Source organism: Bidens hawaiensis, unplaced genomic scaffold, assembly GCF_021521415.1.
Source record: "Bidens hawaiensis isolate Kalapana, Puna unplaced genomic scaffold, B.hawaiensis_p1.1 tig00000097_1, whole genome shotgun sequence".
Lineage (NCBI taxonomy): Eukaryota > Viridiplantae > Streptophyta > Magnoliopsida > Asterales > Asteraceae > Bidens > Bidens hawaiensis.
Window position 1 is genome coordinate 4,783,543 of NW_027491017.1, and position 72,089 is coordinate 4,855,631.

The 72,089-nt window shown below is 40.2% G+C and overlaps 3 protein-coding genes and 3 pseudogenes across 4 annotated transcripts; 1 reads left to right on the forward strand and 5 right to left on the reverse strand.

The window, feature by feature from the left end:
- Window positions 1-26,518: 26,518 nt before the first annotated feature.
- Window positions 26,519-27,216, reverse strand: LOC143566546 (SKP1-like protein 1A pseudogene; annotated as a pseudogene).
- A 2,563-nt stretch (window positions 27,217-29,779) lies between these two features.
- Window positions 29,780-30,633, reverse strand: LOC143566644 (SKP1-like protein 1A pseudogene; annotated as a pseudogene). The gene is made up of 2 exons (XR_013141271.1): window positions 30,356-30,633; window positions 29,780-29,956 (listed from the first exon to the last, which is right to left on the reverse strand). The product of XR_013141271.1 is annotated as an SKP1-like protein 1A pseudogene (transcript).
- A 9,501-nt stretch (window positions 30,634-40,134) lies between these two features.
- On the reverse strand, window positions 40,135-41,850 carry LOC143566733 (uncharacterized). The gene is made up of 2 exons (XM_077053369.1): window positions 41,518-41,850; window positions 40,135-41,379 (listed from the first exon to the last, which is right to left on the reverse strand). The coding sequence occupies exons 1-2, from the start codon at window positions 41,848-41,850 to the stop codon at window positions 40,135-40,137; spliced, it is 1,578 nt and encodes a 525-aa protein (XP_076909484.1).
- Window positions 41,851-56,660: 14,810 nt separating this feature from the next.
- On the forward strand, window positions 56,661-57,530 carry LOC143566823 (uncharacterized). The gene has a single exon (XM_077053434.1). The coding sequence runs from the start codon at window positions 56,661-56,663 to the stop codon at window positions 57,528-57,530; it is 870 nt and encodes a 289-aa protein (XP_076909549.1).
- Window positions 57,531-66,213: 8,683 nt separating this feature from the next.
- Window positions 66,214-67,093, reverse strand: LOC143563573 (SKP1-like protein 1A; annotated as a pseudogene).
- A 1,221-nt stretch (window positions 67,094-68,314) lies between these two features.
- On the reverse strand, window positions 68,315-70,513 carry LOC143563669 (SKP1-like protein 1A). Its single transcript, XM_077051189.1, has 2 exons — window positions 70,151-70,513; window positions 68,315-69,764 (listed from the first exon to the last, which is right to left on the reverse strand). The coding sequence occupies exons 1-2, from the start codon at window positions 70,427-70,429 to the stop codon at window positions 69,588-69,590; spliced, it is 456 nt and encodes a 151-aa protein (XP_076907304.1). The 5' UTR covers window positions 70,430-70,513; the 3' UTR covers window positions 68,315-69,587.
- Window positions 70,514-72,089: the final 1,576 nt, after the last annotated feature.

The window sequence follows — 72,089 nt, forward strand, 5'->3', positions numbered from 1 at the left end:
TACTACATGGTTTTGGATAAAACTCTCAAAAAGAAATGAGGACATGAATGAATCTAAGCCCGGATTATCATCCTCAAACAAATGGATTAAATTTGAAGACGATACAAAATTGGAGGACATATCTAGGGAATGCGACAATGCGTAATAGATGTTGAAGTAAACTAGGATCACCATTTGTTTTGACATGTATAAGAACTACCATACTGCCGATGTTCAAAGCTTAGTATGCATGGCAGACAGTGTAGAACAGCTTGATAGTCGACAGAGGTGAGTAATTTGTTAGATATGACATCCCAGGGTTCGATCTTCTATGTTTGAATTTTGATATTGGTTTCATTCTAGTGTTTTTCACAGCAACAATAATAATAACAAAGCAGTAATAACAATAATATATGAGTGAGATTGAAGGAGAATAAATAATAACAATATATATATTGATTAACTGATTGTTTACAACAGATATTGGACTTGGTTTATATAGAGGAAGAGAGCCACCAAGGACCAGTCAACGACGGTTATGAAGAAACCAATGAATATGATCGTTCCTCTATTTTTACCCTAATAAACCAAAGTTATATACAAAATAAATAAATTACATAAGATTGGCTTTAATACTAATGTCTTGTAGCCCAAACTAACTTAACTAAACATGATTTAAACACTAAATAAAATAAACAGAATATGGGCCGAATCTTGGAATGGATTAACGTGTTAACATTCACCCCCTTAATCCATTCAATGTAATGCCTGATCCTTCAATATTCTGCAGCACGTTCTTCCTCAACAAGGAAGAAATCATCCATATCTTCAAGGTCCTACAATGCATCCAGCTTGCATTCTTCATCTTTATCATCATCTAGCATAAATGCATCTTTAACCGCATCTTTCATTTGATTATCTTGTACCTTGGTTTCTTCATTGGCATCTTCACTAGCTTTACCATCTTCATTAGTAATTTCTTCTAGCATCACAACATTATTTCCTTCTTTCACATTTGTACTTGTTTCTCCTTCTTCATTCTTTGCCAAACTATATCTCCAAGCCATCAATTCCAAGTAACCCGTATAGATCATCATTATATGTGCAGCATAACTTTGTTGCAAACCCAATTTTGACACTTTATCCAACCATTTTCCATCCTTTGTTGCCTTCTGATATCCACCTGCCTCTTCGACATATAAGTATAAGTCGAATAGATCAATTTCATGCCCATTGGGAAGTTTAGGTGGATATTTCTTATTGGATTAACATGTTAACATAATTATCAGCTCCAAATACCATCCAATATAGTTCAGAAAAAATTGATTGAATATTGTATCAACAAACAATAAACTACTTGAAGAAGAGAAGACAGACATTGGAGTTTCATATTAGAGATCACACGGATTTGAAAGTCTCATGTTAACAAGGAAATATGGAAAGCGAAGATATATAAAGACATTTTTGGAAATAATGGCAAGAGTTAAATAGTGCGGTAACTTATGAGCTAAAGTTACATGATAACTTTAAGAAGATTAATTAAAGACACGGTTTACTTGTTAAATTTGGGAAGTTTAAAAGATCCGAATCAGTTGCTACCATATGAGGATATCCAAGTGAACGTCAAACTTAGCTACAAAACAATAGAGGTAGGGTACCAAAAATACCCAAATACCCTTAAGTACCACCCGCGGGTCATAAGGAGTCTCTCACATATCGCCCGCGGGACATATGGATCACCCGCATATCACGGAAGAGGAAGAACGTCCTCATATCACGTGCGGAAGCATCCTGGCACCCTCAGAAGTCATCCGCAGGACAAGACATTGGTCCGCCAATATGACCGGAGGGCAATGCCAATTAAACAACTGTCAATAACTAACTACACTCTAGAAGAACGTCCTCGATTGTTACTTGAGGAGTACGTGAATTGCCCATCAATGAAAGAAGGAGTACAATAACTAACTACACTCTAGAAGAACGTCCTCGATTGTTACTTGAGGAGTACGTGAATTGCCCACCAATGAAAGAAGGAGTACCTGACTCATTGGATTCAGGACCCATAACAGGGGATCAAATCCGTGTTTCTTCATTGGCGCCATCCGTGTTGGTGTTAGAACTGCACAATTTTTTCTTTGTTGGTTTTTCGGTTCGTTTAAAGTATGAGTAAACTTCCTGAAGGGCCGACGGGAACTCCTGTACAAACACCATGTGTCGATAATACTAAAGCACCCGAAGGTTTTGCTTCCAGTATTTTTGCACGTGGCTTAGCTTCGGGTTCACGTGCCACCGGTGTAACATCGGAAGGTCGTACCCTTGAGCGTGTTGTTACGCCAGTCGGACCAACTCCCACCAATTTGGGACGTGTTACGGCTCCGGGGGTTCCAATTTTGCAGATCAAGGACGAATTACGAGAGAGACTCATCGTACTAGATCAATTATGGATCTGGAAGTTGATTATGGAGACTCTGAACTAGCGAGATCTCATCGTCATGAATCCAGATCTAGAGGAATGTTGTCTCCGGATGAATGGTTCCGCGTGCAACAAGAAAGTTTGGCGGCGGAATACGAACGCAGGGTACGTAATGAACGTTATCATGCCCGTACTTTGACTTATGAAGAGTCTCCTCAGATATCTCTTTCTCCTCCTCCAACGGTGAGAGGAAGTCAAATTCGTTATAGCCAACAAACTGATCAAGAATTTATTGAGCCACGAAGGCTATGTCCTCGTCCTCGCATAGACATGCGGATGCCTTCCTATTTGGACGAATATGACAGTTATGACTCAACTTATCATCTGGAAGATAGCTTCTATACGGGCAATAGCAGGATGAGTTCAAGAGCAAGAAGTAGTCGTCCGCGTGATGTCGTCCACCATACTGAGTATCACAGCGACGCTGAGGAAGATTTCACCAAACCATACCGTCCGGCAGCCTTTGCCGAGAAGTCAAAATTTATAGCTAGCATTGCGACAACACCATTTCCTGTCAATGCCAAGATACCTACAACGGTGGGTAGATACAATGGCATGACTGATCCTAGCGATCATCTGCAGAACTTCGTGGCAGTGGGTGGTGTGAGCGGATGGACGCTCCCCTATTGGTGTCATATGTTCGCATTGACATTAACAGGGGCAGCGAGGGATTGGTTCGAAAAACTTCCTGATGGTTAAATTTCTAGTTGGGATGATCTGGTGAAGAAATTCTTATAACAGTTCAGCCAACAGAAGAAGCACACGCGTGACTAATTAGAAATTCTGGATGTTGTTCGCCGGAATAATGAATCCATTGAAGATTTTATTACCAGGTTTAATGACGAAAGTCTGAACATTGGTGGAATAAGTAAGGACATGCTTCGCGGTGCCTTCCACAAGAACTTCAAGTGTGATGAATTGATTCGTACACTCACTGGTCGTGATGGAATGCCAAAGGAGTTGGATGATCTTATGACCGAAGCAAAGTTATTTGCTAATACTGAAAAAATATTGGGGAACAACAGTTCAAAACAAAAATTCAAAGTTGAGTTTCAAACTCCACGACCTAATAAACAAGCAAAGGGGCCAATTTGTTCAAGACTTCAGCCAAATACAGAAGCATCAAAACCACTTGATGCAAGATCCCTCATTGGCAATAAGAACAAAACAGGACCCTCGAGTCGAGGTCCTCACAGGTGGACTCCTCTTTCGAAAACTCTTGGAGAAATCCTCACCACTGAAAACGTGAACTTTCGGAAGCCCCAACCACTCACGAAGAGGTCATTCCTCGATAACAAAAAACATTGTTCGTTTCATAATGACATTGGCCATAATACGAACGAATGTAATGCTTTAAAAAGAGAAATTGAAGCGGCTGTAAAGTCCGGTAAGCTTGGACACCTAGTGAAAGATGGAAAGCCGGGGACTGGTAAAGCTCCTATGCGGGACATCCAGGGCCCATCCAAAAAACATGTCAAGGACTTGAACGTCCATATGATCCAGGGCGGATGAAAGACGGGAGGAAAGAGAGGAGAATGTGATGAGGAAGAATGGAAAAATGAACCAGTGATTTTTCCGCGAGTCAAAGGCGGTCCCAGTAACAAAAATCCCTTAATTATCAATGCTGTTTTCGGTCACTATCGTTCCCAATATGTTTTCTTTGACACTCGGAGTACATCGGACATCATGTACGAACAGTGCTTTGAGAAATTGGATGACGAAGATTAGGAGAGGTTGAAACCTATTCATGCTCCAGTATCAGGATTCAAAGGAGAAATAATGCATCCGCGTGGGGTTATTTCTTTCCCGGTTACCTTGACCGATGGAGTTCGTTCAAGGACCGAGGAGGTTGAATTCCTAGTTCCGCCGGCAACATCGAAACATGATATCATCCTCGGACGGGAAGCCATTGGTCACTTCAATGCTCATCCCTCAACTGATCACGGCGCGGTGGGAGTTCCAACACCCACCGGAGTGGCAATAATTCATGTCAATCGACATTCCTTTGCAACTGAGAGTTCAAAACCCAGCAAAATTCCAAAACAGGCTCAACGAACTGAGCCTGAAAAGTGGGTTTTGAACAAGAAGTTTCCTGATCAAACTGTAACAATTGGACCTGCTATCTCCGAGATAGTAAGAACTTTTCTGAAGCAGCTGTTGTCAAAAAATATTGATGTTTTCGCATGGCAGCCCGCGGACATGTCTGGTATCCCGCGGAGCATTGCGGAACACAAACTGAGGGTAAATCCTATGTTTACACCGATCGTTCAAAAACAGCGTAAGACGGGTCCAGAACAAACAAAAGCAATGAATGAGCAAGTTCAGGACCTCTTGCAGGCTGGAATCATCCAACCAGTTCAGTATCAAACCTGGGTCGCCAATCTGGTTATAGTTCCCAAAAGCAACGGCACGTGGTGGATGTGCATAGATTTCAAGGATCTTAACAAGGCGTGTCCCAAGGATTGTTATCCTTTGCCCGAAATAGATCTCAAAGTCGACGTTGTGGCACCATTCAAGTTCAAATGTTTCCTGGATAACTACAAAGTCTATCATCAGATCCGCATGGCTGCGGGCGATGAAGATAAAACAGTGTTTCACACTGATCAAGGCACTTTTTGCTACAAAATAATGCCCTTCGGATTAAAGAATGCAGGTGTCACATCCCAACAGTTGATGAATGTAGCATTTAAAGGACAAATTGGTCGAAATTTGGAAGTTTATATGGACGATCTTGTGATCAAAAGTGTTGAGGAAGACCAGATGTTGAGAGATATCGAAGAGACACTTGAAACCTTGAGGAGCATCAATATGGAGCTGAATCCAGCTAAATGTTCGTTCGGGATGGAGGAAGGAAAATTCCTCAGAGTGATTGTCATGGGTGCGGGCTTCAAAGCTAATCCGGATAACCAAGCTGTAGCCCGCATGCCTTCTTCTTCCTCCCTCAAGGAAGTTCAGACACTCAACGGTCGCTTGGTTGCTTTGAATCGTTTCTTGGCGAATCATGCCGCCAAGTCGTATCCTTTTGTAACAACACTGAGAAATTGCCTCAAGAAAGCACAATTCAAATGGACCGCGGAAGCGGAACAAGCTTTCTTGGAGGTCAAAAATGTTTTATGGAACTACCTACGTTGACAGCACCTTATGCGGGAGAACCTCTAACAATGTATATGTCAGCATCAGACGATGCTATTGGAGCTGTCCTTCTGACGAATAGAAAAAAGGTTCAAACACCGATCTATTACGTCAGCAAAACACTGTCAGACCAGGAGACGAGATATTCCATACTAGAGAAACTAGTCTTGGAATTGGTCTATGTAGCACGACGCCTCCGCAGATACTTTCAGGGGCATCCCATCAACGTTTTAACCGGATACAAGCTTAAAAACGTCCTCAGCAAGCTGGAATTGTCTGGGCGATTGGCCAAGTGGGCCATCGAACTAGGTGAACACGCGATAGAATATAAACCTAGACCGGCAATTAAAGGGCAGGTGTTGGCAGACTTCGTCACTGAAGTCCCGCAACACAAGGAGAAAGAATGTTGGATCGAGCAACAACCTCAAGCACCTCCCGAGCAAGGACCGATTTGGTCTCTGTTCACGGATGGATCTTCAAGCAGTGAGGGATGTGGCGCAGGCCTCAGGCTAGTCAATCCCGAAGGCCATGAGTTCACATATGTCACAACGAGGCAGAATATGAAGCTTTTTTGGCAGGCTTACAAATTGCTAAAAAGTTAGGGGTTAAACATTTGGAAGCTTGTGTGGATTCCATGTTAATTTCGGGGCAAATTAATGGCACATATGAAGCAAAGAATGACATCATGGCTTCATATGTATCAGAGGAGAAAGATTTGATGCTTCAGTTCTCCTCGTGCAAGGTCATTCACATAAAGAGAAGCGAGAACAAGTCAGCAGATGCTCATAGTAAATTGGCTTCAACAAACTTTGAACATTTTGCCAAAGACATCCGCATCAAAATATTGGATCGCTCGTCTGTTCCGCAACACCAAGTGTTAGTGATCCTAACGGGAGTGGAATCCTGGATGACACCCATTATAGCATACTTGTCATCCGAAGCTCTCCTAGGAGGAAAGACAACGGCCCGGAAGATAAAACACAAAGCCTTGAACTATCAGCAACACGATGGTGTTCTATACCGACGTTCCTTCCTCGGACCATTACTTCATTGTGTGGACGCTGAGGACGTGAATTATCTAATTAGAGAAGTTCATGAAGGCATATGTGGTCTTCACGCTGGCCCGCGAATGGTCGTAGCAAAGATAATGAACGCTGGATATTATTGGCCACGAGTGCATGTGGATGCTGTGCACGAAATCAGAAAGTGTGATTTATGCCAGCGTCATGCTCCTAACACGCTACGACCAAAGAACGAGTTAGTTCCAGTCACTTCGGCTTGGCCGTTCCAGAAATGGGCAATTGATATAATGGGACCGTTCACTGAAGCCCCCGGACGTGTCAAATTCTTGATAGTAGCCATCGACTACTTCACAAAGTGGGTGGAAGCTAAACCGGTTTCTTCCATAACAGCAGCAAGTGTTAAGAAATTCTTGTGGGAATTTATAATATGTTGGTTTGGTCTTCCTCTGGAACTCGTTAGTGATAATGGAACTCAGTTCGCGGACAGTGTGCTACAAGAATGGTTAAAAGAGTTACACATTTCTCAAATTTTCACCTCTGTAGCTCATCCGCAAGCGAATGGTCAGGTCGAGAGAACCAACCGGACGATCAAGGATGGAATCAAAGCAAGACTAGGGACTAAACGGACAGGTTGGGTCGACGAATTTCCCCATGTACTATGGGCCTTCCACACCCAAAAGAATTCCAGCAATTCTGACCTTTAGTCTAACTTATGGCACATAGGCCATGATTCCAGCCGAGATTGGAATCCCATCCTCCTGAGTTTTACTGACTGAGGACAATGATCATAAACTCCGGATGAACCTTGACCTCCTCGAAGAGATGAGAGAACTAGCATTGATCCACGAGCATAATTACCAACGACAGTTGCAAAAGTATTATAACTCGCGGGTCCATAGATGTGAGTTTGATGCAGGAGACTATGTCTTCCGCAATAATGAAGCCTCCGGGCAAGTTGGCCCCAACTTGGGAAGGACCCTATAAAATTCAGAAAGTTTTATATAAAGGAGCCTACAAATTAGAAAAGTTGGATGGGATTGAGATCCCTAGAACTTGGCCTCAGTTTATAGCTTTCAGACCTTCCTCCTTGGCCTCAGTTGCAGAGGCCGCCAACTCATCCCATTGCTCATTCATCGCCAACCAGTCCCTGTTTATTTCCTGGTTAGTGGAAATAGTATTCGCCAGATAATAAGAATTGGAGTTCAATAATTCTTGGCGAATACTACGGTGATGTCGCTCCCTTTCACCAGGAGGAAGACTCTCCTGCAAGTATTCAAAGCATAAGTCCACGTCACGGAATGTTGAATCCCGACGTAAGGACCAGCGCGGTTGGTGTGGGGTACGATCTTCCTCCTGAGAGGCTGGAGAGGTTTGAGGAGCGTGAGGAAACATGCTTACGCCTCCTTGGTCCTTGAAGTGATGAACATTATAAGAAGGCGACATACTAACATGTTCAGTATTGCCGACCTCCTTAATCTTTTGAGGAGAGTCATCCGCCACCTCAATCGAATCCTTAGCACTATTATGTGGTGGTGGCGGAAGAGGAGTAGAACTTTTCAGACCTGAAACACCTTCAGAAAGGTTATCCAGGTTCACTGAAAAACATTAACAATGGGTAAGAAACATTCTAATCCACAGCAGCTAACAAGTAAAAAGATTTTGCCTACCTAAAGAAGGATCGTTTGCGTCAAGCGGGTCCAAACGTGCTTCCAAAGCATAAGGTTTTGCCTTCTTAGACTTCTTCTTGGGGGCGGCTTTGGCAGGATGCACCTTGCGCTTGCCAGCCACCTTCGAAGCATCCGCACAAATAACCGGACGTTCACCTTCAGTAGTGACATCATCGGGTTGGGGATGGTCTCCTCCCGCAGAAGTGTCACCATCATCTTGACCCGCTGTCTGGCTAGTAGTGGCTCTTTGGCAGGTGAGACCTGCAGTTGAGTCCACAACTTTGTTAGCATCAGCCGGAAAACTTCCATCACAAAGTGACGACTCTTCGCCGGAGGAAAAGAGTACAACCACTCCGCTGGAAGTAATAGCAGTCACAGGTCGAGGTTTTAGAATGCCCTCACCTTCCTGGATGCAATCCTTAACGTATGCCTCACCTTTGGCGTACATCGCCTCGGAAACTATGGGTTCCGAGCGAAACGCGGTGGGAAACACAAAATTGGAACGGGTGCGCTCAAGAAAAGGCACATCCATTTCATGAATTGGGCGGCGCACCATCATTCCTCCCTGATGATCTAACAAGGTGCTAAAGGCGGAACCCTCACCTGCACAAATAATGATAACAGTCAGAAATCTGAGAAGTATTAAAACAAGAGAAGGAATACTCCCAAAAATTACTCTTGTCAGTTTTTTCGTAGTACGGTTCCAACGAGGGAAAAGGCCATAGATGGATCATCTTCGCACTCACCATTTCCCCTTCGTGGATTGGGCACATGGGAGTTGGAGTAGCTGTTAAGGCTTTAAACCAGGAAAGCCCCTCGTGGGTGGAAGCCGGAACCACCGGCATGGTCTCCTCCGCCTTCCGACGAGTCATCTGGAACGGGATAACCTCCTCCTGGATCCAGAAAAGTTTAGGCTTCCAGCCATGAAGACTACGGATCCATTCCGTGCCTATAACGTTCTTCCCGGTGGAAGCAAAGCTGTACCATCCGTTGCGGAAGGTCATTTTGTAGAATACGGCAAACATGCCGACAGACTGTTCAAAATTTCAAACTTGGCAACAAAATACGAAGTGCCGAATTCGTAACATCCCAAAAGGATGGACCTGGGAGATATGAATCCCATAGGTCGTCAAAACCGACTGGACGAAGTTCGTCACCGGAATTCGGAAATTTCCAGTTGTGAAATGATCCACATACAAAGCTTTCTTCTTCGGTGGTGGACTGGTGGCAACAGAACCCTTTGCCGGACGTTCTGGCTCCCATTCCGGTGCCAGACCGTGCAAGTTAACGATATCGTCAAAATCTTTGTCTTTAAGATTTACAACGACATCGTGAATAGTAGGAGTACCTTTCTTTTCTCCAGCCATCTGATAAGAAGAAGAAGAAAGAAATCTCAGAAGAGCTCTTATACTTAGAGTGTTTGGAAGAAGAAGAATTTCGAGAGTAATAAGGGTTGAATGAAATCACAACTGCTATATTTATACTCATCGTAATTAATTCAATTGATGGCGTGCCAGAAGAGAGAGAAACCGCGGACCGCCAGATGATTGACACGTCAGGCGGGAGACTCAAGAAACCGTAGACAGACTGTCAAAGACGTCAAACACTTATTATCAGTTGCCCCCGGAAATTTCTCTCTCCGCCACATCATACAAATTATCCGACTTTCCAAATTCAAAAATATCTTCTGAAGGTATTTCCTTTAAAACAGTTGGATATTTACAAAAAGATTTTTCTCATTAAATATTCAAAAAGAAAGATTACAAGCATGGAAAGACAAATTTCAAGTAAGGAAACACCTAAACCTATACTAAGGATTTGAGGTCGTTCCGCCTTCTAGAGCCCTCGCGATGTATTTTTCAAGGAATCATCTTCAGAGTCATCGCCTAAGTAACTCCTCAGCTGCTGCCCGCCATCTTTGGCCGGTGCAAACTCCGGAAGCACATTTTGTAAAGGAAAGATCAAGGCATCGTGCTCTTTCACCCGTCTAGCACGTTCTTGCTTGACGTCAAGGCCATGAAGCGGATGATCTTTGAATGAACAGTTACTTTGAGCATAATTCATCCCTTCATGAAAGCCTATCACACGTCCAAGTGAAGAAGAAGCAGCCATTACATTGGCAAAGCTGTCAGTAAGCTCCTTACTTCCTTTGATATGGCGGATGACCTGTCAGGATAAAAATACAAAGTTTTCAGTATAAGAAATAAGAAGTAAGCAATGAACACTTTAAGAAGAAAGAGCTTACAGCATCAACCCCTCGGGTGAGGAACCACTGACAATCCTGTTCCGCGCGTTCGGCTCGCACTTGAAGCGCCCGAGATTCCGCGGCCATTTTCTCATGAGCTTGCAGGAGGGAGTCATAAGCAGCTTGAACCTCAAGGGCACTTTTGTCTTTAAGATCATTTTGCTCTCTCTGCAACTTCAACTCTGCCTCAAGCTCTTGAATTCGAATGCCTTGGAGAGACACTTGATTTTCCAGGGACGAGTTTGCTCCTTGCGCCCGGACCAAATCATCTCTTTCCTGTTGAGCCTTGGCCCGAGCAGCCTCAAGAAGGGAATTTTGCTTTTTACAAGCTCTTTCCATCGGCGAGCACCTGCAGCATTGCGATCCTGCTCATTTTTTAGGGCGTTTACCGCGTCGGCCTACTTCCATTTAGCAGTATGGGCGCAACACGGTGCTCCATGGAGGGACAAACAGATCATGTCTATAACCTAAGTTCGCGTCCCCGTAGTAACGGGAACCTGAAGGTTCTAGGCGACCTGGGAAGGACGATGATTGTTGTGGAGGAGGACGAGGGGGAGACTCGTTAATTCCATGACCTTCCACATCCGCAACAGGGTTGTCTTCATGAAAATAGGTACCACCCCCAGCCTGGAACAGATAGTCGAAACGATTATCAGTCCCAGACTGGTTGTTGGGTTCCTCTGCTGAAGTATCAATCTGGGGAGTTGACGCCCTCTCGCCTATAATAGTTTCAGTTGGAGGAGAGGTCGGTTGATCTTCCACGTTAATATTATTTGGAGAAGTAGAAAGCTGGTCCTCCACTTCCCTTTCTGGAAGAGGAGATGTTTGCTTCTCCACTTGAGGAGTTGGAGTAGGCAACTTCTCAGATACGTCTTCTGGTAAGATCAGTGGATCTGCAAAAAAGTTACGCTTAGTTAAACAGTCCAAAATAATAAAGTATTTCAAAAGTAGTATATACCTTCTACCGTATCAATACGATCAGCAAGATTGAACTGTGGCTTCTTGGGACGTCGAGTTTTTCATTTTTTTTTGAAGGTCCCGCCTAGTTTCCGCAGCTCGTACATCCGCGTGACTCACCTGAAAAGCTGATAAGGCTCTTTTCTTCTCCAACTCTGCCAGTAAATGGGAGATAGACGAAGATTCAGGGACATTGTCACTAGACTCCATCTCTTCTTGAGAGGCAGAAAAACCAGAGGCATCGCCATCATCATCACTTGATAATAAAATGGTGATCTTCCCTTCAGAAGTAACAGCATTTAGCGGATGAGGGTTTAAAACATACGCACCTGTTTCAAAGGTTTCCTCTGAAACAACAGGCTCAGCACGCACCTTCTTTGGGAAAAGGAATCGGGACTTGGTTTTCTCAAGAATAGGTAGATCGCCCGCATCCCGGATGCTATGTCGGACGCAACCTCTGTCCTCAAAAAGGGCATTAAACATAGAACATCAACCTAAAAAAGAAAAAAGATAAAAACTTAATCATAAAAACTTCAGGAAAGAAGGAAAAACATTGAAGGTAACTTACGATCATGTAGGTCAACAAAGATGAGCTCCATAAACTCCGATGCCCACAAACGGCTCATGCCTGACCACACCAGGGCTTCCTCAGGTAGTGCCCTCATTGGTGTTGGTTCCGCCATAAGAGTGCGGAACCAATCACGCCCCTTATGGGCAGCCGTAACAACGTCCGGAAGACGAGAATTAACCGGACAGCGGACCATGGCAACAGGTACCACGTCCTCATAAATCCAAAAAAATTTACTGCGCCAATCGGATGACACCTTCTCAACCTCGTATACAATACTTCGGTCAGGAAATCCTTGACAAGTATACCAACCATCACGGATGGCAAGACGGTAGAAAACCGGAAAACGATCAACATGCGGTACCAGGTCACGTGCTATACATACAAATTCGTAATGGCGAATTCGCATTACAGTACGGGGGTGTAACTGAGATAAATGAATCCCGTAGGCAGTTAATACCTTCACAAAGAATTTCGTCAAAGGAAGACGAAAATTTCCATAGGTGAAATAATCGACATAAACAGCCATTTTACCAGGGGGAGACAAACTGGCTATAGAACCCGGAGAAGGAAACTCCGGCTCCCACTCAGGAGGAATGCCATAAGTCTCTAACAATCTCTCATATTCTGAGTAGTCCCATGAAATTTCTACCTCGTCAACTTCAGTTTGAACGTTAGACATTGCAGAAGAATTTGGTAAGAAGGTATATGAGAAAGTTCAATACTTTATCAGAGAGAAAGCAAAGAAGGAAATTAGAAAATAGAGGCGATAAAACTTCGATTAGAAGATTTCTCTTCCTTTTATACCCATCGCAATTAATGCGATGGGATATGAACAGTGGAGAGAGAAATTCATCGCCTAATCACAAATCGCCACGTCACGCGGGAAATTCGGAAAAGAGAAAAGCAGCAAAGTCGGGTACAGCGACAGCCGGCATAAACGTCCCATCATCTGTTCACGCGCCTGCAAGTGGTCAACTTGTCCTTTTTCATGATTATCTATACCAGCAGAAGATATTTTCTACCTAACATCAAAATCCAAAAAACCCCCGAAATACATTAAGTCCAGAATTTCACCCGCATAAGGACTTCACACGGAAGAAACACTGGACTGGGGGGACTTATAGAGGTAGGGTACCAAAAAGACCCAAATACCCTTATGTTCAACCCCCGGGTCATAAAGGAGTCTCTCACATATCACCCGCGGGACATATGGATCACCCGCATATCACGAAAGAGGAAGAACGTCCTCATATCACGTGCGGAAGCATCCTGGCACTCTCATAAGTCATCCGCAGGACAAGACATTGGTCCGCCAATATGACCGGAGGGCAATGCCAATTAAATAGCTGTCAATAACTAACTACACTCTAGAAGAACGTCCTCGATTGTTACTTGAGGAGTACGTGACTTGCCCACCAATGAAAGAAGGACACCTGGCCAGTTTGTTATAACCGTGCACATGGCCAGGGTGCAATTCCCCCTATCATTTGGTGACGCATTTCCAGGTTGTTATACCCATGCACATGGGACGTATGGCTCAACCTATCATAAGAGGACACGCGTCCATGCGGTTATTAAGACCTTCTAGAAGAGGACAACTGGCCGAATCACCTTCCTACCTCCTTCAGCTATAAATACCTTGTCAACCTGCATGAGGTATTTATTCATACTCACTCACTTGTATTCTGACTACACTTAGTCTACTTTGCTTCAGTACTTTCTTCACTACGAACATTACTGATTCTCACGTCGGAGGGTGTTTACAGGAAGACCCCCCACCTTGTCCTTCCTGTAACGAGAGTCACGGTGTCTGTTTTGCAGGTTCTGGTCATTGGACTTTGGGAAGTTGTGCTCATACTGTGTTAGTAGTTATCGTATTTTACCCTGTGGACTCATTGGATCCAGGACCCATAACAGGGGATCGGATCTGTGTTTCTAGAGTGTACCATATATTGGATCCAGGACCCATAAGATCTGACTCAGTCGCTACCATACGAGGATATCCAAGTGAATGTCAAACACAGCAACAAAACCGACTAATCTTTTAATCAAGAAAAAAAAGAGGCAGAAAAACCGATGCAATGGCAAGGTCGGAAGGGTACCGAGCAGTTAGACCCCAAACCAAAAGCGATATTCCACATGCAATGTATGGTACACTCTAGAAACACGGATCCGATCCCCTGTTATGGGTCCTGGATGCAATGAGTCCACAGGGTAAAATATGATAACTACTAACACAGTATGAGCACAACTTCCCAAAGTCCAATGACCTGAACCTGCAAAAGAGACACCGTGAGTCTCGTTACAGGAAGGACAAGGTGGGGGTCTTCCAGTAACCACCCTCCGGCGTGAGAATCAGTAACGTTCGTAGTGAAGCAAGTAGTGAAGCAAAGTAGACTAAGTGTAGTCAGAATACAAGTTAGTGAGTATGAATGAATACCTCATGCAAGTTGTCAAGGTATTTATAGCCGAAGGAGGTAGAAAGGTGATTGGGCCAGCTGTCCTCTTCTAGAAGGTCTTAATAACCGTCAGGATGCATGTCCTCTTATGATAGGTTGAGCTATACGTCCCATGTGCATGGGTATAACAACCTAGACACGTGTCACCAAATGATAAGACGAATTACACCCTCGCCATGTGTATGGTTATAACAAACTGGCCAGGTGTCCTTCTTTCATTGGTGGGCAAGTCACGTACTCCTCAAGTAACAATCGTGGACGTTCTTCTATAGTGTAGTTAGTTATTGACAGCTGTTTAATTGGAATTGCCCTTCGGTCATATTGGCGGACCAATGTCTTGTCCTGCGGATGACTTCTGAGGGTGCCAGGATGCTTCCGCACGTGATATGAGGACGTTCTTCCTCTTCCGTGATATGTGAGAGATCCATATATCCCGCGGATGATATGTGAGAGACTCCTTTATGATCCGCGGGTGGTACTTAAGGGTATTTGGGTCGTTTTGGTACCCTACCTCTATAATATGGAAACTGATATTAATAATCTTGATTTAAGTATCATCGAACATATAGACAATTCTGATAATCATTGTTACAGTCTGATCCCTAACCTTAGAATCATTTGAAGATTGCATTTGGATTCACGATAAAACTGAGATTCAAAAAATGTTATCTAACACCGATCTTTACTTAAATCAAAATCCTTGACATCGTTCAATGTACTTATATTTCCTCCAACTTTGGATAATGGTAAAATCATTGATATCTATGATCCATATCTAGTTGTCAAGATGGAAAGTGTTTATTGTTTTGAATTATAGTTTATGGGAAGTGAATGCATCGAATATGGTTTTGGAGGTTTGAGAGGGTATGATTCATGCTTCTTAAACAATACATATACTGTTTTGATGATTTAACATAGTACTACAAAATTCAAAAATCGGTGGGTAATTTACAAGACAAAGTGTTTATTTTCTTTTGGCAGTAAGTTTCAATTTGATTGTGTGGGGTAAACAACATTGAGGAGGATAATGTAACCAAGCAAATCCAAATTGACTCAAATTGTTTACATATCCTGAAAATCTATGTTATTCGGGTGCAGAAATTTAAACGAATTGTGAGTTATTAATATTGAATACCTAGAAGAGATTTCCCTTAAACTGAATTTTCTTTAACTAAAGTTATAAACCCTAAATTACAAAAACGTTTGTGGTAGATTGAAGGGGAAAGAATCAAGAAGGCATTAATTCTTTTTTGGGGAGAATTGAGGGTAGAGAAGATTCAAGAACAAATTTGGGGGGTGGGGGGGATTGAAAGGGGTAGTTTGGGATTGACAATGAAATTGTCTATAAAACATGAATGTTTGGTGGTGGTGGTGGTGGTGGTGGTGGTGATATTAGGTAGCACATAAATTAGATAGAGGTGATGGTGGGAATGGTGATAAAGATGAAGGAATTTTTCCAGGAGTGACGCAAACTGAATGTTTCTATACCAGGTGGATGCTAAATAAACATTATAGAGTATAATAGTCATTTCAGTTTTCTTTTTGATGAAAGTTAGCCTGAGGGACTCAAAGTGCGTTCATTTTGAAACTATAGGGATGCAAACATGTGATTTTGACATATTCTGGCACATTTTGCTCCCACCCTAAAAGCATAGTGACGCAAATATGAATTTTCCTTTATTTCTTTTAGCTAAGCCCATATGCCCAACATGATTTAAAACTAATAAGAAAACATAAATAAAAACTCTTTTGGCAGAAACCGGGAAAGGTTGGAACATTGGAAGGAAAGAATGGCAAAGTACGAACATGATTGAACAAATAAAATGGTTGGGCAACATTGATTCATTTTCATTTCCGTCTCTAACATGACACTATGAGAGTGTGAATGACTAAATAAGGGACGTTATATTCCAAATTTTTTGAAGGTTCAAATCTTGAATTGTCCAAAGAACCAAAGGGGGCACCAGGGAAGAAAACCACTAAATCAGGTTTGATTATTTAATTTAAACCTTTAATTTAACCCCTAAGCCATGTTTTGATTGTGATTAGTTAAATTTAAATGTGTTATTTATTTGAAATTGAAGCATGTGGTTATGTTCTCATTCTAATCAATTGAAACCAAAGCATACATTGATTATGTAAAGGGCCGATTACAAGGGTATTCTTCTAAATTTATGCATTCGAAGTAGAAATTGTTCAATTAGGTTTATCCATTTATTATAAATTCCCACTTAAATGTGCTTGAATATAATTAAGTTTATCCATATATAAGTTTTTATATCTGATAATAAATATTTATAGTTTTTTAACGGTCAACTAATATTTCAAATGGACTACTGACTAAATTCACAATATCGAGATACACACATTTTTCTGTCCAGTGAAAACTCTCACTGAAAACCAACGCCCATGAACACTTGCCGAAGGCACCACAGTGCGGTGAGATCTACCCTTTCAATTCAAGGATCAAATATTAAATAGTTTAGATATTATGTGGGCTACTAGTCTTTTTCTAACTTAAGAAAACATATTTAAAATGTCATAAAATTGTTCAAATCCATCCATTTTGTTTAAATTATTATCCTTGTTTTAACTTATTTGATAGAGATTTTTACATATTTTCCTTTATATGTAAATGCCCCTTTATACGAAATATGTAACTATTTTATATGTTTTTGCTGATGGAATTATTTCCCTTTCTCGCATGCTCTTGGGCTTTCAAGGCTTGGACTATATCTTCAAATTTTGTTGTTGTTTCTCTCCTAACGACTCCTCTAATTATGGTGAGGAGTAGTCTTATTAACGCCTGTCGTAGGTGTTTAAATGATCACATAATCATCTTCATCCTCTACATTTTAAGTATTGTCTAAGATTTATACCCACATGTTTACCAATTAAATCAATTATACCTTCAATTCGGAGAATTGCATGTGACTTATTGTTCTTACATTTTAGAATAAGTCGTGTATCTTTGTTTATGACAAAAAATATATTAGTTAATCAATTATTTTTATTATAATTAGAAGATATAAGTTAATTAGATTAATATATAATTATAATCTCTCTTTCGAAAATTGAGTTTTTTATATTTATAGCAATTTTTTAAAAATATAAATGCCATTTATCTCATGAGGCATCAATTTCAATATATCTCTAAATCCCAACTTAAATTATTGATTGTTGGGAATTCCCGAGTCAGTCCGTGGCTTGGTGCGTGGGACGGCTAGAATATTAACTTGTCGTGCAAGTTAAGAATAAATAATATTAATCAATTTATGGATGATTATCTAGTTTCCTATTTGATACATGTTAGGAAGATGATTATTACGGAATTGATTAATTAGAATTCCGGTTATAGTATAACATGTTAGGTTAGCTATAAATATCGTGCTTAGGCTATGAGACAAGTTGTATCAAGTTTTTGAGTTAGATTTCTTAATTAATAAAGTTTGGGTGTTAGCCGAATATTGTTTCTTTCTTCCCATTCATTACGGATCTTTGATTACCATAATTTTATCAGAGCGGTTTAGCTCTTGGAGTTGTTCGGTCAAAGTCTTGATCAGAGGAAAGAAAGTAGACTGGGTCAAGGGTCGAAATTGTTTTGGAATCAATTGAGAAAAAGAAAAAAGGTTGGGTTTCAAAATTCTCATTGAGTTTTATTTTGGTTCAACAAAGTTGGGTTCTGATCGTGTTTTGTTGAATGGAGTTTTCTTTTTGGTACAACAACATAAAGACAGCAGGTTGGTTGGAATTTTTTCTTGAGGAGTTGTATTGTAATACTTCAAAGAATCCAAAATGAAGAAAAAATAGAAGTTTGATTTTATTCTCTTTTGGTTCTTGAAGTCAAAAGACAAAAAAATTATCAAGGTGGTGAATTCTTTATGTTCTCTTGGTTTAGCAAAGCTTGATTGGCTTGTTTTCGCGATTAGAGTTCAACCAAAAACAAATAGGTGATCAATCGGCCAAATAAACGAACCCGAACTCGTTTCAATGTCAGAAACTAACAACAACGAATTACACGGTCTGGTCTATGCATATGCACGTACTGATGAATGCGCATGGCGTGTGGGACATGATCGATTCGGGTTACGACGATGCAAAACTAAATAATATTGCAATCGCCTTGATTTTTCAATCAATCCTTGAATCACCGATTTTACAAGTTGGTAATCTGCGTACGGCGAAAGAGATGTGTGAAGCGTTAAAGATCCAACATCTAGGTGTTGAGCGGGTGAAAGAGGCGAAGCTCCAAACCCTAACGTCAGAGTTCGACTGGTTGGAGTTGAAAGAAACAGGGACAATTGATGAGTATGTAGCCACGTTATCGAGCTACTCATCAAAGCCGCCGCGCTTGGAGAGATATTTTCGAAAGAAAAATGTTAAACAAGTTCCATACGAGTCTTTCGAGATGTTTAATTCATATAGTAGCATCACTCGAGCAAGTTTTAGATTTAAAGACTGTTAGGTTTGATGATGTGGTGGGTCGATTAAAAGCCTATGAAGAGAGGATAAAAGAAGACATTCAAACCGAGAGCAGTCAAAGTCGGTTAATGTTCACTACATCTGAACCGTTTAGCAGGGTCGAGGTCGAGGATCCTATGCTGCAAGAGGGCGAGGACGCGGTCGAGATGATAACAAGAAACGTGATGACAAGAAAGGAAATGGTATGGAACGAGATTTATCATGCATTAAATGCTACAGGTGCGATGAATACGAACACGTAGTCTCAAGATGCACCGACCGATTTTGGAAAGATGAAGCAAATCTGAACCGAAAAGAGGAAGCTGAAACAAAGGGTTTAGACACTTCATTTTTCATGATGGAAGGTGTCTAGAAACCGTAGTAATTCCGACAAAATATAATACCGATTCTGGCGAGACTGACATGTGGCACTTAGATAATGGGGCAACTAACCATATGGTGGGAAACCGTGAATATTTTGTGAAATTAAACGAACAAATAGTCGGAAGAGTAAGGTTTGGAGATGATTTGTGTGTACCGATCGAAGGAAAGTGTTTGTTTATTTTTAAAGGTAAAAGTGGAGAGCAAAAATTGATGACCGATTCCGGGTATGCAGTGTAATGTGATTAGATAGGGTCAAGCAACCGAGTCGGGTTATGATATGCGGATGAAGAGCAACTACTTGATGGTGCACGATAGTAGTGGGAAGTTATTAATGAATGTCACGAGGAATACCAACATGCTTTATAAAATCTGACTAAACGTTGGAACCCAACCTGTTTGAAAACAAAGTTACCTGGTATGATCTCTGGTGTTTGCGGGCCAATAGATTCCGGGTATAGACTAGTGAAACCGAACCCAACCCAAACTAATAGCAACAATAGCAATGGATTTGGTACTAAAATCAGAAATAGCGACGGGTCTAAAATAAACTGCGGTAATAACGACGACGAAACTGTCGCTACCAACAGCAATATCGACAGCCACATTATAAACAGCAATGGTGTTGTCACAAACAGCAGTAACAGCGAAAAACTGTCGCTAACAGCACAAACCCCGTCGCAAATTGCAGTAAGGTAAATTCCAATGTAGAACTCGAAGAACTTTTAGTGTTATTGAATGATGAAATGAGTAGTTTTGATGAAGCAAAATCGAAACCCGAGTGTATGAAAGCGATGCGAGCCTAGATCGATTCATTCGAAAACAAGACGCGGAGTTTATCAGGGTTACCAAAAGAAGTTAAACCAATCGGAATCTCTACGAGTTGATAAAAAAACACAAGGCGAGGCTTGTGGTGAAAGGATACATGCAACAACCCGGAAGCACGAATCGAGAATATACGGATTTTTGGTTACTCTTAGGCGGATTAAATTTAAGGATATGAAAGCTTTTCAAAAGTTGGAAGATCTTCCTTGTACGATTCAGAAATTCAGGGGGTGATTGTTGGGAATTCCCGAGTCGGTCCGTGGCTTAGTGCGTGGGACGGCTAGGATATTAACTTGGTGTGTAAGTTAATGAATAAATAATATTAATCCATTTATGGATGATTATTAAGTTTCCTATTTGATACATGTTAGGAAGATGATTATTATGGAATTGATTAATTAGAATCCCAGTTATAGTATAACATGTTAGGTTAGCTATAAATACCATGTTAAGGGTATGAGACAATTTGTATCAAGTTTTTGAGTCAGATTTTTTGATCAATAGAGTTTGGGTGTTAGCGAAATACCGTTTCTTTATTTCTGTTCATTACGACCTTTGATTACCATATGATCACATATAACCTTATAATTAGCTTAACATTTGGGCCTGGTCCTAGATGTGTGTGTGCCTTGATGGCCATAATCCACTCTAAACTTTATCTATATAACATATTGTAACTTTGTAAGTATTTGCTGCAAGTGGACTGGAACACTCTTCTTATATTACTGGCCTACTCTCTCACTATACTCTCGTATCTTTACTTATCACTTCTTGAAAATTTATATCTTAGTCTTTGATAGGGGTTAAATTATACATATTTTATATGAACATTTCCTATATTTTTAATCGTATATTGAGCTAAGTCTATTTAATAGTACTACAAATTGGTTCATATTTGAATTCTATCAGTTTCAAGAGACAACCAACTAAATGATGTATTTTTTTTAATTACTCTTGAGACCAAGATTGAAACTTTAAACAAATTAAATATTTACCTATTTGCTTTATAGTATTTTTTATATAAAAATATATACGTTTAATAAAGAAAAAAAGGGTTGAGTAGCTGCAATTCTCCACATTTTAAAGTTCATCTATTTTTAATATAATGATTGATTGATGAAGGTCACATGTGTAGATTCTAAATTAATAAAAGGAAAAGGCTACATGGAGTAAACTCAAAAGGCTACATGGAGTAAACTCAAAAGTGCATGCTAACCCGTTAAACAAAGCAATGCACTCATCTGTATCATTTGTCGTCAAAAAATTTCCTCCTGTCGCTGTGTCAAGCATACTCTGTGTCGCGTACGTCACTCCGTTATAGAACTTCTCAACAATTACCCAGTCTTGCAGGCCGTGGTTCGGAAATAAAGCTAGTAGATTTTTGAATCTCTCCCACGCATCGTAGTAGCTCTCAGTGTCCTCTATCTGGAAAGAATGAATCTGGTTACGCAAACGAGCGGCCTTAGTCGGAGGATCGTATTTCTCAAGAATCTGGGTCTGCATGGCGGCCCAAGTAGCAATGGATCCCTGTGGGAGAGACTCAAGCCACAAACTCGCATGATCAATGAGTGATAAAGGAAAAACGCGGAGTTTGATGGCGTCTTCGGATACGCCGGCAAGATGAAAAGTGTCGCAAATACGTGTAATGCGAGTGAGATGAGAATGCGGGTTTTCGTGGAGCAACCCGTGGAATTGAGCAGAATGAGAGATGGTGTTCAGAATGTTCGATGGAATCTGCCAATTCGTGTTGCTGGTGGGGCAATGCTAGATCTCGCTCCAGCATAGACCGGACGGGCCGGTGTGCAACTGTCCTCCTCGGTGGTGGAACTGCGTCACCCATAATCCTATCCCTAATGGTCCGTTACGATGTATCTCACGAAACTCTCTCTCAGGTTCAGAAAATCCCTCAGATTCATACGGTCATAGAGTTCGAGTACTTCGCATACAACTATTAATATAAACAAAAGAAACTAAAATTAGCTAAACTATTCGCCTCAAACCGTGTCCCCGGCAACGGGGCCAAAAGCTTGATGTGTGTCTAACGAGTGCTATTTCTATGGAACTCACAACTAAGCTTTAAGTTTAAAACGAACATTCTTAATAACTCCACACACAACCGGCAAGTGTAGTGGTCACAAGTAGTATAGACCTAAGAAGTCCGAGTATCGAACACAATGACACGCGAGAACGTCTATGACAACTAAACCCTGGACAAAACCTTTCTAAGAATAATATTTTCTAAATTGATTTTTATTAATTAAACTACTTGACTTAAATTACTTTAACTTATTTAATTAACTTAACTTAACTTAACTTAACTGGACTAAATTTAAAATCTCCTTTTAGACTTGGCTCAAGCAATTCAGTTCTAGAACAATCGAGAGTAAAATTTGGTCGAACATCACTGCACAAAATTGGATCCCATAAAGAAGTAGAAACAAAATGGAGATTTGAGCTTCAACTGATATGAACGTTGCATGGGCGGATCTAGGTTCAAAGTTAGAGGTATACAAGAACCCCTGAATTTTAAAATTTTAGTGTAACGTCTATATGAAAAATCGGAGTGAACCCCTGAATAATATGTAAGGTGGTTATGGCTTTGGGTTTTAATGAGGTTTAGGGAAGGATAACTTCCTCCATAACTTTTTATTAAATTATGTGCATGTCCTTAATTCTAAAACATGCTTAAAACTCTTTTCTTCAAATAATTACCAGATAATTGATATTATTCTTTTGCCTATATTAATATTAATCACCGATTGTGAAAATGAAACCGATAACATGGTTTGCTTGAAAAGTGGGTGACTGTGCTGATCAGTAAAATAGTAAAATACTTTTGGCTTTGCTTTTATTTTTAAAAGAATGGTGAAAATTGCTATGAAAATGTAGCGTTGTGGTATATGCATAAATATGAGTGAAATAAAATAGCTAGGAAAATTATGCACTGTGGTGAAATGCGAGAAATGTGCAATATTTTTTTTTAATTCTCAACATTTTGACCCTAACGCATGTCCAAACACTTAGGTGATTTTCTGTTCAAAACTGGTTTATGTTTCACAACAGTTGCATAGATGAATCATCCTCTAACTGAGAGATCAAATTTACAATTTTTATATAAATATAATATACACAGAGAATGAAATTAAACTTAGCTTAAGCCGTTGTTTTAGTGTTATTATGGTGCATTATAACGTATATTACTTATGTATTAGTTAGTAATAATTAATGACAATTATGGTAGCAGGGAGACATTAACAGCCTTGTCGATATAGCCAAACTTATAACGCATGCCCAAATATACTTAAACTTTTAAAGCTGCAAGTGTGGCCATTCCTTCGCCAGCCCAGTGCATAAACCAAAAGCCATGATTTAAGAAAGTGAACTCTCAACTTTGGCACAGTGCTTGATTGAGATATAGCTTGTTTACTACAAGGTTTTTGATAAAACTCTCCAAAAGAAATGAGGACATGAATGAATCTAAGTATCCTCAAACAGATGGATTAAATTTGAAGACGATACAAATATGGAGGACATATCTAGGGAATGCGACAATGCGTAATAGATGTTGAAGGAAACTAGGATCACCATTTGTTGTTGACACGTATAAGAACTACCATACTGCCGATGTTCAAAGCTTTGTATGCATGGCAGACAGTGTAGAACAGCTTGATAGTCGACAGAGGTGAGTAATTTGTTAGAATATGACATCCCAGGGTTCGATCTTCTATGCTTGAATTTTGATATTGGTTTCATTATGGTGTTTTTCACAGCAACAATAATAACAACACAGCAGTAATAACAATAATATATGAGTGAGATTGAATGAGAATAAATAATAACAACAATATATATATTGATTAACTGATTGTTTACAACAGATTTTGGACCTGATTTATATAGAGGAAGAGAGCGGCCAAGGATCAGTCAGCGACGGTTATGAAGAAACCGTTGTATATGATCGTTCCTCTATTTTTACCCTAATAAACCAAAGTTATATCCAAAATAAATAAATTACATAAGATGGGCTTTAATACTAAAGTCTTGTAGCCCAAACTAACTTAACTAAACATGATTTAAACACTAAATAAAATAAACAGAATATGGGCCAAATCTTGGAATGGATTAACGTGTTAACATTTACCCCCTTAATCCATTCAAGGTAATGGCCGATCCTTCAATATTCTGTAGCAAGTTCTTCCTCAACAAGGAAGAAATCTCCATATCTTCAAGGTCCTCCAATGCATCCAGCTTGCATTCTTCATCTTTATCATCATCTAGCAGAAATGCATCTTTAACCGCATCTTTCATTTGATTATCTTGTACCTTGGTTTCTTCATTGGCATCTTCACAAGCTTTACCATCTTCATTAGTAATTTCTTCTAGCATCACAGCATTATTTCTTCTAGCATCACAGCATTATTTCCTTCTTTCACATTTGTACTTGTTTCTCCTTCTTCATTCTTAGCCAAACCGTATCTCCAAGCCATCAATTCCTTTTAAAAGTTGGTAAAAACCTAACACTTGGAATCAATTTCGAGTTTTCATTCATAGAAATTTCTATTTCACCGATCCCACGGGAATATAGAATTCCATTATCATTGCCCTTTGTTTCAATTGAAAAACAACTTTTCAAATTTTTAAACATTGACTCATATCCGGTCATATGCTTTTTGAACAAAGGATTAACAACCCATATTTTGTTCCAATTTCCAAACTCGGTTCCCTTAACCAAGTAATCTTTGGGATAATTGGTATCAAACGAAAATAATTGAGGAGACTTACTCATACAGTTGGCTGCCACATGACCGCGAATACGGCACCGATAACATTTAACCCGTTTCATATTATGTATAGAACTTGAATTACCCTTGTACAAACCTTATCAATATCTTTTGCTTTCGAGGTTGATTTCCGGGTTGCCAAGGATCTCGCGGTTCCAGAATTATGGGTTTGTTTTCTCCATGTGCCTTCTCTTGGACATGATTCGATATACATGTCTGCCAAGCCCCTCGTGATTATCTTATTCCCAAAACCAAGTTTTGAATCACCGCCAGAACATCGATGTTCAAGGCTTTCGGCAGGATTTCGAATACTCCCAGTGGCGTTACAATCGTAAAGTGAATCGCCTCTTACCTTTGCTATGATTCCACTGTTAGAATATGGTATCCCATGTTCGATCTTCTCTGTTTGAATTTTGATATTGGTTTCATTATGGTGTTTTTCACAGCAACAATAATAATAACACAGTAGCAATAACAATAATATATGAGTGAGATTGAAGGAGAATAAAGACTAACAACAATATATATATTGATTAACTGATTGTTTACAACAGATTTTGGACTTGGTTTATATAGAGGAAGAGAGCGACCACGGATCAGTCAGCGACGGTTATGAAGAAACCGTTGTATATGATCGTTCCTCTATTTTTACCCTAATAAACCAAAGTTATATCCAAAATAAATAAATTACATAAGATGGGCTTTAATACTAAAGTCTTGTAGCCCAAACTAACTTAACTAAACATGATTTAAACACTAAATAAAATAAACAGAATATGGGCCGAATCTTGGAATGGATTAACGTGTTAACATAATTATCAGCCCCAAATATCATCCAATATAGTCCAGAAAAAAAGGATTGAATATTGTATCAACAAACAATAAACTACTTGAAGAAGAGAAGACAGACATTGGAGTTTCATACTAGAGATCACACGGATTTGAAAGTGTCATCTTAACAAGGAAATATGGAAAGCGAAGATAGATAAAGACATTTTGGAAATAATGGCAAGTGTTAAATAGTGCGATAACTTATGAGCTAAAGTTACCTGATAACTTTAAGAGGATTAATTAAAGACACGTTTTACGTGTTTAATTTGGAAAGTTTAAAAGATCCGACTGATCCGTTGTTACCATATGAGGATATTTAAGTGAACGTCAAACTCAGCTACAAAACCGAAAACCGACAAGTCTTATAGACAAGAAGAAAAAGAGGTTAGGAAACCGCACCATACTAACAGCTGCTTTGGTATAATGGCAAGGTCGGAAGGGTCTCGAGCAGACTGTTGTAAATGCACAGTACAAAACTCATACCCCAAAGCAAAACTGATCGATATTCCACATACAAATTCATGACAATGTCAATAACCAAATAAATGAAAAAACAATGAATACAGAATGCAAATAACCAGTTTATGTAAAAAGAAATAGTAAAACTGAATACTATTAAAACCATCAAGAGTTTAAGATGCACACCCCTAATATGTAACCAACCACATACAGGATACTAGGATAGGATGTTCATAGTTTTTATAACACAAAAATACTACCGCGAAACAAACAATTTAATCCTGCTTAAAAAACAAAGTATACTCCCTGTTCACTTCCTCCTGCTGTTCTGGAGTAAAATCATTCTTAATGTTGAACGTCTCACGAATTTCTTCAGACGTCTTTCCCTTGATCATGTTGGCAACTGTTTGAACAGCAAGATCCAGAAGGCTCTCGATACTCAGATAGTGAGCAGCCTGAATCAAAAACATAAAACATCCATATAAATAATAATAGAATCATAATTAAACCTCTAAATAAACGGAACAATGGTTGTAAATGTTCGTTTATATTTAATCAAACAAAAGATTCAAAGTCCGTGTTTGTTCGTTAAGAAAAGGACTGCGGTTCACAACCGTAAACACTAACCAAAGGTTCGATTTGTTAACAAAACAAATTAAACATAACAAAGTGAAGAAAATATTATTGAAAAACGCACCTCAGTAAGATGAAGAAGAACCGACTGATCCACATCCATAAAGTCCGCATCAAACGATTTAAAATCAACGTTATCGGATGCTTCTACATGCTTCTTACAATACTCAATAACCTTTGAAAGTGTGTTGCCAGTGACCTGAGGAAGATCAATGGTGGTATCAGCACCACCATTTTCGATCATCTGTTTGATCGTTTGAGACTTTATCGCCACTGCCAGATCAACCTCGAATGTATCACCATCTGAACTCCTGAGCACGATTGTCTTTGAGGACGACATCACCAAATGAATTAGTTTAGTTTAGGAGGAAAGTCTAATTAATCGGACACCCTAAGCTTCTTGGATGCGGTATATTTATAGTGAAGAAGATATTGTTTAATTTGGGCCCCTTAGCTTTGTTTGAACTGTCAAGACTTGCCAAAAACTTATAAATAAAATGTGGTATTATAATTAGGTATTTAAATGATAGATTAGAACTGGTTTTTATATAGAGAATTTTAGGAATCGTATAAACGTTTGTATCTATAGATTTAACCATGATTTTTAAGACAAATAAAAATCCCTCTTTCTCTCTTTTGTTCTATTTATAAAGTCGTTGCAGGTTTGCAAACAAAGACTTGATCTACGGACTTGATGCCTACAACGACAGAGTTTGTTTCTTGCTTGTCGGTCATGTTGCCAGGTAGGTCCGGACAAGGGGAAACCCCCCTTGTTGTAGATGCTCTAAATATTGAAGAATATAACGACGACCGTGTGATGCCTATCGTATGCTGTGAAGCTCAGGTATGATATGCAGATAGAGTTTTATTTTCTATAGTGTATATTAGACAATTTATCGATGTTTCGTGTAGTAAATTTCATGATGGAATGCTCCAAAAACTAATGAATTGTAATGTTTTTGTTTGGAACATTTCAGAAGAAGAAAGGTCGGCCTTACCACATATGCTTTGGATAATTATGCTTTTGGGATTAAAACTTTGGAACAGTTAATGTGCTGTTATGAGCCCCAACAAACAGTTGGACTACTTTGGATATTGTTAGAAATGTCATTATTCACTGCAAATAAATTATAAAAAAAATGTGTTTTTTTTTGTTTTGTCTTACACTGTATTCGGCGCCGAAAGAGTCTTTCTTCCTCCAAAACACGGACAAAAAAACGTGCTGGTGTAGCCGTTTACAACAGAGCATCATCTTTGGAAACACTGGTTACCGGATCCACTTGTTTCGTGGCGGGTCAGAACGTGTTCTGATCAATACAGATTCTAAGGAAAATGAATTCGGGTCATTTGAAAAAATTCATATGGTCGGGTCAAATTGGATTTTGGCCAGAAGCAAGTCAGGTTTACAAGAGTTGCCTTCTTAGCCCATTGACTAATTTGAGTATGTCTAAATTGACCCGCTGACTAATTTAGAATGACCTAAATGATCCCTTAAATTAATCTACTTTTAAAAAATGGGTAATGATTGGTACCTATACATAATCCAATTGGTTAGCGGGTTATTGGCGAGACAAACCAGTGAGTTTTGTGGGTCCTATCCTGCTAAATATATATTATACACAGAGAATGAAATTGCTATATGTATATGGTAATGGAGGATTTGTTGATTGAAGGTTAGTATCAAACTTAACCTTTGCTGTTGTATTATTGTTATTATCGTACATTATAACTATAACGTATGTTACATACGTTAATACAGTTATAGGAAGGTTAGTGAATGACAGTTATGGTTAATACAGCTATAGGAAGGAGTTATTAACAGCTTCATGGTTGTTGATAAACCGCCAAACCTTATGTACTTGTAATGCATGACCAAATATTTTTTACTTTTTTTTTTTTAAATTTAAGCGGGTGATATATTCAAACGGGCTAACAACGCAAACATGGCCGTTTAACTATGTTAGTGCAATCATGAGCAATAGGTGTCAACACGTACAAACATTTAGTTTTTGGTAGAAAACAGGTAACATAGTGCCCAATTGAGACAGCCTGTATATGTCAAGGTTTTGGAAAAGCTCTCAAAAGAAATCGGGACATCAGTGAACTTAAGCACAAATTGTCATCATCAAAAGGATGGACTAAGTGAGAGGACGATGCGAACATTGGAAGACATGTTTAGGGCATGCGTAACAGATGCTGAATAAACTAGCTAGGATCACCATTTGCATTAATAGAGTTCTCGTATAACAACTATCATAATGTTGCCTTTCAAAGCTTTGTATGCATAGTAGAAAGTGTTGGATAGAGGTGAGTGGGATTCAATTTTCAGCCCCAAATAACATCCAAATAGTCTGGATAAAAGATGATTGAAAGTTGTACCAACAGACAAAAAATTATTTAGTCAAAAGAAGACAGATATTGGAGTTTCATACTGGGAATAATGCGAATTTGAAAGTCTCGAATAGGAAATATGGAAAGCGAATAAAGACATTTTTTAAATAATAGCAATGCAGTGGCTTATAAGATAAAGTTACTTGATAAACTAAAGGTGACTTATTCATGACATATTTTGTTTTACGTGTTTGATTTGGAATGCCATAAGATCTGACTCAGTCGCTACCATACGAGGATATCCAAGTGAACGTCAAACACCGCAACAAAACCGACTAATCTTTTAATCAAGAAAAAAAAGAGGCAGAAAAACCGATGCAATGGCAAGGTCGGAAGGGTACCGAGCAGACTATTAGACCCCAAACCAAAAGCGATATTCCACATAACAAATTCAACACAAAATCGCAAACCAAAATAAACGCAAAAACAATGATCACAACATGATGCAAATAGCCAGATTATGGATGTTCATGGTCTTTGTAACACAAAGATACTATTCCAAAACTACTAAATTAAACAAATAAATTCCCTGAATTCTCCTTGCGCAATTCCTCTTCCTCTTCTGGAGTGAAATCATTCTTGAAGTGGAACGTCTCACGAATTTGTTCAACGGTCTTGCCTTTGAACATGTAAGCAATTGTTTTACAGGACAGATCGAGTAGGCCCTTGATGTTCATATAGTAAGAAGCCTGAAACAAAAGAAAATACAAAAACCATATAGATGTAATTAAACCTCTAAATTAAACAAACTGAACAATGTTGTGGTTGTTCATATATATATAATTGAAGAAAAGATTTAAACAAAACCAATCAAACGAATAGTTTTTTCTTGTCCATGTTTGTTCCTTATTAAGAAAATAAAATGAATGTGTTCATATTCATTCGTTAATAGTATAAACAAACGGTTCATGATCAAGACAAACATAACTGAGCAAAACGTGAATATCAATTTGCTGACTAGAATAATAATCGAACTAGACAGAATCGTTATTAACATTTAAATTTAGTAAAACATAACAATTAACATAAATGTAATGCAAGTACCAATTTAAATGATTAAACATAACAAAATGTGGAAAAAAACGCACCTTCGCAAGATGACAAAGAACAGCCTGATCCACCTTCACAAAGTCGGCATCGAACGACTTCAGATCATAGCTATTTGGTGCCTCAACATGCTTCTTGCAGTATTCAATGACCTTTGAGAGTGTGTTGCCAGTGACCTCAGGAACATCGATGGTGGTACTATCAGCACCGCCAGTTTCAATTCGTGTTTGATCATCAGAGAGTGCAACGCCACTGCCTCATCAACCTCGAACGTAGCACCGTCGGAACTCCTAAGCACAATGGTCTTTGACGAAGACATCACCAGAAATTTTAGTTTCAAAGAAAACCCTAATTAATCAGACACCCTAATTGTTCGATGCAAAATTTATAGTGAAAAATAAATATCTTTGAAGATGTTTCAGGTTAGCCCCTTACCTTTATTCTAAGTTTCAAACCTAGATTAAGTGAACTTAAATTGATCTATTTAGAATAAATGTCTTGTCCTGCGGATGACTTCTGAGGGTGCAAGGATGCTTCCGCACGTGATATGAGGACGTTCTTCCTCTTCCGTGATATGCGGTGATCCATATGTCCCGCGGGTGATATGTGAGAGACTCCTTTATGACCCGCAAGTGGTACATAAGGGTATTTGGGTCTTTTTGGTACCCTACATTTTTTTGGTACCCTACCTCTATAAGTCCCCCCAGTTTCGTGTTTCTTCCATGTGAAGTCCTTATGCGGGTGAAATTCTGGACTTAACGTATTTCGGGGGTTTTTTGGATTTTGAGGTTAGGTAGAAAATATCTTCTGTTGGTTTAGATAATCATGAAAAAGGACAAGTTAACCACTTGTAGGCGCGTGAACAGATGATGGGACGTTTGTGTAGGCTGTTGATGTACCTGACTGCGCTGCTTTTCTCTTTTTCGAATTTCCCGCGTGACATGGCGTGATGTGATTAGGCTATTAATTTTTCTCTCCACTGTTCATATCCCATCGCATTAATTGCGATGGGTATAAAAGGAAGATAAATCTTCTAATCGAAGTTTTATCGCCTTTATTTTCTAATTTCTTTCTTTGCTTTCTCTCTGATAAAGCATTGAACTTTCTCATATACCTTCTTACCAAATTTTCTTCTGCAATGTCTAACCTTCAAACTGAAGTTGACGAGGTAGAAATTTCGTGGGACTACTCGAACTATGAGAGATTGTTAGAGACTTACGGCATTCCTCTTGAGTGGGAGCCGGAGTTTCCTTCTCAGGGTTCTATAGCCAGTTTGTCTCCCCCTGGTAAAATGGCTGTTTATGCCGATTATTTCACATGTGGAAATTTTCGTCTTCCTTTGACAAAATTCTTTGTGAAGGTATTAACTGCCTACGGGATTCATTTATCTCAGTTACACCCACGTATTGTATGTATAGCACGTGACCTGGTACCGCATGTTGATCGTTTTCCGGTTTTCTACCGTCTTGCCATCCGTGATGGTTGGTATACTTGTCAAGACCGAAGTATTGGATACGAGGTTGAGAAGGTGTCATCCGATTGGCGCAGTAAGTTTTTTTGGATTTCTAAGGACGTGGTACCTATTGCCATGGTCCGCTGTCCGGTTAATTCTCGTCTTCCGGACGTTGTTACGGCTGCCCATGAGGGGCGTGATTGGTTCCGCACTCTTATGGCGGAACCAACACCGATGCGGGCACTACCTGAGGAAGCCCTGGTGTGGGCAGGCATGAGCCGTTTGTGGGCATCGGAGTTTATGGGCCCATCTTTTTTGACCTACCTGAACGTAAGTTACCCTCAATGTTTTTCCTTCTTTCCTGAAGTTTTTATGATTAAGTTTTTATCTTTTTCTTTTTTAGGTCGATGTTCTATGTTTAATGCCCTTTTTGAGGACAGGGGTTGCGACCGACATAGCATCCGGGATGCGGGAGGTCTACCTATTCTTGAGAAAACCAAGTCCTGATTCCTTTTCCCAAAGAAGGTGCGGGCTGAGCCTATTGTTTCAGACGCAACCTTTGAAACAGGTTCGTATGTTTTAAACCGTCATCCGCTAAATGCTGTTACTTCTGAAAGGACAATCGCCATTTTATTATCAAGTGATGATGATGGCAATGCCTCTGGTTTTTCTGCCTCTCAAGAAGAGAGGGAGTCTAGTGACAATGTCCCTGAATCTTCTTCTATCGCCCATTTACCGGCAGAGTTGTAGAAGAAAAGAGCCTTATCAGCTTTTCAGGCGAGTCACGCGGATGCACGAGATGCGGACACTGGGGCGGGACCTTCGAAGAAAAAACGAAAAACTCGACGTCCCAAGAAGCCATAGTTCAATCTTGCTGATCGTATTGATACGGTAGAAGGTATATACTACTTTTGAAATACTTTATTATTTTGGACTGTTTAACTAAGCGTAACTTTTGTGCAGATTCACTGATCTTACCAGAAGACGTATCTGAGAAGTTACCTACTCCAACTCCTCAAGTGGAGAAGCAAACATCTCCTCTTCCAGAAAGGGAAGTGGAGGACCAGCCTTCTACTTCTCCAAATAATATTAACGTGGAAGATCAACCGACCTCTCCTCCAACTGAAATTATTATAGGCGAGAGGGCGTCAACTCCTCCGATTGATACTTCAGCAGAGGAACCGAACAACCAATCTGGGACTGATAATCCTTTCGACTATCTGTTCCAGGCTGGTGGTGGTACCGGTTTTCATGAAGACAACCCTGCTGCGGATGTGGGAGGTCATGGAATTAACGAGTCTCCCCCTCGTCCTCCTCCACAACAATCATCGTCCTTCCCAGTTCGCCTAGAACCTTCAGGTTCCTGTTACTATGGGGACGCGAACTTAGGTGATAGACATGATCTGTTTGTCCCTCCATGGGATATTACTAACGGATCCCGGTTCACTGACCCCGGGGTCTGTATGAGTTTTATGAAGCATTGTGCACCACCTGCTGAGATGGCATATCAACGTGACCTCTCTCGCCACGACCTTCATACGAATGTAGCTTATCATCTAGCTAATGCCTTAGCTGGTAGCCAGGAGGTTTTATGTGAGTGGCGTACTCTAGGCGGGAAGGTGGGAGAAGCTTGTCGAGCCACTGAGGCTTCAAAGAAGGAGGCTGAGGAGCACCGTGTTGCGGCCCATACTGCTAAATGGAAGCAGGACGACGCGGAAAACGCCCTAAAAAATGAGCAGGATCGCAATACTGCAGCTGCTCGCCGATGGAAGGAAGCTTGTGAAAAGCAAAATTCCCTTCTTGAGGCTGTTCGGGCCAAGGCTCAACAGAAAGAGATGATTTGGTCCGGGCGTAAGGAGCAAACTCGGCCCTGGAAAATCAAGTGTCTCTCCAAGGCATTCGAATTCAGGAGCTTGAGGCAGAGTTGAAGTTGTAGAGAGAGCAAAATGATCTTAAAGACAAAAGTGCCCTTGAGGTTTAAGCTGCTTATGACTCCCTCCTGCAAGCTCATGAGAAAATGGCCGTGGAATCTCGGGCGCTTCAAGTGCGAGCCGAACGCGCGGAACAGGACCGTCAGTGGTTCCTCACCCGAGGGGTTGATGTTGTAAGCTCTTTCTTCTTTAAGTGTTCATTGCTTACTTCTTATTTCTTATACTGAAAACTTTGTATTTTTATCCTGACAGCTCTTTCTTCTTTAAGTGACGAACTTCGTCCAGTCGGTTTTGACGACCTATGGGATTCATATCTCCCAAGTCCATCCTTTCGAGATGTTACGAATTCGGCACTTCGAATTCAGTTGCCAAGTTCGAAATTTCGAACCGTTTGTCGACAAGTTTGCCCTATTCTACAAAATGACCTTCCGCGACGGATGGTACAGCTTTGCTTCCACCGGGAAGAACGTTATAGGCACGGAATGGATCCGCAGCCTTCATGGCTGGAAGCCTAAATTTTTCTGGATCCGGGAGGAGGCTATCCCGTTCCCGATGACTCGTCGGAAGGAGGAGGAGACCATGCCGGTGGTTCCAGCTTCCGCCCATGAGGGGCTTTCCTGGTTTAAAGCCTTAACTGCTACTCCAACTCCCATGTGCCCAATACACAAAGGGGCAATGGTGAGTGCGAAGATGAACCGTCTATGACCTTTTCCCTCGTTGGAACCGTACTACGAACAGACTACAAGAGTAAGTTTTGGGAGTATTCCTTCTCTTGTTTTAATACTTCTCAGATTTCTGACTGTAATCATTATTTGTGCAGGTGAGGGTTCCGCCTTTAGCACCTTGTTAGATCATGAGGGAGGAATGATGGTGCGCCGCCCAATTCATGTAAGGGATGTGCCTTTTCTTGAGCGTACCTATTCCAATTTTGTGTTCCCACCGCGTTTCGCTCGGAACCCATAGTTTCTGAGGCGATGTACGCCAAAGGTGAGGCATACGTTAAGGATTGCATCCAGAAAGGTGAGGGAATTCTAAAACCCCGATCTGTGACTGCTATTACTTCCAGCGGAGTGGTTGTACTAAAGGTGAGGCATACGTTAAGGATTGCATCCAGAAAGGTGAGGGAATTCTAAAACCCCGATCTGTGACTGCTATTACTTCCAACGGAGTGGTTGTACTCTTTTCCTCCAGGGAAGAGTCGTCACTTTGTGATGGAAGTTTTCCGGCTGATGCTAACAAAGTTGTGGACTCAACTGCAGGTCTCACCCGCCAAAGAGCCACTACTAGCCAGACAGCGGGTCAAGATGATGTTGACACTGCTGCGGGAGGAGACCATCCCCAACCCGACGATGTCACTACTGAAGGTGAACGTCCGATTACTGGTGCGGATGCTTCGAAGGTGGCTGGCAAGCGCAAGGTGCATCCTGCCAAAGCCGCCTCTAAGAAGAAATCTAAGAAGGCAAAACCTTATGCTTTGGAATCACGTTTGGACCAGCTTGACGCAAACGATCCTTCTTTAGGTAGGCAAAATCTTTTTACTTGTTAGCTGATGTGGATTAGAATGTTTCTAACCCATTGTTAATGTTTTTCAGTGAACCTGGATAACCTTTCTGAAGGTGTTTCAGGTCTGAAAAGTTCTACTCCTCTTCCGCCACCACCACATAATAGTTCTAAGGATCCGATTGAGGTGGCGGATGACTCTCCTCTGAAGAGTCAAGAGGTCGGCAATACTGAACATGTCAGTATGTCGCCTTTTTATAATGTTCATCACTTCAGGGACCAAGGAGGCGTGAGCATGTTTCCTCACGCTCCTCAGACTTCTCCAGCTCCTCAGGAGGAAGATCCTACCCCACACCAACCGCGCTAGTCCTTACGTCGGGATTCAACATTCCGTGACGTGGACTTATGCTTTGAATACTTGCGGGAGAGTCTTCCTCTTGGTGAAAGGGAGCGACGTCGCCGTAGTATTCGCCAAGAATTATTGAACTCCAATTCTTATTATCTGGCGAATACTATTTCCACTAACCAGGAAATAACTATGGACTGGTTGGCGATGAATGAGCAATGGGATGAGTTGGCGACCTCTGCAAGAGAGGCCAAGGAGGAAGGTATGAAAGCTATAAACGAGGCCCGAGAGGCCCGCCAGGCTCTGGAGGAGGAGAAGGTTGCTCGGTCCGCTGTCGAGGATGCCAGGATTGCTCTCCAGAAACAACTAGATGATCAAGCCAAATTAATGGATGAGCAAGCCAAATTAGTGGAGGCTCTTCGAGCTGAATCGGCAGCCAAGGACAAGCGTTTGTCTTATCTTAACGCCAAGATCCGAGATCAAGCTTTGGAGTGCGCCGGTCATAAGATGGAGCTTGTACAGGCCAAGGCGGACCAAAAATGGCTATTGGCAGAAGCTATCCCCAAGGTATGTACCTTGTTTTTATTATAAATAATCTAAGTAATTAGATTTACTTATACATGATTGTTCCAACAGGTCATCGCCGATGTTCGGGCAAGTGATGAGCTTGGGAACTGTGTTGCTGTTCTCTTGAAGGCATCCAAGCAAGCTGGCTTCAAACTGGGTTTCGAGGAGGGTTACCAGTTTGGTTCAACTTCCAAGATTCCTGGGGAGTATATTTTGGCTGGCCAGGATACTACTGCCGTCCTTAAACAGAAATCAAAGGATTTTGATTCTTTGAAATTTTCTTTGACGGAGCAGATATCCGGGCTTGCGGATAAGGAGGACAGCATCAAGTAGCTAAAATCTCTTCTTGAGCTTGATGAAGAAGATGAAGAAGATGCTGAGGATGCGGAAGGCGAAAGTGCGGGACACAATTACGTCGCGCCATAGACAGATTTTTCTTTTTCTTTGAAATTATCTTTTCCATACCTCTGTAATCCCTTTTCTATGAATAAAGAAGGCGTATTTTTATATTCGATACACTTTGTTTATTTTTCATAATATAAGTGTTTGGAGGATCTTCTTTGTAGGGCAATAAAGGATTACATAACAATACAAGTTTTAAACGACTGAAATGAAACTTCTATAAATGAGGCATAAGCCGAATTACAATAAGTGAAATTACATAGATTGTGAATATCTAATTAGGCACGCAGGCCAAAAGAAAAACAAACTATATGTAGCATTTCTTTAGTTGGGCCCAATTCCAAGTTCTAGGGATCTCAGTCCCATCCAACTTTTCTAACTTGTAGGCTCCTCTAGATAAAACTTTCTGAATTTTATATGGTCCTTCCCAAGTTGGGGCCAACTTGCCCGGAGGCTCTTTCTCGGAGGCTTCATTATTGCGAAAGACATAGTCTCCCGCATCAAACTCACATCTGTTGACCGGCGAGTTATAATACTTTTGCAACTGTCGTTTGTAATTATGCTCGCGGATCAATGCTAGTTCTCTCCTCTCTTCGAGGAGGGCAAGGTTCATCCGGAGTTCATGATCATTATCCTCAGTCAGTAAAACTCGGGAGGATGGGATTCCAATCTCGGCTGGAATCATGGCCTCTGTGCCATAAGTTAGACTAAAGGGGGTTTCAGAATTGCTGGAATTCTTTTGGGTGTGGAAGGCTCATAGTACGTGGGGCAATGCGTCGACTCAATCCGTCCGTTTAGTCCCTAGTCTTGCTTTGATTCCATCCTTGATCGTCCGGTTGAATCTCTCGACCTGACCTTTCGCTTGCGGGTGAGTTACAGAAGTGAAAATTTGAGAAATGTGTAACTCTTTTAACCATTCTTGTAGCCCACTGTCCGCGAATTGAGTTCCGTTATCACTAACGAATTCCAGAGGAAGACCAAACTGATATATTATGAATTCCCACAGGAATTTCTTAACACTTGTTGCTGTTATGGAAGCAACCGGTTTAGCTTCCACCCACTTTGTGAAGTAGTCGATGGCTACTATCAAGAATTTGACAAGTCCGGGGGCTTCAGGGAACGGTCCCATTATATCAATTGCCCATTTCTCGAATGGCCAAGCCGAAGTGACTGGAACTAACTCGTTCTTTGGTCGTAGCGTGTTAGGAGCATGACGCTGGTATGAATCACACTTTCTAATTTCGTGCACAGCATATACATGCATTCCTGGCCAATTATATCCGGCGTTCATTATCTTTGCTACGACCATGCGCGGGCCAGCGTGAAGACTACATATACCTTCATGAACTTCTCTATTTAGATAATTCGCGTCCTCGGCATCCACACAAAGAAGTAATGGTCCGAGGAAGGAACGTCGGTATAGAACACCATCGTGTAGCTGATAGTTCAATGCTTTGTGTTTTATCTTCCGGGCCGTTATCTTTCCTTCTGGGAGAGCTCCGGTTGACAAGTATGCTATAATGGGTGTCATCCAGGATTCCACTCCAGTTTGGATCACTAACACTTGGTGTTGCAGAATAGACGGGAGATCCAATATTTTGATGCGGATGTCTTTGGCAAAATGTTTAAAGTTTGTTGAAGCCAATTTACTAAGAGCATCTGCTGACTTGTTCTCGCTTCTCTTTATGTGAATGACCTTGCACGAGGAGAACTGAAGCATCAAATCTTTCGCCTGTGATACATTTGAAGCCATGATGTCATTCTTTCCTTCATATGTGCTATTAATCTGCCTCGCAATTAACATGGAATCCACTCGAGCTTCCAAATGTTTAACCCCAAGCTTTTTAGCAATCCGTAAGCCTGCCAAAAAAGCTTCATATTCTGCCTCGTTGTTAGTACTCTTGAAGTCTAACTTTATGGCATATGTGAACTCATGACCTTCGGGATTGACTAGCCTGAGGCCTGCGCCACATCCCTCACTGCTTGAAGCTCCATCCGTGAACAGAGACCAAATCTGTCCTTGCTCGGGAGGTGCTTGAGGTTGTTGCTCGATCCAACATTCTTTCTCCTTGTGTTGCGGGACTTCAGTGACGAAGTCCGCCAACACCAGCCCTTTAATTGTCGGTCTAGGTTTATATTCTATCGCGTGTTCACCTAGTTCGATGGCCCACTTGGCCAATCGCCCAGACAATTCCAGCTTGTTGAGGACATTTTTAAGCTTGTATCTGGTTAAAACGTTGATGGGATGCCCCTGAATGTATCTGCGGAGGCGTCGTGCTGCATAAACCAATGCCAAGACTAATTTCTCTAGCATGGAATATCTCGTCTCCGGGTCTGACAGTGTTCTACTGACGTAATAGATTGGTGTTTGAACGTTTTTTCTATCCGTCAGAAGGACAACTCCAATAGCAATGTCTGATGCTGACAGATACATTGTTAGAGGTTCTCCCGCATAAGGTGCTGTCAACGTAGGTAGTTCCATCAAACATTTTTTGACCTCCAAGAAAGCTTGTTCCACTTCCGCGGTCCATTTGAATTGTGCATTCTTGAGGCAATTTCTCAGTGTTGTTACAAAAGGATACGACTTGGCGGCATGGTTCGCCAAGAAACGATTCAAAGCAACCAAGCGACCGTTGAGTGTCTGAACTTCCTTGAGGGAGGAAGGAGAAGGCATGCGGGCTACAACTTGGACTTTATCCAGATTAGCTTTGAAGCCCGCACCCGTGACAATCACTCCGAGGAATTTTCCTTCCTCCATCCCAAATGAACATTTAGCTGGTTTCAGCTTCATATTGATGCTCCTCAAGGTTTCAATTGTCTCTTCGATATCTCTCAACATCTGGTCTTCCTCAACACTTTTGATCACAAGATTGTCCATATAAACTTCCAAATTTCGACCAATTTGTCCTTTAAACGCTACATCCATCAACCCTTGGTATGTGGCACCTGCATTCTTCAATCCGAAGGGCATCATTTTGTAGCAAAAAGTGCCTTGATCGGTGCGAAACGCTGTTTTGTCTTCATCGTCCGCAGCCATGTGGATCTGATGATAGCCTTTGTAGGCATCCAGGAAACATTTAAACTTGAATGGTGCCACAACGTCGACTTTGAGATCTGTTTCGGGCAAAGGATAACAATCCTTGGGACAAGCCTTGTTAAGATCCTTGAAATCTATACACATCCACCATGTCCCGTTGCTTTTGGGAACTATAACCGGATTGGCGACCCATGTTTGATATTGAATTGGTCAGATGATTCCATCCTGCAAGAGGTCCTGAACTTTCTCATGCATTTCTTTTGTTTGTTCTGTACCCATCTTACGCTGTTTTTGAACGATCGGTGTAAACATAGGGTTTACCCTCAGTTTGTGTTCCGCAATGCTCCGCGGGACACCAGACATGTCCGCGGGCTGCCATGCAAAAACATCAATATTTTTTGACAACAGCTGCTTCAGAAAAGTTCTTACTATCTCGGAGATAGTAGGTCCAATTGTTACAGTTTGATCAGGAAACTTCTTGTTCAAAACCTACGTTTCAGTCTCAGTTCGTTGAGCATGTTTTGGAATCTTGCTGGGTTTTGAACTCTCAGTTGCAAAGCAATGTCGATTGACATGAATTATTGTCACTCCGGTGGGTGTTGGAATTCCCACGCGCCATGAGCAGTTGACGGATGAGCATTGAAGTCACCAATGGCTTCCCATCCGAGGATGATATCATGTTTCGATGTTGCCGGCGGAACTAGGAATTCAACCTCCTCGGTCCTTGAACGAATTCCATCGCTCAAGGTAACCGGGAAAGAAATCACCCCACGCGGATGCATTATTTCTCCTCCGAATCCTGATACTGGAGCATGAATAGGTTTCAACCTCTCTTTATCTTCATCATCCAATTGCTCAAAGAACTGTTCGTATATGATGTACATGATGTCCGATGTACTTCCAGTGTCAAAGAAAACATATTGGGAACGATAGTGACCGAAAACAACAGTGATAATTAAGGGATTTTTGTTACTGGGACCGCCTTTGACACGCGGAAAAATCACTGGTTCATTTTTCCATTCTTCCTCATCACATTCTCCTCTTTTTCCTCCCGTCTTTTGTCTGCCCTGGATCATATGGACGTTCAAGTCCTTGACTTGTTTTTTGGATGGGCCCTGGATGTCCCACATAGGAGCTTTACCAGTCCCCGACTTTCCATCTTCCACTAGGTGTCTAAGCTTACCGGACTTTACAGCCGCTTCAATTTCGCTTTTTAAAGCATTACATTCGTTCGTATTATGGCCAATGTCATTATGAAATGAACAATTTTTTTTGTTATCGAGGAATGACCTCCTCGTGAGTGGTTGGGGCTTCCGGAAGTTCACGTTTTCAGTGGTGAGGATTTCAGCAGGAGTTTTCGAAAGAGGAGTCCACCTGTGAGGACCTCGACTCGAGGATCCTGTTTTGTTCTTATTGCCAATGAGGGATCTTGCATCAAATGGTTTTGATACCTCTGTATTTGGCTGAAGTCTTGACCAAATTGGCCCCTTTGCTTGTTTATTGGGTCGTGGAGTTTGAAACTCAACTTTGAATTTTTGTTTTGAACTGTTGTTCCCCAATATTTTTTCAGTATTAGCAAATAACTTTGCTGCGGTCATAAGATCATCCCACTCCTTTGGCATTCCATCACGGCCAGTGAGTGTACGAATCAAATCGTCACACTTGACGTTCTTGCGGAAGGCACCGCGAAGCATGTCCTTACTTATTCCACCAATGTTCAGACTTTCGTCATTAAACCTGGTAATAAAATCTTCAATGGATTCATTATTCCGGCGAACAACAACCAAAATTTCTGATTGGTCACACGTGTGCTTCTTCTGTTGGCTGAACTATTGTGAGAATTTCTTCACCAGATCATCCCAACTAGAAATTTGACCATCAGGAAGTTTTTCAAACCATTCCCTCGCTGCCTCTGTTAGTGTCAATGCGAACATATGACACCAATAGGGGAGCGTCCATCCGCTCACACCACCCACCACCACGATGTTCTGCAGATGATCACTAGGATCAGTCATGCCATTGTATCTACCCACCGTTGTAGGTATCTTGGCATTGACAGGAAATGGTGTTGTCGCAATGCTAGCTATAAATTTTGACTTCTCGGCAAAGGCTGCCGGACGGTATGGTTTGGTGAAATCTTCCTCAGCGTTGCTATGATACTCAGTATGGCGGACGACATCACGCGGACCACTACTTCTTGCTCTTGAACTCATCCTGCTATTTCCCGTATAGAAGCTATCTTCCGGATGATAAGTTGAGTCATAACTGTCATATTCATCCAAATAGGAAGGCATCCACATGTTTATGCGAGGATGAGGACGTAGCCTTCGTGGCTCAATAAATTCTTGATCAGTTTGTTGGCTATAACGAATTTGACTTCCTCTCACCGTTGGAGGAAGAGAAAGAGATCTCTAAGGAGACTTTTCGTAAGTCAAAGTACGGGCATGATAACGTTCATTACGTACCCTGCGTTCGTATTCCGCCGCCAAACTTTCTTGTTGCACGCGGAACCATTCATCCGGAGACAACATTCCTCTAGATCTGGATTCATGACGATGAGATCTCGCTAGTTCAGAGTCTCCGGAATCAACTTACAGATCCATAATTGATCTAGTACGACGAGTCTCTCTCGTAATTCGTCCTTGATCTGCCAAATTGGAACCCCCCGGAGCCGTAACAAGTCCCAAATCGGTGGGAGTTGGTCCGGTTGGCGTAACAACATGATCAAGGGTACGACCTTCCGGAGTTACACTGGTGGCACGTGAACCCGAAGCTAAGCCACGTGCAAAAATACTGGAAGCAAAATCTTCGGGTGCTTCAGTATTATCGACACATGGTATTTGTACAGGAGTTCCCGTCGGCCCTTCAGAAAGTTTACTCATACTTTAAACGAACCGAAAAACCAACGAAGAAAAAATTGTGCAGTTCTAACACCAACACGGATGGCGCCAATGAAGAAACACGGGTCCGATCCCCTGTTATGGGTCCTGGATCCAATGAGTCCTCAGGGTAAAATACGATAACTACTAACATAGTATGAGAACAACTTCCCAAAGTCCAATGACCAGAACCTGCAAAACAGACACCGTGAGTCTCGTTACAGGAAGGACAAGGTGGGGGTCTTCCTGTAACCACCCTCCGGCGTGAGAATCAGTAACGTTCGTAGTGAAGCAAGTACTGAAGCAAAGTAGACAAAGTGTAGTCAGAATACAAGTGAGTGAGTATAAATGAATACCTCATGCGGGTTGATAAGGTATTTATAGCCGAAGGAGGTAGGAAGGTGACTGGGCCAACTTTCCTCTTCTAGAAGGTCTTAATAACCGCCTGGACGCGTGTCCTCTTATGATAGGTTGAGCTATACGTCCCATGTGCATGGGTATAAGAACCTGGACACGCGTCACTAAATGATAGGACGAATTGCACCCTGGCCATGTGCACGGTTATAACAAACTGGCTAGGTGTCTTTCTTTCATTGGTGGACAAGTCACGTACTCCTCAAGTAACAATCGTGGACGTTCTTCTAGAGTGTAGTTAGTTATTGACAGCTGTTTAATTGGCATTGCCCTCCGATTATACTGGCGGACCAATGTCTTGTCCAGCGGCTTCTGAGGGTGCCAAGATACTTCCGCACGTGATATGAGGACGTTCTTCCTCTTCCATGATATGCGGGTGATCCATATGTCCCGCGGGTGATATGTGAGAGACTCCTTTATGACCCGCGGGTGGTACTTAAAGTTATTTGGGTCTTTTTGGTACCCTACCTCTATAATATGGAAACTGATATTAATAATCTTGATTTAAGTATCATCGAACATATAGACAATTCTGATAATCATTGTTACAGTTTGATCCCTAACCTTAGAATCATTTGAAGATTGCATTTAGGTTCATGATAAAACTGAGATTCAAAAAATGTTATCTAACACCGATCTTTACTTAAATCAAAATCCTTGACATCGTTCAATGTACTTATATTTCCTCCAACTTTGGATAATGGTAAAATCATTGATATCTATGATCCATATCTAGTTGTCAAGATGGAAAGTGTTTATTGTTTTGAATTATAGTTTATGGGGAGTGAATTCATCGAATATGGTTTTGGAGGTTTGAGAGGGTATGATGCATGCTTCTTAAACAATACATATACTGTTTTGATGATTTAACATGGAACTACAAAATTCAAAAATCGGTGGGTAATTTACAAGACAAAGTGTTTATTTTCTTTTGGCAGTGAGTTTCAATTTGATTGTGTGGGGTAAACAACATTGAGGAGGATAATGTGACCAAGCAAATCCAAATTGACTCAAATTGTTTACATATCCTGAAAATCTATGTTATTCGGGTGCAGAAATTTAAACGAATTGTGAGTTATTAATATTGAATACCTAGAAGAGATTTCACTTAAACTTAATTTTCTTTAACTAAAGTTATAAACCCTAAATTACAAAAATGTTTGTGGGAGATTGAAGGGGAAAGAATCAAGAAGGCATTAATTATTTTTTGGGAGAATTAAGGGTAGAGAAGATTCAAGAACAAATTGGTGTGGGGGGGGGGGGGGGGGGGGGGAATTGAAAGGGGTAGTTTGGGATTGACAATGAAATTGTCAAGAAAACATGAATGTTTGGTGGTGGTGTTAGGTAGCACATAAATTGGATAGAGGTGATGGTGGGAATGGTGATAAAGATGAAGGAATTTTTCTAGGATTGACGCAAACTGAATATTTCTATACCAGGTGGATGCTAAATAAACATTATACAGTATAATAGTCATTTCAGTTTTCTGTTTGATGAAAGTTAGCCTGAGGGACTCAAAGTGCGTTCGTTTTGAAACTATAGGGATGCAAATATGTGATTTTGACATATTGTGGCACATTTTGCTCCCGCTCTAAAAGCATAGTGACGCAAATATGATTTTTCCTTTATTTCTTTTAGCTAAGCCCATATGCCCAACATGATTTAAAACTAATAAGAAAACATAAATAAAAACTCTTTTGGCAGAAACAGGGAAAGGTTGGAACATCGGAAGGAAAGAATGGAAAAGTACGAACATGATTGAACAAATAAAAAGGTTGGGCAACATTGATTCATTTTCGTTTCCGTCTCAAACATGACACTATGAGAGTGTGAATGACTAAATGAGGGGCGTTATATTCCAAATTTTTTGAAGGTTCAAATCTTGAATGGTCCAAAGAACCAAAGGGGGCACCAGGGAAGAAAACCACTAAATCAGGTTTGATTATTTAATTTAAACCTTTAATTTAACCCCTAAGCCATGTTTTGATTGTGATTAGTTAAATTTAAAGGTGTTAGTTATTTGAAATTGAAGTATATGGTTATGTTCTCATACTAATCAATTGAAACCGAAGCATACATTGATTTTGTAAAGGGCCGATTACAAGGGTTCTTCTAAAATTATGCATTCGAAGTCGAAATTGTTCAATTAGGTTTATCCATTTATTATAAATTCCCACTTAAATGTGCTTGAATATAATTAAGTTTATCCATATATAAGTTTTTATATCTGATAATACATATTTATAGTTTTTTAACGGTCAATGAATATTTCAAATGGACTACTGACTAAATTCACAATATCGAGATACACTCATTTTTCTATCCAGGGAAAACTCTCACTGAAAACCAACGCCCATGAACACTCGCCGAAGGCACCACAGTGCGGTGAGATCTACCTATTCAATTCAAGGATCACATAGTAAAATAGTTTAGATATTATGTGGGCTACTAGTCTTTTTCTAACTTAAGAAAACATATTTAAAATGTCATATAAAATTGTTCAATCCATCCATTTTATTTAAATTATAATCATTGTTTTAACTTATTTGATAGGGATTTTTAGATATTTTCTCTTTATATGTAAATGCCCCTTTATAGGAAATATGTTTCTATTTTATATGTTTTTGCTGATGGAATTATTTCCCGTTCTCGCATGCTCTTGGGCTTGCAAGGCTTGGACTATATCTTCAAATTTTGGCGTTGTTTCTCTCCTAACGACCCCTCTAATTATGGTGAGGAGTAGTCTTATTAATGCCTGTCGTAGGTGTTTAAATGATCACATAATCATCTTCATCCTCTACTTTTGAAGTATTGTCTAAGATTTATACCCACATGTTTACCAATTAAATCAATTATACCTTCAATTCTGAGAATTGCATGTGACTTATTGTTCTTACATTTTAGAATAAGTTGTGTATATTTGTTGACAAAAAATATATTAGTTAATCAATTATTTTTATTATAATTAGAAGATATAAGTTAATTAGATTAATATATAATTATAATCTCTCTTTCGAAAATTGAGATTTTTATATTTATAGCAATTTTTTAAAAATATAAATGCCATTTATCTCATGAGGCATCAATTTCAATATATCTCTAAATCCCAACTTAAGTTATTGATTGTTGGGAATTTCCGAGTCAGTCTGTGGCTTGGTGCGTGGGACGGCTAGGATATTAACTTGGCGTGCAAGTTAAGAATAAATAATATTAATCAATTTATAGATGATTATCTAGTTTCCTATTTGATACATGTTAGGAAGATGATTATTACGGAATTGATTAATTAGAATTCCGGTTATAGTATAACGTGTTAGGTTAGGTATAAATATCGTGCTTAGGGTATGGGACAATTTGTATCAAATTTTTGAGTTAGATTTCTTAATTAATAAAGTTTGGGTGTTAGCCAAATATTGTTTCTTTTTTCCCATTCATTACGCACCTTTGATTACCAGAATGTATCAGAGCGGTTAAGCTCTTGGAGTTGTTCGGTCAAAGTCTCGATCAGAGGAAAGAATGTAGACCGGGTCAAGGGTCGAAATTGTTTTGGAATTAATTGAGAAAAAAAAAGGTTGGGTTTCAAAATTCTCATTGAGTTTTATTTTGGTTTAACAAAGTTGGGTTCTGATCGTGTTTTGTTGAATGGAATTTTCTTTTTGGGACAACCAACATAAGGTTGGTTGGATTTTTTTTCTTGAGGAGTTGTATTGTAACACTTCAAAGAATCCAAAATGAAGAAAAAATAGAAGTTTGTTTTTATTCTCTTTTGGTTCTTGAAGTCAAATGACAAAAAAATTAGCAAGGTGGTTAATTCTTTATGTTCTCTTGGTTCAGCAAAGCTTGATTGGCTTGTTTTCGCGATTAGAGTTTAACGAAAAACAAATAGGTGATCAATCGGCCAAATAAACGAATACGGACCAAACTCGTTTCAATGTCTGAAACTAACAACAACGAATTACACGGTCTGGTTTATGCATATGCACGTACTGTTGAATGCGCATGGCGTGTGGGACACGATCGATTCGGGTTACGGCGATGAAAAACTAAATAATATTGCAATCGCCTTGATTTTTCAATCAATCCTCGAATCACAGATTTTACAAGTTGGTAATCTGCGTACGGCGAAAGAGATGTGTGAAGCGTTAAAGATCCAACATCTAGGTGTTGAGCGGGTGAAAGAGGCGAAGCTCCAAACCCTAACGTCAGAGTTCGACAGGTTGGAGTTGAAAGAAATAGGGACAATTGATGAGTATGTAGCCACGTTATCGAGCTACTCATCAAAGCCGCCACGCTCGGAGAGATATTTTCGGAAGAAAAATGTTAAACAAGTTCCTTACGAGTCTTTCGAGACGTTTAATTCATATAGTAGTATCACTCGAGCAAGTTTAGATTTAAGGACTGTTAGGTTTGATGATGTGGTGGGTCGATTAAAAGCCTATGAGGAGAGGATAAAAGAAGATATTCAAACCGAGAGCAGTCAAAGTCGGTTAATGTTCACTACATCTGAACCGTTTAGCAGGGTCGAGGTCGAGGATCCTATACTTCAAGAGGACGAGGACGCGGTCGAGATGATAACAAGAAACGTGATGACAAAAAAGGAAATGGTATGGAACGAGATTTATCACGCATCAAATGCTACAGGTGCGATGAATACGAACACGTAGTCTCAAGATGCCCCTGACCGATTTTGGAAAGATGAAGCAAACTGAACCGAAAAGAGGAAGCTGAAACAAGGGGTTTAGACACTTCGTTTTTCATGATGGAAGGTGTCAGGAAACCGTAGTAATTCCGACAAAATATAATACCGATTCGGGCGAAACTGACATGTGGCACTTAGATAATGGGGCAAGTAACCATATGGTGGGAAACAGTGAATATTTTGCGGAATTAAACGAACAAATAGTCGGACGAGTAAGGTTTGGAGATAATTTGTGTGTACCGATCGAACGAAAGTGTTCGTTTATTTTTAAAGGTAAAAGTGGAAAGCAAAAATTGATGACCAATTCCGGGTATGCAGTGTAATGTGATTAGATAGGGTCAAGCAACCGAGTCGGGTTATGATATGCGGATGAAGAGCAACTACTTGACGGTGCCCGATAGTAGTGGGAAGTTATTAATGAAGGTCACGAGGAACACCAACATGATTTATAAAATATGACTAAACTTTGGGAACACAACCTGTTTGAAAACAAAGTTACCTGGTATGATCTCTGGTGTTTGCGGGCCAATAGATTCCGGGTGTAGACTAGTGAAACCGAACCCAACCCAAACTAATAGCAACAATAGCAATGGATTTGGTACTAAAATCAGAAATAGCGACGGGTCTAAAACAAACTGCGGTAATAGCGACGACGAAACTGTCGCTAACAACAGCAATAGCGACAGCCACATTATAAACAACAATGGTGTTGTCGCAAACAGCAGTAACAGCGACAAACTGTCGTTAACAGCACAAACCCCGTCGCAAACTGCAGTAAAGTAAATTCCAATGTAGAACTCGAAGAACTTTTAGTGTTATTGAATGATGACATGAGTAGTTTTGATGAAGAAAAATCGAAACCCGAGTGGATGAAAGCGATGCGAGCCTAGATCGATTCATTCGAAATCAAGACGCGGAGTTTAACAGGGTTACCAAAAGAGGTTAAACCAATCAGAATCTCGACGAGTTGATAAACAAACACAAGGCGAGGCTTGTGGTGAAAGGATACGTGTAACAACCCGGTATTGACTATGATGAAGTGTTCGCCCCGGAAGCACGAATCGAGAAGGTACGGATTGTTGGTTACTTTTAGGCGGATTAAATTAAAGGATATGAAAGCTTTTCAAAAGTTGGAAGATCTTCCTTGTACGATTCAGAAATTCAGGGGGTGGTTGGGAATTCCCGAGTCAGTCCGTGGCCTAGTGCGTGGGACGGCTAGGATATTAACTTGGTGTGTAAGTTAATGAATAAATAATATTAATCCATTTATGGATGATTATTAAGTTTCCTATTTGATACATGTTAGGAAGATGATTATTATGGAATTGATTAATTAGAATCCCGGTTATAGTATAACGTGTTAGGTTAGTTATAAATACCGTGTTTAGGGTATGAGACAATTTGTATCAAGTTTTTGAGTAAGATTTTTTGATCAATAGAGTTTGGGTGTTAGCGAAAAACCGTTTCTTTATTTTTGTTCATTACGACCTTTGATTACCATATGATGACATATAACCTTATAATTAGCTTAAAATTTGGGTGTGGTCCTAGATGTGTGTGTGGCTTGATGGCCATAATCCACTCTAAACTTTATCTATATAACATATTGTAACTTTGTAAGTATTTGCTGCAAGTGGACTGGAACACTCTTCTTATATTACTCGCCTACTCTCTCACTATACTCGCGTATCTTTACTTATCACCTCTTGAAAATTTCTATCTTAGTCTTTGATAGGGGTTAAATTATACATATTTTATATGAACATTTCCTGCATTTTTAATCGTATATTGAGCTAAGTCTATTTAATAGTACTACAAATTGGTTCATATTTGAATTCTATCAGTTTCAAGTGACAACCAACTAAATGTTGTATTTTTTTTTATTACTCTTGAGACCAACGATTGAAACTTTAAACAAATTAAATATTTACCTATTTGCTTTGTAGTAGTTTTTATATAATAATATATATGTTTATATAGAGGAAGAGAGCGACCAAGGATCAGTCAGCGACGGTTATGAAGAAACCGTTGTATATGATCGTTCCTCTATTTTTACCCTAATAAACCAAAGTTATATCCAAAATAAATAAATTACATAAGATGGGCTTTAATACTAAAGTCTTGTAGCCCAAACTAACTTAACTAAACATGATTTAAACACTAAATAAAATAAACAGAATATGGGCCGAATCTTGGAATGTATTAATGTGTTAACATTCACCCGCTTAATCCATTTAAGGTAATGCCCGATCCTTCAATATTCTGCAGCAGGTTCTTCCTCAACAAGGAAGAAATCATCCATATCTTCAAGGTCCTCCAATGCATCCAGCTTGCAGTCTTCATCTTTATCATCATCTAGCATAAATGCATCTTTAACCGCATCTTTCATTTGATTATCTTGTACCTTGGTTTCTTCATTGGCATCTTCACAAGCTTTACCATCTTCATTAGTAATTTCTTCTAGCATCACAGCATTATTTCCTTCTTTCACATTTGTACTGGTTTCTCCTTCTTCATTCTTTGCCAAACCGTATCTCCAAGCCATCAATTCCAAGTAACACGTATAGATCATCATTAGATTTGTAGCATAACTTTGTTGCAAACCCAATTTTGACACTATATCCAACCATTTTCCATCCTTTGTTGCCTTCTTATATCACCGGCCTCTTCGACATATAAATATAAGTCAAATAGATCAATTTCTTGCCCATTGGGAAGTTTAGGTGGATATTTCTTATTGGTTTGATTGAAATGATCCTCATAGAACCACTTTACAAATTTACCGAGTTCTTTACGTAATGATTCTTTACATAACATCACATAATTTGGTATGTGAAGGGAATCTAAGAAATTTACCCAACCTTCATTAGATTGTTTATTTGGTTTTCCTTGATCCACATCGGGATCATTAACCAAAGCAAACATATTATCCTTAGCATCATGATCAAACCATCCTTCAACTTTGACTTCCAATTTTCCCTTTTCTAATTCAAGCACAGTTTGATCATCTAAGGCATCATAATAATTAACAATTTAATTGTGTTCAGAATTATTACTAGGTTCCCTCAATGTGTCAAACATACCGTTTATGTAACATTTATCCCCTTCAAATGTTATTTCGAATCCTTGATCATTTAATTGTGACAAACTCAACACATTCCTTTTAAAAGTTGGTAAAAACCTAACACTTGGAATCAATTTCGAGTTTTCATTCATAGAAATTTCTTTTTCAACGATCCCACGGGAATATAGAATTCCATAATCAATGCCCTTTGTTTCAATTGAAAAACAACTTTTCAAATTTTTAAACATTGACTCGTCTCCGGTCATATGTTTTTTGAACAAAGGATCAACAACCCATATTTTGTACCAATTTCCAAACTCGGTTCCCTTAACCAAGTAATCTTTGGGATAATTGGTATCAAACGAAAATAATTGAGGAGACTTACTCATACAATTGGCTGCCAAATGACCGCGAATACGGCACCGATAACATTTAACCCGTTTCATGTTATGTTTAGAACTTGAATTACCCTTGTACACAACCTTATCATTACCTTTTGCTTTCGACGTTGATTTCCGGGTTGCCAAGGATCTCGCGGTTCCAGAATTATGGGTTTGTTTTCTCCATGTGCCTTCTCTTGGACATGATTCGATCTACATGTCTGCCAAGCCCCTCATGATTATCTTATTCCCAAAACCAAGTTTTGAATCACCGCCAGAACATCGATGTTCAAGGCTTTCGGCAGGACTTCGAATACTCCCAGTGGCATTACAATCGTAAAGTGAATCGCCTCTTACCTTTGCTATGATTACACTATTAGAATATGGTATCCCATGTTCGATCTTCTCTGTTTGAATTTTGATATTGGTTTCATTATGGTGTTTTTCACAGCAACAATAATAATAACACAGCAGCAATAACAATAATATATGAGTGAGATTGAAGGAGAATAAATAATAACAACAATATATATATTGATTAACTGACTGTTTAAAGCAGATTTTGGACTTGGTTTATATAGAGGAAGAGAGCCACCAAGGACCAGTCAACGACGGTTATGAAGAAACCGTTGTATATGATCGTTACTCTATTTTTACCCTAATAAACCAAAGTTATATCCAAAATAAATAAATTACATAAGATGGGCTTTAATACTAAAGTTTTTGTAGCCCAAACTAACTTAATTAAACATGATTTAAACACTAAATAAAATAAACATAATATGGGCCGAATCTTGGAGTGGATTAACGTGTTAACATTCACCCCCTTAATCCATTCAAGGTAATGCCCGATCCTTCAATATTTTGCAGCAGGTTCTTCCTCAACAAGGAAGAATCATCCATATCTTCAAGGTTCTACAATGCATCCAGCTTGCATTCTTCATCATCTAGCAGAAATGCATCTTTAACCGCATCTTTCATTTGATTATCTTGTACCTTGGTTTCTTCATTGGCATCTTCACAAGCTTTACCATCTTCATTAGTAATTTCTTCTAGCATCACAACATTATTTCCTTCTTTCACATATGTACTTGTTTCTCCATCTTCATTCTTTGCCAAACCGTATCTCCAAGCCATCAAGTCCAAGTAACCCGTATAGATCATCATTATATTTGAAGCATAACTTTGTTGCAAACCCAATTTTGACACTATATCCAACCATTTTCCATCCTTTGTTGCCTTCTGACATCCACCTGCCTCTTCGACATATAAGTATAATTCGAATAGATCAATTTCTTGCCCATTGGGATGTTTAGGTGGATATTTCTTATTGGTTTGATTGAAATGATCCTCATAGAACCACTTTACAAATTTACCGAGTTCTTTACGTAATGATTCTTTACATAACATCACATAATTTGGTATGTGAAGGGAATCTAAGAAATTTACCCAACCTTCATTGGATTGTTTATTTGGTTTTCCTTTATCCACATCAGGATCATTAACCAAAGCAAACATATTATCCTTAGCATCATGATCAAACCATCCTTCAACTTTGACTTCCAATTTTCCCTTTTCTAATTCAAGCACAGTTTGATCATCTAAGGCATCTTAATAATTAACAATATAATTGTTTTCAGAATTATTACTAGGTTCCCCCAATGTGACAAACATACCGTTTATGTAACATTTATCCCCTTCAAATGTTATTTCGAATCCTTGATCATTTAATTGTGACAAACTCAACACGTTCCTTTTAAAAGTTGGTAAAAACCTAACATTGGAATCAATTTCGAGTTTTCATTCATAGAAATTTCCATTTCACCGATCCCACAGGAATATAGAATTCCATTATCACTGTCCTTTGTTTCAATTGAAAAGCACCTTTTCAAATTTTTAAACATTGACTCGTCTCCGGTCATATGCTTTTTGAACAAAGGATCAACAACCCAAATTTTGTTCCAATTTCCAAACTCGGTTCCATTAACTAAGTAATCGTTGGGATAATTGGTATCAAACGAAAAAAATTGAGGAGACTTACTCATACAATTGGCTGCCACATGACCGCGAATACGGGACCGATAACATTTAACCGTTTCATATTATGTTTAGAACTTGAATTACCCGTGCACACAACCTTATCAATACCATTTGCTTTCGAGGTTGATTTCCGGGTTGCCAAGGATCTCGCGGTTCCAGAATTATAGGTTTGTTTTCTCCATGTGCCTTCCAATTGGACATGATTCGATATACATGTCTGCCAAGCCCCTCGTGATCATCTTATTCCCAAAACCAAGTTTTGAATCACCGCCAGAAGATCGATGTTCAAGGCTTTCGGCAGGATTTCGAATAATCCCAGTAGCGTTAGAATCGAAAAGTGAATCGCCTCTTACCTTTGCTATGATTACACTTTTAGAATATGGCATCCCATGTTCGATCTTCTCTGTTTGAATTTTGATATTGGTTTCATTATGGTGTTTTTCACAGAAACAATATTAATAACACAGCAGCAATAACAATAATATATGAGTGAGATTGAAGGAGAATAAATAATAACAACAATATATATATATTGATTAACTGATTGTTTACAACAGATTTTGGACTTGGTTTATATAGAGGAAGAGAGCCACCAAGGATCTGTCAGCGACGGTTATGAAGAAACCGTTGTATATGATCGTTTCTCTATTTTTACCCTAATAAACCAAAGTTATATCCAAAATAAATGAATTACATAAGATGGGCTTTAATACTAAAGTCTTGTAGCCTAAACTAACTTAACTAAACATGATTTAAACACTAAATAAAATAAACAGAATATGGGCCGAATCTTGGAATGGATTAACGTGTTAACATAATTATCAGCCCCAAATACCATCCAATATAGTCCAAAAAAATGGATTGAATATTGTATCAACAAACAATAAACTACTTGAAGAAGAGAAGACAGACATTGGAGTTTCATATTAGAGATCACACGGATTTGAAAGTCTCATGTTAACAAGGAAATATGGAAAGCGAAGAAACATAAAGACATTTTTGGAAATAATGGCAAGAGTTAAATAGTGCGGTAACTTATGAGCTAAAGTTACATGATAACTTTAAGAAGATTAATTAAAGACACGATTTACTTGTTAAATTTGGGAAGTTTAAAAGATCCGAATCAGTTGCTACCATATGAGGATATCCAAGTGAACGTCAAACTCAGCTACAAAACAATAGAGGTAGGGTACCAAAAATACCCAAATACCCTTAAGTACCACCCGCGGGTCATAAAGGAGTCTCTCACATATCGCCCGCGAGACATATGGATCACCCGCACCCTTAGAAGAACGTCCTCATATAATTTGTGGAAGCATCCTGGCACCCTCAGAATTCATCCGCAGGATAAGGCATTGGTCCGCCAATATGACCGGAGGGCAATGCCAATTAAACAGCTGTCAATAACTAACTACACTCTAGAAGAACGTCCACGATTGTTACTTGAGGAGTACGTGACTTGCCCACCAATGAAAAAAGGAGTACTTGACTCATTGGATCCAGGACCCATAACAGGGTATCGGATCCATGTTTCTTCATTGGCGCAATCCGTGTTGGTGTTAGAACTGCACAATTTTTTCTTCGTTGGTTTTTCAGTTCGTTTAAAGTATGAGTAAACTTCCTGAAGGGCCGACGGGAACTCCTGTACAAACACCACGTGTCGATAATACCGAAGCACCCGAACACGTGTCGATAATACCGAAGCACCCGAAGGTTTTGCTTCCAGTAATTTTGCACGTGGCTTAGCTTCGGGTTCATGTGCCACCGGTGTAACGCCGGAAGGTCGTACCCTTGAGCGTGTTGTTACGCCAGTCAGACCAACTCCCACCGATTTGGGACGTGTTACGGCTCCGGGGGGTTCCAATTTGGCAGATCAAGGACGAATTACGAGAGAGACTCGTCGTACTATATTAATTATGGATCTGGAAGTTGATTCCGGAGACTCTGAACTAGCGAGATCACATCGTCATGAATCCAGATCTAGAGGAATGTTGTCTCCGGATGAATGGTTCCGCGTGCAACAAGAATGTTTGGCGGCGGAATACGAACGTAGGGTACGTAATGAACGTTATCATGCCCGTACTTTGACTTACGAAGAGTCTCCTCAGAGATCTCTTTCTCCTCCTCCAACGGTGAAAGGAAGTCAAATTCGTTATAGCCAACAAACTGATCAAGAATTTATTGAGCCACGAAGGCTATGTCCTTGTCCTCGCAGAGACATGCGGATGCCTTCCTATTTGGACGAATATGACAGTTATGACTCAACTTATCATCCGGAAGATAGCTTCTATACGGGCAATAGCAGGATGAGTTCAAGAGCAAGAAGTAGTCGTCCCCGTGATGTCGTCCGCCATACTGAGTATCACAGCGATGCTGAGGAAGATTTCACCAAACCATACCGTCCTGCAGCCTTTGCCGAGAAGTTAAAATTTATAGCTAGCATTGCGACAACACCATTTCCTGTCAATGCCTAGATACCTACAACGGTGGGTAGATACAATGGCATGACTGATCCTAGCGATCATCTGCAGAACTTCGTGGCGGTGGGTGGTGTGAGTGGATGGACGCTCCCCTATTGGTGTCATATGTTCGCATTGACACTAACAGGGGCAGCGAGGGAATGGTTCGAAAAATTTCCTAATGGTTAAATTTCTAGTGGGGATGATCTGGTGAAGAAATTCTTACAATAGTTCAGCCAACAGAAGAAGCACACGCATGACCAATTAGAAATTCTGGATGTTGTTCGCCGGGATAATGAATCCATTGAAGATTTTATTACCAGGTTTAATGACGAAAGTATGAACATTGGTGGAATAAGTAAGGACATGCTTCGCGGTGCCTTCCGCAAGAACGTCAAGTGTGACGAATTGATTCGTACACTCACTGGCCGTGATGGAATGCCAAAGGAGTGGGATGATCTTATGACCGCAGCAAAGTTATTTGCTAATACTGAAAAAATATTGGGGAACAACAGTTCAAAACAAAAATTCAAAGTTGAGTTTCAAACTCCACGACCCAATAAACAAGCAAAGAGGCCAATTTTTTCAAGACTTCAGCCAAATACAGAGGCATCAAAACCATTTGATGTAAGATCCCTCATTGGAAATAAGAACAAAACAGGACCCTCGAGTCGAGGTCCTCATAGGTGGACTCCTCTTTCGAAAACTCCCGCTGAAATCCTCACCACTGAAAACGTGAACTTCCGGAAGCCCCAACCACTCACGAGGAGGTCATTCCTCGATAACAAAAAACATTGTTCATTTCATAATGACATTGGCCATAATACGAACGAATGTAATGCTTTAAAAAGCGAAATTGAAGCGGCTGTAAAGTCCGGTAAGCTTGGACCCCTAGTGAAAGATGGAAAGCCGGGGACTGGTAAAGCTCCTATGCGGGACATCCAGGGCCCATCCAAAAAACAAGTCAAGGACTTGAACATCCATATGATCAGGGGCGGACGAAAGACGGGAGGAAAGAGAGGAGAATGTGATGAGGAAGAATGGAAAAATAAACCAATGATTTTTCCGCGAGTCAAAGGCGGTCCCAGTAACAAAAATCCCTTAATTATCACTGCTGTTTTCGGTCACTATCGTTCCCAATATGTTTTCTTTGACACTGAAGTACATCCGACATAATGTACGAACAGTGCTTTGAGCAATTGGATGACGAAGATAAAGAGAGGTTGAAACCTATTCATGCTCCAGTATCAGGATTCGGAGGAGAAATAATGCATCCGCGTGGGGTGATTTCTTTCCCGGTTACCTTGAGCAATGGAGTTCGTTCAAGGACCGAGGAGGTTGAATTCCTAGTTCCGCCGGCAACATCGAAACATGATATCATCCTCGGACGGGAAGCCATTGGTCACTTCAATGCTCATCCGTCAACTGCTCACGGTGCGGTGGGAGTTCCAACACCCACCGGAGTGGCAATAATTCATGTCAATCGACATTGCTTTGCAACTGAGAGTTCAAAACCCAGCAAAATTCCAAAACAGGCTCAAAGAACTGAGCCTGAAAAGTGGGTTTTGAACAAGAAGTTTCCTGATCAAACTGTAACAATTGGACCTGCTATCTCCGAGATAGTAAGAACTTTTCTGAAGCAGCTATTGTCAAAAAATATTGATGTTTTCTCATGGCAGCCCGCGGACATGTCTGGTGTCCCGCGGAGCATTACGGAACACAAACTGAGGGTAAGTCCTATGTTTACACTGATCGTTCAAAAACAGCGTAAGATGGGTCCAGAACAAACAAAAGCAATGAATGAGCAAGTTCAGGACCTCTTGCAGGCTGGAATCATCCGACTAATTCAGTATCAAACCTGGGTCGCCAATCCGGTTATAGTTCCCAAAAGCAACGGGACGTGGCGGATATGCGTAGATTTCAAGGATCTTAACAAGGCGTGTCCCAAGGATTGTTATCCTTTTCCAAAAATAGATCACAAAGTCGACGCTGTGGCACCATTCAAGTTCAAATGTTTCTTGGATGCCTACAAAGGCTATCGTTAAATCCGCATGGCTGCGGGCGATGAAGATAAAACAGCGTTTCGCACCGATCAAGGCACTTTTTGCTACAAAATGATGCCCTTCGGATTGAAGAATGCAGGTGCCACATCCCAACGGTTGATGGATGTAGCGTTTAAAGGACAAATTGGTCGAAATTTGGAAGTTTATATGGACGATCTTGTGATCAAAAGTGTTGAGGAAGACCAGATGTTGAGAGATATCGAAGAGACATTTGAAACCTTGAGGAGCATCAATATGAAACTGAATCCAGCTAAATGTTTGTTCGGGATAGAGGAAGGAAAATTCCTCGGAGTGATTGTCACGGGTGCAGGCTTCAAAGCTAATCCGGATAAAGTCCAAGTTGTAGCCCGCATGCCTTCTCCTTCCTCCCTCAAGGAAGTTCAGACACTCAACGGTCGCTTGGTTGCTTTGAATCGTTTCTTGGCGAACCATGCCGCCAAGTCGTATCCTTTTGTAACAACACTGAGAAACTGCCTCAAGAATGCACAATTCAAATGGACCGCGGAAGCGGAACAAGCTTTCTTGGAGGTCAAAAAATGTTTGATGGAACTACCTACGTTGACAGCACCTTATGCGGGAGAACCTCTAACAATGTATCTGTCAGCATCAGACATTGCTATTGGAGTTGTCCTTCTGACGGATAGAAAAAACGTTCAAACACCGATCTATTACGTCAACAGAACACTGTCAGACCCGCAGACGAGATATTCATGCTAGAGAAACTAGTCTTGGCATTGGTATATGTAGCACGACGCCTCCGTAGATACTTTCAGGGGCATCCCATCAACGTTTTAACCGGATACAAGCTTAAAAATGTCCTCAGCAAGCCGGAATTTTCTGGGCGATTGGCCAAGTGGGCCATCGAACTAGGTGAACACGCGATAGAATATAAACCTAGACCGGCAATTAAAGGGCAGGTGTTGGCGGACTTCATCACTGAAGTCCCGCAACACAAGGAGAAAGAATGTTGGATCAAGCAACAACCTCAAGCACCTCCTGAGCAAGGACAGATTTGGTCTCTGTTCACGGATGGAGCTTCAAGCAGTGAGGGATGTGGCGCAGGCCTCAGGCTAGTTAATCCCGAAGGCCATGAGTTCACATATGTCATAAAGTTAGACTTCAAGAGTACTAACAACGAGGCAGAATATGAAGCTTTTTTGGCAGGCTTATGGATTGCTAAAAAGCTTGGGGTTAAACATTTGGAAGCTCGTGTGGATTCCATGTTAATTGCGGGGCAGATTAATGGCACATATGAAGCAAAGAATGACATCATGGCTTCATATGTATCACAGGAGAAAGATTTGATGCTTCAGTTCTCCTCATGCAAGGTCATTCACATAAAGAGAAGCGAGAACAAGTCAGCAGATGCTCTTAGTAAATTGGCTTCAACAAACTTTGAACATTTTGCCAAAGACATCCGCATCGAAATATTGGATCGCCCGTCTGTTCCGCAACACCAAGTGTTAGTGATCCAAACGGTAGTGGAATCCTGGATGACACCCATTATAGCATACTTGTCATCCGGAGCTCTCCCAGAAGGAAAGACAACGGCCCGGAAGATAAAACACAAAGCCTTGAACTATCAGCTACACGATGGTGTTCTATACCGACGTTCCTTCCTCGGACAATTACTTCGTTGTGTGGACGCCGAGGACGCGAATTATCTAATTAGAGAAGTTCATGAAGGCATATGTGGTCTTCACGCTGGCCCGCGCATGGTCATAGCAAAGATAATGAACGCCAGATATTATTGGCCAGGAATGCATGTGGATGTTGTGCGCGAAATCAGAAAATGTGATTCATGCCAGCGTCATGCTCCTAACACGCTACGACCAAAGAACGAGTTAGTTCCAGTCACTTCGGCTTGGCCGTTCCAGAAATGGGCAATTGATATAATGGGACCATTCCCTGAAGCCCCCGGACGTGTCAAATTCTTGATAGTAGCCATCGACTACTTCACAAAGTGGGTGGAAGCTAAACCGGTTGCTTCCATAACAGCAGCAAGTGTTAAGAAATTCCTGTGGGAATTCATAATATGTCGGTTTGGTCTTCCTCTGGAACTCGTTAGTGATAACGGAACTCAGTTCGCAGACAGTGGGCTACAAGAATGGTTAAAAGAGTTACACATTTCTCAAATTTTCATCTTTGTAGCTCATCCGCAAGCGAATGGTCAGGTCGAGATAACCAACCGGACGATCAAGGATGGAATCAAAGCAAGACTAGGTACTAAACGGACGGGTTGGGTCGACTAATTGCCCCACGTACTATGGGTCTTCCGCACCCAAAAGAATTCCTGCAATTCTGAAACCTCCTTTAGTCTAACTTATGGCACAGAGGCCATGATTCCAGCCAAGATTGGAATCCCATCCGCCCGAGTTTTACTGACTGAGGACAATGATCATGAACTCCGGATGAACCTTGACCTCCTCGAAGAGAGGAGGGAACTAGCATTGATCCGCCAGCATAATTACAAACGACAGTTGCAAAAGTATTATAACTCGCGGGTCCACAGATGTGAGTTTGATGCGGGAGACTATGTCTTCCGAAATAATGAAGCCTCCGGGTAAGTTGGCCCCAACTTGGGAAGGACCCTATAAAATTCAGAAAGTTTTATCTAAAGGAGCCTACAAGTTAGAAAAGTTGGATGGGATTGAGATCCCTAGAACTTGGAATGGGGCCCAACTAAAGAAATGCTACATACAGTTTGTTTTTCTTTTGGCCTGCGTGCCTAATTAGATATTCACAATCTATGTAATTTCACTTCTTGTAATTCGGCTTATGCCTCATTTATAGAAGTTTTCATTTCAGTCATTTAAAACTTAAATTGTTATGTAATCCTTTATTGGCCTACAAAGAAGATCCTCCAAACACTTATATTATGAAAAATAAACAAAGTGTACCGGATATAAAAATACGCCTTCTTTATTCATACAAAAGGGATTACAAAGGTATGGAAAATAAACAAAGTAATCGGACGTTCACCTACAGTAGTGACATCGTCGGGTTGGGGATGGTCTCCTCCCGCAGCAGTGTCAACATCATCTTGACCCGCTATCTGGCTAGTAGTGGCTCTTTGGCGGGTGAGACCTGCAGTGGAGTCCACAACTTTGTTAGCATCAGTCGGAAAACTTCCTTCACAAAGTGACGACTCTTCGCTAGACGAAAAGAGTACAACCACTCCGCTGGAAGTAATAGCAGTCACATGTCGGGGTTTTAGAATGCCCTCACCTTTCTGGATGCAATCCTTAACGTATGCCTCACCTTTGGCGTACATCACCTCGGAAACTATGGGTTCTGAGCGAAACGCGGTGGGAAACACAAAATTGGAACGGGTGCGCTCAAGAAAAGGCACATCCCTTTCATGAATTGGGCGGCGCACCATCATTCCTCCCTGATGATCTAACAAGGTGCTAAAGGCGGAACCCTCACCTACATAAATAATGATAACAGTCAGAAATCTGAGAAGTATTGAAACAAGATAAGGAATACTCCCAAAACTTACTCTTGTCAGTCTTTTCGTACTACGGTTCCAACGAGGGAAAAGGCCATAGACGGCTCATCTTCGCACTCACCATTGCCCCTTCGTGACATGGGAGTTGGAGTAGCAGTTAAGGCTTTAAACCAGGAAAGCCCCTCGTGGGCGGAAGCCGGAACCACCGGCATGGTCTCCTCCGCCTTCCGACGAGTCATCGGGAATAGGATAACCTCCTCACGGATCCAGAAAAATTTAGGCTTCCAGCCATGAAGGCTACAGATCCATTCCGTGCCTATAACGTTCTTCCCGGTGGAAGCAAAGCTGTACCATCCGTCGCGGAAGGTCATTTTCTAGAATACGGCAAACATGCTGACAGACTGTTCGAAATTTCGAACTTGGCAACAGAATTCGAAGTGCCGAATTCGTAACATCCCGAAAGGATGGACCTGGGAGATATGAATCCCATAGGTCGTCAAAACCAACTGGACGAAGTTCGTCACCGGAATTCGGAAACTTCCAGTCGTGAAATGATCCACATACAAAGCTATCTTCTTTGGTGGTGGACTGGTGGCAACAGAACCCTCTGCCGGACGTTTTGGCTCCCATTCCGGTGCCAGACCGTACACGTTAACGACATCGTCAAAATCTTTGTCTTTAAGATTTACAACGACATCGTGAATAGTAGGAGTACCTTTCTTTTCTCCAGCCATCTGATAAGAAGAAGAAAGAAATCTCAGAAGAGCTCATATGCTTAGAGTGTTTGGAAGAAGAAGAGTTTTGAGAGTAATAAGGGTTGAATGAAATCACAACTGCTATATTTATACTCATCGTAATTAATGCGATTGATGGCGTGCCAGAAGATAGAGAAACCGCGGACCGCCAGATGATTAACACGTCAGGCGGGAGACTCAAGAAACCGTAGACAGACTGTCAAAGACGTCATACACGTCTTATCAGTTGTCCCCAAAAATTTCTCTCTCCGCCACGTCATACAAATTATCCGACTTTCAAAATTCAAAAATATCTTCTGAAGGTATTTCCTTTAAAACAGTTGGATATTTACAAAAAGATTTTTCTCATTAAATATTCAAAAAGAATAATTTACAAACATGGAAAGACAAATTACAAGTAAGGAAACACCTAAACCTATACTAAGGATTTGAGGTCGTTCCGCCTTCCGGAGCCCTCGACAATGTATCTTCCGAAGAATCATCTTCAGAGTCATCGCCTATGTAACTCCTCAGCTGCTGCACGCCATCTTCGGCGGGTGCAAACTCCGGAAGCACATTTTGTAAATGAAAGATCAAGGCATCGTGCTCTTTCACCCGTCTAGCACGTTCTTGCTTGACGTCAAGGCCATGAAGTGGATGATCTTTGAATGAACGGTTACTTTGAGCATAATTCATCCCTTCATGAAAGCCTATCACACGTCCAACTGAAGAAGAAGCATCCATTACATTGGCAAAGCTGTCAGTAAGCTCCTTACTTCCTTTGATATGGCGGATGACCTGTCAGGATAAAAATACAAAGTTTTCAGTATAAGAAATAAGAAGTAAGCAATGAACACTTAAAGAAGAAAGAGCTTACAGCATCAACCCCTCGGGTGAGGAACCGACGGTCCTGTTCCGTGCGTTTGGCTTGCACTTGAAGCGTCCGAGATTCCGCGGCCATTTTCTCATGAGCTTGTAGGAGGGAGTCATAAGCAGCTTGAACCTCAAGGGCACTTTTGTCTTTAAGATCATTTTGCTCTATCTGCAACTTCAACTCTGCCTCAAGCTCCTGAATTCGAATGCCTTGGAGAGACACTTGATTTTCCAGGGCCGAGTTTGCTCCTTGCGCCCGGACCAAATCATCTCTTTCCTGTTGAGCCTTGGCCCGAGCAGCCTCGAGAAGGGAATTTTGCTTTTCACAAGCTTCCTTCCATCGGCGAGCACCTGCAGCATTGCGATCCTGCTCATTTTTAGGGCGTTTTCCGCGTCGGCCTGCTTCCATTTAGCAGTATGGGCCGCAACATGGTGCTCCTCAGCCTCCTTCTTTGCAGCCTCAGCGACTCGACGAGCTTCTCCCACCTTCCCGCCTAGAGTACGTCACTCACATAAAACCTCCTGGCTACCAGCTAAGGCATTAGCTAGATGACGCCCTCTCGCCTATAATAGTTTCAGTTGGAGGAGAGGTCGGTTGATCTTCCACATTAATATTACTTGGAGAAGTAGAAGGCTGGTCCTTCACTTCCCTTTCTGGAAGAGGAGATGTTTGCTTCTCCACTTGAGGAGTTGGAGTAGGCAACTTCTCAGATACGTCTTCTGGTAAGATCAGTGGATCTACACAAAAGTTACGCTTAGTTAAACAGTCCAAAATAATAAAGTATTTCAAAAGCAGTATATACCTTCTACCGTATCAATACGATCAGCAAGATTGAACTGTGGCTTCTTGGGACGTCGAGTTTTTCGTTTTTTCTTCGAAGGTCCCGCCTCAGTGTCCGCAGCTCGTGCATCCGCGTGACTCGCCTGAAAAGCTGATAAGGCTCTTTTCTTCTCCTGCCAGTAAATGGGAGATAGAAGAAGATTCGGGGACATTGTCACTAGACTCCATCTCTTCTTAAGAGGCAGAAAAACCAGAGGTATCGCCATCATCATCACTTGATAATAAAATGGCGATTGTCCCTTCAGAAGTAACAGCATTTAGCGGATGAGGGTTTAAAACATACGCACCTGTTTCAAAGGTTGCGTCTGAAACAATAGGCTCAGCTCGCACCTTCTTTGGGAAAAGGAATCGGGACTTGGTTTTCTCATGAATAGGTAGATCGCTCGCATCCCGGATGCTATGTCGGACGCAACCCATGTCCTCAAAAAGGGCATTAAACATAGAACATCGACCTAAAAAAGAAAAAGATAAAAACTTAATCATAAAAACTTCAGGAAAGAAGAAAAACATTGAGGGTAACTTACGTTCATGTAGGTCAACAAAGATGGGCTCCATAAACTCCGATGCCCACAAACGGCTCATGCCTACCCACACCAGGGTTTCCTCAGGTAGTGCCCGCATCGGTGTTGGTTCTGCCATAAGAGTGCGGAACCAATCAAGCCCCTCATGGGCAGCCGTAACAATGTCCGGAAGACGAGAATTAACCGGACGGCGGACCATGGCAACAGGTACCACGTCCTCAGAAATCCAAAAATATTTACTGCGCCAATCGGTTGACACCTTCTCAACCTCATATCCAATACTTCAGTCAGGAAATCCTTGACAAGTATACCAACCATCACGGATGGCAAGACGGTAGAAAATCGGAAAACGATCAACATGCGGTACCAGGTCACGGGCTATACATACAAATTTATAATGGCGAATTCGCATTACAGTACGTGGGTGTAACTAAGATAAATGATCCCGCAGTTAATACCTTCACAAAGAATTTCGTCAAAGGAAGACGAAAATTTCCACAGGTGAAATAATCGGCATAAACAACCATTTTACCAGGGGGAGACAAACTGGCTATAGAACCCGGAGAAGGAAACTCCGGCTCCTACTCAAGAGGAATGCCGTAAGTCTCTAACAATCTCTCATATTCCGAGTAGTCCCACGAAATTTCTTCCTCGTCAACTTCAGTTTGAACATTAGACATTGCAGAAGAATTTGGTAAGAAGGTATATGAGAAAGTTCAATGCTTTATCAGAGAGAAAGCAAAGAAGGAAATTAGAAAATAGAGGCGATAAAACTTCGATTAGAATATTTCTCTTCCTTTTATACCCATCGCAATTAATGCGATGGGATATGAACAGTGGCGAGAGAAATTCATCGCCTAATCACAAATCGCCACGTCACGCGGGAAATTCGAAAAAGAGAAAAGCAGCGCAGTCGGGTACAGCGACAGCCGGCAAAAAGGTCCCATCATCTGTTCACGCGCCTGCAAGTGGTCAACTTGTCCTTTTTCATGATTATCTATACCAACAGAAGATATTTTCTACCTAACTTCAAAATCCAAAAAACCCCCGAAATACATTAAGTCCAGAATTTCACCTCGCATAAGGACTTCACACGGAAGAAACACTGGACTGGGGGACTTATAGAGGTAGGGTACCAAAAAGACCCAAATACCCTTAATTGTAACCCGCGGGTCATAAAGGAGTCTCTCACATATCACCTGCGGGACATATGGATCACCCGCATATCACAGAAAAGGAAGAACGTCCTCATATCACGTGCGGAAGCATTCTTGCACCCTCAGAAGTCATCCGCGGGACAAGACATTGGTCCGCCAATATGACCGGAGGGCAATGCCAATTAAACAGCTGTCAATAACTAACTACACTCTAGAAGAACGTCCATGATTGTTACTTGAGGAGTACGTGACTTGCCCACCAATGAAAGGACACCTGGCAGTTTGTTATAACCGTGCAACTGGCCAGGGTGCAATTCGTCCTATCATTTGGTGACGCGTGTCCAGGTTGTTATACCCATGCACATGGGACGTATAGCTCAACCTATCATAAGAGGACACGCGTCCAGGCGGTTATTAAGACCTTCTAGAAGAGGACAGCTGGCCCAATCACCTTCCTACCTCCTTCGGCTATAAATACCTTGTCAACCTGCATGAGGTATTTATTCATACTCACTCACTTGTATTCTGACTACACTTAGTCTACTTTGCTTCAATACTTGCTTCACTACGAATGTTACTAATTCTCACGCTGGAGGGTGGTTACAGGATGACCCCCCACCTTGTCTTTCCTATAACGAGACTCACGGTGTCTGTTTTGCATGTTCTGGTCATTGGACTTTGGGAAGTTATGCTCATACTGTGTTAGTAGTTATCGTATTTTACCCTGTGGACTCATTGGATCCAGGACCCATAACAGGGGATCGGATCCGTGTTTCTTCAAAAACCGAAAACCGACAAGTCTTATAAACAAGAAGAAAAAGAGGTTAGGAAACCGCACCATACTAACAGCTGCTTTGGTATAATGGCAAGGTCGGAAGGGTCCCGAGCAGACTGTTGTAAATGCACAATACAAAACTCATAACCGAAAGCAAAACTGATCGATATTCCACATACAAATTCATGACAATGTCAATAACCAAATAAATGAAAAAACAATGATCACAGAATGCAAATAACCAGTCTATGTAAAAAGAAATAGTAAACTGAATACTATTAAAACCATCAAGAGTTTAAGATGCACACCCCTAATATGTAACCAACCACATACAGGATACTAGGATAGGATGTTCATAGTTTTTATAACACAACAATACTACCGCGAAACAAACAATTTAATCCTGCTTAAAAAACCAAGCATTCTCCCTGTTCACTTCCTCCTGCTGTTCTGGAGTAAAATCATTCTTAATGTTGAACGTCTCACGAATTTCTTCAGACGTCTTTCCCTTGATCATGTCGGCAACTGTTTGAACAGCAAGATCCAGAAGGCTCTCGATACTCAGATAGTGAGCAGCCTGAATCAAAAACATAAAACATCCATATAAATAATAATAGAATCATAATTAAACCTCTAAATAAACGGAACAATGGTTGTAAATGTTCGTTTATATTTAACCAAACAAAAGATTCAAAGTCCGTGTTTGTTAGTTAAGAAAAGGACTGCGGTTCACAACCGTAAACACTAACCAAAGGTTCGATTCGTTAACAAAACAAATTAAACATAACAAATTGAAGAAAATCTTATTGAAAAACGCACCTCAGTAAGATGAAGAAGAACCGACTGATCCACATCCATAAAGTCCCCATCAAACGATTTAAAATCAACGTTATCGGATGCTTCTACATGCTTCTTACAATACTAAATAACCTTTGAAAGTGTGTTGCCAGTGACCTGAGGAAGATCAATGGTGGTATCAGCACCACCATTTTCGATCATCTGTTTGATCGTTTGAGACTTCATCGCCACCGCCAGATCAACCTCGAATGTATCACCATCTGAACTCCTGAGCACGATGGTCTTTGAGGACAACATCACCAAATGAATTAGTTTAGTTTAGGAGGAAAGTCTAATTAATCGGACACCCTAAGCTTCTTGGATGCGGTATATTTATAGTGAAGAAGATATTGTTTAATTTGGGCCCCTTAGCTTTGTTTGAACTGTCAAGACTTGCCAAAAACTTATAAATAAAATGTGGTATTATAATAAGGTATTTAAATGATAGATTAGAACTGGTTTTTATATAGAGAATTTTAGGAATCGTATAAATGTTTGTATCTATAGATTTAACCATGATTTTTAAGACAAATAAAAATCCCTCTTTCTCTCTTTTGTTCTATTTATAAAGTCGTTGCAGGTTTGCAAACAAAGACTTGATCTACGGACTTGATGCCTACAACGACAGAGTTTGTTTCTTGCTTGTCGGCCATGTTGCCAGGTAGGTCCGGACAAGGGGAAACCCCCCTTGTTGTAGATGCTCTAAATATTGAAGAATATAACGACGACCGTGTGATGCCTATCGTATGCTGTGAAGCTCAGGTATGATATGCAGATAGAGTTTTATTTTCTATAGTGAACACTACTTTCATATTAGACAATTTATCGATGTTTCGTGTAGTAAATTTCATGATGGAATGCTCCAAAAACTAATGAATTGTAATGTTTTTGTTTGGAACATTTCAGAAGAAGAAAGGTCGGCCTTACCACATATGCTTTGGATAATTATGTTTTTGGGATTAAAACTTTGGAACAGTTAATGAGCTGTTATGAGCCCCAACAAACAGTTGGACTACTTTGGATATTCATTGTTTGAAATGTCATTATTCACTGCAAATAAATTATAAAAAAAATGTGTTTTTTTGTTTTGTCTTACACTGTATTCGGCGCCGAAAGAGTCTTTCTTCCTCCAAAACACGGACAAAAAAACGTGCTGGTGTAGCCGTTTACAACAGAGAATCATCTTTGGAAACACTGGTTACCGGATCCACTTGTTTCGTGGCGGGTCAGAACGTGTTCTGATCAATACAGATTCTAAGGAAAATGAATTCGGGTCATTTGAAAAAATTAATATGGTCGGGTCAAATTGGATTTTGGCCAGAAGCAAGTCAGGTTTACAAGAGTTGCCTTCTTAGCCCATTGACTAATTTGAGTATGTCCAAATTTACCCGCTGACTAATTTAGAATGACCTAAATGATCCATTAAATTAATCTACTTTTAAAAAATGGGTAATGATTGGTACCTATACATAATCCAATTGGTTAGCGGGTTATTGGCGAGACAAACCAGTGAGTTTTGTGGGTCCTATCCTGCTAAATATATATTATACACAGAGAATGAAATTGCTATATGTATATGGTAATGGAGGATTTGTTGATTGAAGGTTAGTATCAAACTTAACCTTTGCTGTTGTATTATTGTTATTATCGTACATTATAACTATAACGTATGTTACATACGTTAATACAGTTATAGGAAGGTTAGTGAATGACAGTTATGGTTAATACAGCTATAGGAAGGAGTTATTAACAGCTTCACGGTTGTTGATAAACCGCCAAACCTTATGTACTTGTAATGCATGACCAAATATTTTTTACTTTTTGTTTTAAATTTAAGCGGGTGATATATTCAAACGGGCTAACAACGCAAACATGGCCGTTTAACTATGTTAGTGCAATCATGAGCAATAGGTGTCAACACTTACAAACATTTAGTTTTTGGTAGAAAACAGGTAACATAGTGCCCAATTGAGACAGCCTGTATATGTCAAGGTTTTGGAAAAGCTCTCACAAGAAATCGGGACATCAGTGAACTTAAGCACAAATTGTCATCATCAAAAGGATGGACTAAGTGAGAGGACGATGCGAACATTGGAAGACATGTTTAGGGCATGCGTAACAGATGCTGAATAAACTAGCTAGGATCACCATTTGTCATTAATAGAGTTCTCGTATAACAACTATCATAATGTTGCCTTTCAAAGCTTTGTATGCATAGTAGAAAGTGTTGGATAGAGGTGAGTAGGAATCAATTTTCAGCCCCAAATAACATCCAAAGAGTCTGGATAAAAGATGACTGAAAGTTGTACCAACAGACAAAAAATTATTTAATCAAAAGAAGACAGTTATTGGAGTTTCATACTGGGGATAATGCGAATTTGAAAGTCTCGGCTTAAAATAGGAAATATGGAAAGCGAATAGAGATATTTTTTAAATAATAGCAAGAGTTAAATTGTGCGGTAGCTTATAAGCTAAACTTACTTGATAAAGTAAAGGTGACTAATTCATGACATGTTTTGTTTTACGTGTTTAATTTGATATGCCATAAGATCCGACTCAGTCGCTACCATACGAGGATATCCAAGTGAACGTCAAACTCAGCAACAAAACCGACTAATCTTTTAATCCAGAAAGAAAAGAGGCAGAAAAACCGATGGAATGGCAACGTCGGCAGGGTACCGAGCAGACTATTAGACCCCAAACCAAAAGCGATATTCCACATAACAAATTCAACACAAAATCGCTAACCAAAATAAACGCAAAAACAATGATCACAACATGATGCAAATAGCCAGATTATGGATGTTCATGGTCTTTGTAACACAAAGATACTATTGCAAAACTAATAAATTAAACAAATAAATGCCATGGATTCTCCCTGCGCAATTCCTCTTCCTCTTCTGGAGTGAAATCATTCTTGATGTGGAACGTCTCACGAATTTGTTCAACGGTCTTGCCTTTGAACATGTCAGCAATTGTTTTACAGGACAGATCGAGTAGGCCCTTGATGTTCATATAGTAAGAAGCCTAAAACAAAAGAAAATAGAAAAACCATATAGATGTAATTAAACCTCTAAATTAAACAAACTGAACAATGTTGTGGTTGTTCATATATATATAATTGAAGAAAAGATTCAAACAAAACCAATAAAACGAATAGTGTTTTCTTGTCCATGTTTGTTTCTTATTAAGAAAATAAAATGAATGTGTTCATATTCATAAACAAACGGTTCATGATCAAAACAAACATAACTGAGCAAAACGTGAATATCAATCTGCTGACTAGAACAATAATCGAACTTGACAGAATCATTATTAACATTTAAATTTAATAAAACATAACAATTAACATAAATGTAATGCAAGTAACAATTTAAATGATTAAACATAACAGAATGTGGAAAAAAACACACCTTCGTAAGATGACAAAGAACAGCCTGATCCACCTTCACAAATTCGGCATCGAACGACTTCAGATCATCGCTATTTGGTACCTCAACATGCTTCTTGCAGTATTCAATGACCTTTGAGAGTGTGTTGCCAGTAACCTCAGGAACATCGATGGTGGTACTATCAGCACCGCCCGTTTCAATCCTGTGTTTAATCATCAGAGAGTGCAACGCCACTGCCTCATCAACCTCGAACGTAGCACCGTCGGATCTCCTAAGCACGATGGTCTTTGACGAAGACATCACCAGAAATTTTAGTTTCAGAGAAAACCCTAATTAATCGGACACCCTAATTGTTCGATGCAAAATTTATAGTGAAAAATAAATATCTTTGAAGATGTTTCAGGTTGGCCCCTTACCTTTGTTTTAAGTTCCAAACCTAGATTAAGTGAACTTTAAATTGGTCTTTTTAGTATAATTTCTTGTTTATAAGGGTTGTGGTTAAAATTAACGTAAATGTCGATCTTCATGATCAGTGTTACGTGATTCCCAGAGTATTTTATACACCGAATCTGGATCGCAACATATTGAGTCTTGAACGATTACGCCTTCATGGTTTTGACATTTGATCGGAAGGAACCAAATGTTACTTGTCATATATGCTCAGCATTCATACTAAAGAACACAATAAATGAGAGTCAATAGTTATTGAAAATGGTTACACAAATACTAACGAAGAAGAGAATGTGTCTCCAACACATACGGAGAAGAGAGATAGTTATTTGGAAACTGATATTGATAATCTTGATTTAAGTATCATCGAACATATAGACCATTCCGATAATCATTTGTTACAGTCTAATCCCTAACCTTAGAATCATTTGAAGATTGCATTTGGATTAATGATAAAACGAGACTCGAAAAATGTTAACACCTATCTTTACTTAAATCAAAATCCTTGACATGGTTCAATGGTACTTATATGTTTACTTGCGATTATCTAATAAGCGGCCATTTCCTCCAACTTTGGATAATGGTAAAATCATTGATATCTATGATCTATATCTAGTTGTTAAGATGGAAAGTGTTTATTGTTTTGAATTATAGTTTATGGGGAAGTGAATGCCGGTGGTGGATCTAGAACAAAATCTTACGGGTAACGTTTCAAATTTTTTTATTTATCGTGTTTATGTAAACAAAACAAATATAGAAACACAATAATAAATAAATTTAAACACATGGGTTGCGGAATTCTAGTATTTGGTTTTTGAAAGTTTAAAATCGAGTCTATACATGAACTTCTATTACATTATCAAGTGTTTCTTTTTTGATCGCACAAATTAAAGCATTGTTCAAATATTTAGCACTCGTCGATTGCACAAATTCGTCTTCATAAGCTTTATTTTTGAAAAACACCTTTCAACGGTTGCGGTTGCAACCGATAAACCAACGTTAGCTTCAATGTTGGGTAAACCGAAAAGCATGCCATTTTTCCTTAAGGTTTATGGAATATTGAAGCTAGCATTAGTTTTACGGTTGCAATCGTTAAAAGGTTTTTTTTTTTAAATAAAGCTTATATCAAAACGGATTTGTGCAAGTGATGAGTATTTGAAAAATGTTTTAATTTGTGCGGTCAAAAATGCACGTTTGATAAGGGAAAAGAAGAGGTTGTGATAACTCGATCTCAAGCTTTCAGAATACCCATATGAGAATTCTGCACCCTATGTGTTTAAGATTATATATTATTGTGTTTCTTTTTTTGTTTATTCTTAGTCCGTCCCCTAAAAATATGTGAGATAATTTTGCAAATTATATGGTAGGGTTGTGAGTTATTGTATGGAAGAAAGAAAAGTTATTTTGTTTTTTAAAAAAAGTTAGGGAAAGTTTGTTTGCCTTAATTTATTTTTAAAAATTTGTTAAAATTGGTTGTAAGTAGAGGAGGGAGAAATTGTAATGATAATGA

Excerpts from the sequence above, each read along its gene's own strand:
- LOC143566733 (XM_077053369.1), bottom strand. The coding sequence starts at position 41,850 with ATGTGGATGCCTTCCTATTTGGATGAATATGACAGTTATGACTCAACT. Across the intron at positions 41,380-41,517 it reads ACATCGTGGTGGTGGGTGGT|TTCAGCCAACAGAAGAAGCA; the intron begins GTGAGCGGATGG and ends TTCTCACAATAG.
- LOC143566823 (XM_077053434.1), top strand. The coding sequence starts at position 56,661 with ATGTACGAACAGTGCTTTGAGCAATTGGATGACGAAGATAAAGAGAGG.
- LOC143563669 (XM_077051189.1), bottom strand. The coding sequence starts at position 70,429 with ATGTCTTCGTCAAAGACCATCGTGCTTAGGAGATCCGACGGTGCTACG. Across the intron at positions 69,765-70,150 it reads TTCTTTGTCATCTTACGAAG|GCTTCTTACTATATGAACAT; the intron begins GTGTGTTTTTTT and ends CTTTTGTTTTAG.